The sequence below is a fragment of the Telmatherina bonti genome, assembly GCF_933228915.1.
Source record: "Telmatherina bonti genome assembly, chromosome: 8".
In the NCBI taxonomy this organism is placed as follows: domain Eukaryota; kingdom Metazoa; phylum Chordata; class Actinopteri; order Atheriniformes; family Telmatherinidae; genus Telmatherina; species Telmatherina bonti.
In genome coordinates this window covers 16775411-16847499 of record NC_136626.1, presented here as the reverse complement: position 1 = coordinate 16847499, position 72089 = coordinate 16775411, and the positions used below count along the sequence as shown (strand labels likewise).

General features: G+C 36.8%; 5 protein-coding genes across 5 annotated transcripts in view; 3 read left to right on the top strand and 2 right to left on the bottom strand.

The window, feature by feature from the left end:
• The window catches only part of slc5a5 (solute carrier family 5 member 5), a gene marked incomplete at both ends in the record, with an annotated part of 10119 nt that extends 7859 nt beyond the window's left edge, over positions 1-2260 (bottom strand). Inside the window, 3 exons of the mRNA XM_079245600.1 lie at positions 807-858; positions 1011-1076; positions 1895-2260. Coding sequence (XP_079101726.1) covers positions 807-858; positions 1011-1076; positions 1895-2260 — 484 coding nt within the window. The remainder of the gene's footprint in view (positions 1-806; positions 859-1010; positions 1077-1894) is intronic.
• A 10834-nt stretch (positions 2261-13094) lies between these two features.
• jak3 (Janus kinase 3 (a protein tyrosine kinase, leukocyte)) lies at positions 13095-37315 on the top strand (the record flags this gene model as incomplete). The annotated part of the gene is made up of 24 exons (XM_079244589.1): positions 13095-13195; positions 15661-15867; positions 15946-16063; positions 17417-17534; positions 17643-17788; positions 18043-18346; positions 18652-18774; positions 18875-19032; positions 19287-19398; positions 19764-19944; positions 20871-20995; positions 21235-21366; positions 21466-21553; positions 21684-21808; positions 22040-22178; positions 22411-22562; positions 24724-24874; positions 25108-25235; positions 25451-25640; positions 25944-26068; positions 34076-34248; positions 36725-36842; positions 36929-37042; positions 37196-37315. The coding sequence occupies exons 2-24, from the start codon at positions 15663-15665 to the stop codon at positions 37313-37315; spliced, it is 3345 nt and encodes a 1114-aa protein (XP_079100715.1). The 5' UTR covers positions 13095-13195; positions 15661-15662.
• LOC306759090 (uncharacterized protein) lies at positions 29089-32012 on the top strand. Its single transcript, XM_079244590.1, has 4 exons — positions 29089-29331; positions 29974-30117; positions 30567-30839; positions 31503-32012. The coding sequence occupies exons 1-4, from the start codon at positions 29328-29330 to the stop codon at positions 31991-31993; spliced, it is 912 nt and encodes a 303-aa protein (XP_079100716.1). The 5' UTR covers positions 29089-29327; the 3' UTR covers positions 31994-32012.
• Positions 37316-49065: 11750 nt separating the features above from the next.
• Positions 49066-55415, top strand: LOC306759006 (uncharacterized protein). Its single transcript, XM_079244477.1, has 7 exons — positions 49066-49121; positions 49633-49705; positions 50114-50143; positions 51606-51746; positions 52055-52195; positions 54382-54477; positions 54588-55415. The coding sequence occupies exons 5-7, from the start codon at positions 52175-52177 to the stop codon at positions 54897-54899; spliced, it is 429 nt and encodes a 142-aa protein (XP_079100603.1). The 5' UTR covers positions 49066-49121; positions 49633-49705; positions 50114-50143; positions 51606-51746; positions 52055-52174; the 3' UTR covers positions 54900-55415.
• A 4512-nt stretch (positions 55416-59927) lies between these two features.
• On the bottom strand, positions 59928-71833 carry LOC306759852 (uncharacterized protein; the record flags this gene model as incomplete). The annotated part of the gene is made up of 2 exons (XM_079245599.1): positions 59928-61074; positions 70683-71833. 2 exons carry the CDS (start codon positions 71831-71833, stop codon positions 59928-59930), a joined length of 2298 nt encoding a protein of 765 aa, XP_079101725.1.
• Positions 71834-72089: the final 256 nt, after the last annotated feature.

Below are 72089 nucleotides of genomic sequence, written 5' to 3'. Positions count from 1 at the left end.
GAGACATATTTAAAATTATTTGGTTTGTTTTGCAGACATTATAGATCTTTTCATGGAAGAGATGAATTACTAGATCAAATTACTCTTAGGCTGAATTACCTGTGTGTTCCCTTGCAGTCAGAACTGCCGAGATCCCACCTTCAAGGCCTCTCAACCATGTCTCATTAGGCCACATTTACCTTGGCTGGCTTATCATTGGGCCGAATTGTCGTCTGCAATTTGCCAGAGCAATGTGCTTCATTTTATTTTATTTTATTTTATTTTATTTTATTTTATTTTATTTTATTTTATTTTATTTTATTTTATTTTGTTTTGTTTTGTTTTGTTTTGTTTTGTTTAATTTAATTTAATTTAATTTAATTTAATTTAATTTAATTTAATTTAATTTAATTTAATTTTGTTTTGTTTGTTTAATTCAATTTAATTTAATTTAATTTTATGTGACCTGTGGCAATTTCCTTTGTGTATCTTTTCCTTTGTACTTTTGTTGGTTTATAATTCTAATATTTACATATTTGTTTTAATTTACTGAGAGCTTGACATGGTGGTAGTGGTGATGCCCCTCAGTACTGGCAACCCTCTTTTCTGTTGTGAGCCCCCTTTTGCATGCTGAATGTCCATCACGTGTGTCCGTGAGGTTATTTATAATGTTGTAAAACATGTCCAGATGTGAAAAAAGTTTAAATTTGCCTTGAGAAAATCTTGATCAACTGGATAAAAAAAATACATGGAAACTAAAACTATAACTGAAAATGACTTGAAATAGATTTTTTTTGTCAAACCGAGCATAGTCTTGTCTCTCCTACCTTGGCTGAGGATCAAGGCTGGAGCATAGATGACAATCCCTGTGTAAAGCAGCTGAGAATATGTAAAAACAAGCAGATCACAGGCAAATGCAAGAAAGGAAATAAGGCTTTTCCTTTGCAGACATTTGAATAAGGTATTATTAGGATTCTCTTTTAGAGCACAAAAAACTCTTTGAGCAATGACGGTAACAAGGCCGGTCTTACCGTTGCAAGGACAAACTGGACGCTGCCCAACAGCTGCATCCCTCTGCCAAATCTCATCTTCAGATACTGTGACAGGCAGATGGTATGAGTCATTCCATCACAGAGTGTCACAGCATACATCCACCATCCTTCTTCACCTGCTATATTTGCCTTTTGATAACTTACAGGTGCATTTTTTTTATCAGCGTGAGGAAAAACCCTGACTGTCCCTAAGATGTCATAGGTTGACAAGTTAGAAAAAAGTAATCCTGATTATATTCTGTTTATTTCAAATCTTCAAATCTGTAGATACTTGATTATTAAAAATGAATTACATTTTTACAGTCTGACATGGATATTGTTGTAAATAGCTGTTTTTGTCTAAACTTAGGGAAAGTTTTTTTTTTTTTTTTTTCAAAGTCATTTAGCTGTATTTAAATAGCAATGGGTTGATTGGTCTCTGTTGCGTATTATCCACTTATAAACTATTAATGGTGGCATTTTTGTCCAAAATGTCACCAATGGCCTAAAGTAACTTCTTGTTAGGAGGTGGGTTAGAGGGGTATTTGTGGATCTGTTCCTAACACAAAGCTGAACAGTAAAGGTGACAAATTAATTTTCAGTCAAAGCCCCCAATCTGGAATACCCTGCCTGAAGTCATGTCAGAAGAGCACCTTCAAACCTCTTCAAAGTTTCATTTGGTCACATGGATTTTAAAATTTAAACTATGTGTCATAATAATCATTAAAAGATCCATCATGACCGTGAATTAGAATAAAATGGTATAGAAAATGGATGGATAACAGCTATAATCTCAGAAAACATGTAACTTGGGGTTGTTATTACTCTTGTCAGCCTTACAATAGTAGACTCTGGTTTATGAAACACCTGAAGCAACAGCTGACCTGATTAGTGCTAGTGATGCCCAGTCGATAGAAAACTGGCATGAACAGGTAAGCTGTCAGCAGGGAGTTGATGCTTTGGCCGAGGCACATGTAAAGGAATTTAAAACCATGGCGAAAACCTTCAGAAGGAACACCCAGAACCTGGACTGCTGACATAAAACTGGCACAGAGCGACAGTCCAACAGGCACAGCTGGCATGCTGCGGCCTCCTGTGAAGAAGTCATCGGCACTTGAGTCCGTTGAATTCCTCTTCAGGGCCTGATAAAGACCTATTGCCATAGATACTGACAACATGGCAGCAAAGACGGCGTAGTCGGCCAGGACGAAGCCTGGTTCTGATGGTTCACTTGCAGACTGCGGATTCATTATTTGACTTTGAGGCCTCTGTTTTGGTGATTGTTTTGGATCCCGATGTTCAGTGAGCCTGTCAGAGTTACAGTCAGTTAGTGTAAAAAAAACAGAAGAAGATGCAAAGCACATACAATATTCTCATGATATTAGTAGGGTTCCTAAAGCTTTAAAAGTATTTAATTGAAATTGTTTCACAGGAACAGAAATTAGATTCGTTTTATTTTGTTGTATGCTTACTTTTAGTTAACGGAGTCAAAAAATCTTTAGAAATAAGTAATATCTATAATAAGAAGTTTTGCACTGCTTGAAAATTTGTTCTCCTCAAAGTAATTTTCCTCCTGCATTTGTTAGACTACGCCTCAGTTTTGAGCATGTCAGCATTAGTTGCCCTATCATCAGGGGTTCAAGAGTTGGACTCAAACACCCACTTACAGAAGCCCGATAGGATAAACAAAACAATAGAACCCATAGACGGAGCAGTGATAACTGATGATCTTTTGATAGGTTGCAACAAAGAGCTGACATCTCACACAGAAAACGGTAGAGAAAAGAGACAAAGTGCTGTGTAGCAACAAGCAGAGGAAGCACAGTGTGAAATACACAAGGCAACGAACTTTTAACATTAAATAGCAAATAAGATAAGCTATAGGAACAACATGACAAATAAAACAGGAAATTCAGAAAATAAAGTTCACATAAAGAAGAAAAATAAAAACAAAACTTATTGACCGAGCCAGTTATATTTCTACTTATATTTGGTCCTCAGGTGTCACATTTACAGTGGATGCATTTGATCCCTTAAGCCAGGGGTGTCCAAAGTCAGTGGAGATTTTAGTTCATCATCGTTCCAACATACCCAGCTTCCATTAAATGAAACAGCTAATGAAGTCCTGCACAATGACTAGTTCATTTGAGTTAGGTGTGTGCAAGGATACATGGAAAACCCACAAGGATGTGGCCCTCATGGACTGGAGCGGGACACGCCTGCCTAAAGTACATTTTTTTTCAGCATGCTGGGCAGCGATCTACAACAGTTTTCTGGTAGGTGAGGGCAGTTAATTGAGCAAAATCAAAGTTTTGAGATAAGAGCTGGCAGATATGCATAACCCAAGAATTTCTCTCCAGAGGCTGGAGTTCAAATCAAGAACTATGATTAAAAACAGGGACATGAATGATTAATTTTTTACTTCGTCCTGCTCTGTTTTGGAATTTATACAAACTTTAAAAAGAAAAAAAATCTGTTGTTCTGTTCTATTCTGCAGTCATTAGCAGATGCTTGTCTCTGAAGCCACTTACATCTGGAGGTGAGAACAACTCAAGCAAGAACTCAAACACGAGGGGGCATCATAATTAAGTCATAGTTAGGCTGTTTTGAGTCTGGTTGGACGCAGCTGTACTGTAGAGTTATAGGCAGTGCTTTAAAAAAATATCTAAGTATTTTTTTTTATGTCTTTACTATTTTTTTTTTGTTTAATTTCTACTTTTTGGTTGTTGTTTGTTTAAAGTACACTAAATACACTAGAGGTCATGACATAACTCTGGTTAGTGTTCATTGAGGTATGAGAACCAACCAGTTAGGTAGTGTTCAAATCTTCTCTCCCCACCTTTCTGCGTTAACCTGCCCTTTTTCATGTGACAGTCAAGTCACCAACAGGAAACATTTGGCTACAGTTAAATAACATGATTTTAACATTATGAGGGGATTTATGTTGAGTTCTGCTGGCTTCTATGTGCTTTGAATAAAGCAGGGGTGTCCGATCCTCCGGAGCTGCATTTCTACAAGTGTTTAGTGTCCCTGCTGCAACATTAAATCAATGGCTAATAAGTGGACTTGTACAGAATTTTATGTCAAGCTCTACACAACTCTGCTAAATAAGTCCGATTTGTGTCAGGTGTGTTGGAGCAGTGAAACCCCAAACACTTGCAGGACTTAAGCTCGAGAGAACCAGAATTGGCCAGCTCTGGAATAAAGTATCCTACGGTGCATTTTTAAATCTGACACCAAAGAAGCAAACATTAGCTCCTCAAAGTACATTTGCAAGTGAAGCAGAGCTGTTTTATAGTAGCTATTTTTTTTATTCTTTGAGACCTGAAAAGCAGGGAGAAAAAAAATGACTGACTCACTGAGAAAGCCCCCTGAATTATGTCCTATCCCGAGTCAAGAGAAAAACCTAACATATGGAAAACAACAGATGAGAGAAGCTATGGAAATGACCACGAGCTATGTCAATGTCACACAAAAATCGTCAGTGCTTGATGTCTGTAAAGCAAAGGCAGCAGTTTTACAAGCAGTGTGCAAGTGTAAGCAGGGAAATCAAAGACTAATATCATTTACATAAAACTTTCTGAAAGTACAAGTCTAAGAGGGCAAATCAAAGACTTCAAAAGGAATTACATTAAAAAAAATCAAAGGTTACTGAAAAGGAATTTGGAAAAATATACAACTGCATAAAATAGTTTGGATCTGAAGTAATCATTTTAGGAAAAAATACAAGGCATAACTTTGTTTTAGGATTCACAAATATTTATCTGTGATATTTACAAGTCGTCTTTAAAGACGTACTTTCCACATCTTTGCATCAAGGTATGTTGCATAAATATGCTCATGCTATGTAAAAGCCTCCAAAACAATTATGTGTGTATTTCCAATTTAATTACACAACATAGAAATATTGAATTGTATCTGTGCTTTAAAATGTGACTCTGACAAATATTTACTTTACGACTTTTTGTCTTTTTCTTTCAGCTGCAAAACATACTTAAAACATATTTTCCCTGTTGAAGGTTAAATACAGGTAAAAAAAAAAAAAGTACTCATGTACGAGGTTCTTCTACCACTTTCTCAATAAGTACACATTTACTAGTTGCAACTGACACTTCAAAAGTGAGTGTGTTTTATTGCTGTGGCTTAATAATGCAGAAGTTACCTGCTATAAACAGAAGTTTGATCAAAAAATAAGTATTTCAAAGACTCACCAGTGCTCTCCTGTTAGTTCAGTTCAATAAGAAAGAATGTGCTGACAGCCCCCTTCACTCTCCAGCAGCTTCCAAAGACCTGCTCTGTAACACACACGTGTATGAGTGATGGCTGAGCACGTCATGAGAGGTTCTTTACAGAGTACTCGTGTGTGAGGGTCTGGGAGGGCTTGGTTAGTTACAGAGCAAATCGGAACAGGAAAGGGTTATGTGGAGTAGTTTATGCTGAGGAGCGGCAAGGACCTGCTGGAGAATAAAGCAGCCAACTTTCTATATCACATGATCTGGTATGTTTATATGCCTCCGTGTGTGTGTGTGTGTGTGTGTGTTTGTGTGCCTTTATGAGAAACAAAGAGAAAACACCAGGGATGTAAGGGAGATGGGGCAGAGAAAAGTTTGTCTACAAACCTTTCTGTCACAATAGGCAACAGACCTATTGGTGTAAAATACATTTACCTACGTATTTTATTTCTTAGATTTCATCCCAGTTGAATAAATCCTGCAAACCATCAGTTCAAGAGATCATTTTTTAGCTGGGGTTACTGATTTCCCAGGCTTTTCCTCCATGAGCGAACAGATTTAAACAAATGCTCAGCCAACGACTTACCAGTACCCTGCTTTCCACTTTGTTCGTGCTTCCAAGCACTTCTAAGACTTCACTCTGATCCCATCCAGTTATTTTTATAGGATTTTTCTATTATCTCCCAGATCTTCTTTCAATGGAAACATTTAGCCCCTGATGCCTATTGTCAACAAACTGCTTCTGGGAATTTTTCTATTTTATTTCTTTTTATGTTGATTGATGCTGTCATTTATTTATTTATTCAACTAAATATTCAATTGTAGACTTTATTGCAGTCTTTTTTTTTTTTGCTATCTTCTTTTGTGGTTTTTGATAATATTTATTTTGTTTATGTGTCATTGTAAAATCAGAATACTGAAGTTTATTTTTTTATAATGTCAAGCTTAGACAAAAAGTAAAAGCTTTACTGCATTACTGTGGTTAGGATACTGAATATGTTACCACTTATTTAAAATATAACTATTAAAGATAGCAAGCTTAATAACCAAACATTTTGGATAATGTATTGAATGATGGTGTCGTAGTTAGTATTATCCCCTGACAGCTAGAAAGTTTCTGTTTCAGAACATTATGTACAGTTTGGAGGTCCTACAGTCTAACAACATGTATGTTTCTAAATTGCGTTTTTATAGTGTGAGTGGCTGTTTAATTGTCGACTCTATCTTGGACTGGTAACCCGTCCAGTGTGTACCCTACATCTCGTCCAATAGCAGCTGGGACTGGGATAGCCTCCAGTCTATTTACATCAGAGGTGAATCAACTGTGACTTTCATGTAATATTATGTATCCAACTGCTTTCTCATACTCACCTTAAATAATTAGGTAAAAAATAAAAAAGAATTCCACTGTTACTCTTACATAAGGCTTGTTTGCCAGCTTTCCATAGTAAATTTGATCAATATTTTTTCTTTATTTTTAAAGTAAAGAGCTGGTCTTAGGTTGCATCAAATCTAGACAACAGATGCTTCATTTTGAATCGGACCCATTATTTATATCAGGTTTTGCAGATAATCCAGCTCTGCTGTTCATGTGCAGACGTCATAACTGTTGTTGCTTGCAGCATTAACTAGTATGTTGACATTTCTGTGGCTTGCATGGCAAGAAAAGGCAAGATAAGTTTATTTGTATAACACATACAAGACAATTCAAACGATAAGCACTGTTAACTCTTTTATTTACATGGCAAAAGTATGTAACAAGATCCTCCTGGCATTAATCTCGTTACAAATACATTTCATTGTTGCATTTTGTCACTGGGGAATCTGAAGAATGAGATCAACACTCATTACAAAAGACACTGCAGTGTAAAATCTTTTTAGCATTTTCCCAAAACATTTCTCTCTTTTTGTCAGCCTACTGATTCTTAGAAATGCATATGGAAAAAGGGTTAATTTACATAATAGCTGTATTCATGTGAAAAAGCTTCACATTTTTTCCCTGTACAGAAACCACCTTGATGCGAGTAAGAAATAACTGGGTGTGTATGAATAGACTACTGAATAAACCAGTGAGGTTATAGTTATATCAGTGGTAATGTTTAAATATGCTGGATTCAAATGCTCATAAACAGGCAAAATAAAATAAAATGGGCAAGACAGCCAACAAAATGGTCTGCTTTAGTTTATGAAAAGCCAAGGATCTACAGAAGAAAACCCGAACAAGGAACAAAACTACAAAATATAAGAGGAAATGAGACCAACTAACTAAACCAGAGCATGAGATCCTCAAAAATAAAGAGTCAAACTCAGCCCAGAGCAACAGAGCTACAGTAATGCAAATCATAAAACAAAACAGAAAATCCAACTTCACTTAGGCAAATCAACACAATGAAGTACAGATGCAAAACACACAGACAGAAACAAACATAGCATAATCCAGCTCATTGCTTTGGGAGACTAAAACATAAATTTACAGGAAAAATACAGTGTTTGTTCATTTATTTATAGAATTATCATAAAGGCCAGGGCAATAACATAATTATAAACATTATAAAGAAAAGATGTCTTGGAAAGAGAGCATCTAACAAGCAGAAAGCAGATAAAACAGATAATATTACTTGCTGACAGAGTAGAGCTCCCTTTCAGATATATCTCAACATTTAAAAAAAAAAAAAAAAAAAAAAAAAAAAGTCCTTTGAAATAAAACGCATAAAAGACATGTAAATATAAGGTCTGTGTGTCCCTTTTGGCTTGTCCCTCTGAAAGGGTCGCTACAGCGAATCATCGCGCAGGTTAATTGGCAACTGTTTTATGCCAAATGTCCTTCCTGATTCAATCCTCTGCTTTCGTGGATCATTGTTGCTGATCAGTGATGGGAATAGATGATTACAACCTACTGGATCTACTAGCAGGCACAGTAGGGGCCTACTGTCCCATACCAATGGGTTGATAACCACCAATAATGCCCATTCAATGGAATGATAAGATCCGAATGGGGTGGGCTCTCAGAGAACAATCGTGTCCCCCTCGAGGCTGCAGCACTGAGACTACCACCTGAGTCACTGCACCCACCACCCGAGAATATAAGCTGACAGTATCATATATGTCTTTTCTTATTTTTTTTCATCAAATTTGACCTTAAACCCAGTTTGTAAAAGTAAAATGCATCACTGTAAAACTCATAAAACATCTTAATTAATAAATCGTTCTCATTTTATTTTCATATTATGAAACATTAAATGCAAAAAAGCTTATGTCAGAGACAAATTGCGATGTTCAAGGATTTTGTTATCATTGTTTTTGCTGTTCTTTTTCAAGTTTAGTTTTATTTTTATAAAACAAATAAAATTATTATATCTTAGATGGTAAAGCATTGTGTCAGGAGGTGATAACTGCTGGCACAAATGATCATCTCTACCTTTCTATCTTGTACTGGACTTAACAGAAATCTTGAAATATCATTTATCATCTTATTCATGAAAAATCAAGATACAATTCATTCATTCATTCAGTCATCCATTCATTTTCTGAACCGCTTAATCTAATTTAGGGTTGCGGGGAAGCTGGAGCCTATCCCAGCTGGCTTTGGGCGACGGGCAGGGTACACCCTGGACAGCTCGCCAGTCCATCGCAGTACAAGATACAATATAATACATAAATGACACCCTGCAATTTTTGCACTTTTACACCATCATTAGTGAAATGACATCAAGGATGTGGCACCACACTAAATAGGTTTGATGTTAACATAACCTTTTTTTCAAATGTGAAGTTATGTCAAGTCAACTTTCTTTATGTGAACAGTTGGTTTTATGATAATTAAGACTGACTTTAGTCTTGGGACTCGTTTCAGATGCATTCATCATATGCCATTGAGGTATATCTTACAATACTGTAGCTGGGATGTGGGGCTCCTGTAAACAACCGACTGTCTCAAATCAAGCAGCTGTGAAATACTATGTTTATATAGGCCACATACACTAGATATCAATTTTCATAAATGATGCACAGATGTCCCTGGATAAGCCTGTGATTTATACTAAAGGAACATGTATGCAAACAAAATCTGAAATTAAGCAGGTTGTGTTGTTGGCATGGCATGGGATAAATATTCTAGTCCCAAGACATGAATCTTATGGCCACATAATATCTTTTCTAAGATGTCACCAAACAGGCTCCATAGGACAATACCAAAGTCATAGTTTATTATTGCAAAGGTCATTTCTTACAGTGAACACTTGTGAAAGTTTATTAACACTTTACAATAGTCTTCGCCTCTGTGTCAACATTCAGTATAACATGCTATAACTGTGACATTTATCTCTGCATCTAAAACTGGAATGGAGGAAATGCAATAAACATGTCTTTAAAAGTACATATTATAAGAAAAAAATAAAGATGAATATCTTCACAGAGTTTTGTAAACTGTTCATATCAGAAAAGGCAAATTTCTGGAAGTCTTTAAAAGTAAAATGAACTTTGTCGGTCTAAGTGACACTAAGATGATGGTTGTAAACTATTTGCTTTTGGCTTTAATACCTCTGCTATCTTTAGACTTTTATTGCAGACAGGGGGAATCCTGTTCACAGGGGTCACTGTCCTGCAGTTCTTAGGTGTCAGCCTGCTCCAGCACATGGAGTCAAATGAGTTGGATCTCCGCTGTAGCTTTTTGTCAAGTTAATCTTGTGCTGAACTTGACAAATATTAAGTCAGTTATGCTTGCTAAAGCTGGAAAACATCTAGAACCTAAAGAACAATGGGCCACAACCAAACACCTGTGTTGCAGACCTTGAAACAACTGCATACACACTAATGAGATCATTGCATGTTCATAGGTCTGTTGCATAAATGTGGGGAAAAAAGAAAGGAAAGAGCTTCAGTATGTTCTTGAAGTGAATCGAGAAAAAAACTCTATCATGACACTGACAGATGATTAACAGGGACATTTTTCCCTGACATACAAAGGGATTATATGGATACTTGAAGGTTTTTTGTTTTTTTTTCAAACTGATAAAAGTTCATTCTTATACTGCAACAGTAGTTTTTTTTGTCTGTTATACAGTACCATAATGCCGTTCATTTATTGATCTTTAAAGTTTATGAGCTTCTTTTTTGTTTGACAGCTGAGAACCACCTCTATGCAAGGCAAACTCATTCTCAGTAAAAGAGAGAGACTCATTTTTCTGTGTTTTTACTCTGAAAGAACTCATTTTATCAAAAAGTATTAAATTAAATGTTGTTTCAGCAACTTGGCCACAATCCAGTGCTAGTTCCCAAATTTAGCCATAAAAATTTAATTATAAATATTATGCCATATTTACAATCCAGTTCTCCAGAAGTGTGGCCCAACTGCATGCATGTTAAGACCTCTGACCACCTTGCATGGTATAAGTGTTTTTTCAAGCCAAGGAAAGGGGGATCCACCATTACTTCCCATACATTACACTTTGGTTTTTTTTTTTTCAGCAATGTCACAAAGGAAATGCTTTATGAGGAGGTTATAAAGTAAAGTTAACTCATTTTCAGCTTTCCAAGAGACCATGTTACTTTGTATTAAAGAATTTAGTTTTTTATCCCACCAGCAACAGATTTGAAAAAAATTTTGGATTTATTTACTACAGTTTACACTACTGTTTTGTGACTGAGCATGACGCTAGCTTTGCAGGGAGGCTGAAGCTAAAAGTTGAGCAAGTACCATCTTCTGGTGATTTGTAGCACACGGTACACTTACTTAAAGTTTGCTGAGCTTTCTACAATGTTATAATGTTGAATACTCATCAGACATATGATGGCACCGATTTTATTTTTTTTAATCACCATTTAATCAAATGGCATGTTTGAGTTTTCCAGCACTCTCTATGTTCGGTTTGGTTTTAGAGAGTTTTTTCTACTTTGAAATTTTAGTGACGTGCCGAGGGACAGACTCAGTGATTGGTCATCTTCTCTAGGTTGTGCACGTTCACAAGAAGAAAGCAACACCCACCAGCACTGCTCAGTCTAACTACTCCTAGCAGTTGACCAATCAGACGCAGCCCGCAAGCAGGACATAGGGCGGAGCTTTCTATGTTCGCTTGTTTCTGGCAGAGGCTGATCTGAGAGGATCAAAACAAAATGAATGAAGGGGATTGTGAAAAACGTTTGATTATTTCTTTCCCTTCTGGACTTGCATATTAAAAATAAATTAGACTGAAATTTGCACAATAGAGCCACTTTAAGAACTTCACCAACCTGCACTCACTCAGTTCATAGCTGGGAGGCCACCTGAGGTCTAGCTATTACAAAGCTGGATTGTATCTTATTGAACTAACTTCAGGGTTAACCCAAAGTTAGGGGTGATTCACTATGGTAACTTAGACTGAAAGGTTAACGTGCTCTGAAGCAGCTTATGCTCTGGATAAGAGATCATGGAGTAAAAAAGCACCGTCCCATGACCAATCAGTTCTCTTGGAAAATGGCTTGCCTATTTTTGCTGATGTTGGTACGCAGATCATGCAAGAAGTAAGGGAGGAGTGAAAGAGGTTTTCGGCAGATGTATCCTTCTGATATATAGTTTTCTTCTTGTTCTTTTCTTTATTTCTTAGTCCATTCAACTTCACTGCAGTTACAGCTGAAATCATGAGGTTAATAACTAAAACCATAGATTTATGGAACTACTTCTGCTGTCATGATGAGGAATTAATATTACAACACAAAACATGCTCACACAAGGGTGCTGAGCCTTATAAGAACTGAAAGGGAAATATAAAGAAGAAGGGTGCTGAGGTAGTATGTCTGTGCCACCCATCCAGTCACAGCTTACATTACTGACACTGAGATGTTCGCAGTTTGTTCTTTTGTTAATAAATTATTTTATATATTTTAATGCCAACTTCTGCCTGCCTCCCTCTTTTGTTGCAGGTTTAGAGCCAGGATGTAATAATAATACTAACAACAATAATTTCCTGAAAAAATTGGTGACATACCAGTACAACCTCTTTTTTTTGTTACTGGTGTATGCACCACAGTAACCTGACAAGAGTATAACGCTTTAGAATGGATGCTGGCCTACGCTAAACAACAATTCGTCGAACAGGAAACTGCACCGCTGAGAGGAGAAACCACAGGACTTTCAGCTGACTTTCTTTTCCTGTAATGTTTGATAATCAATCATTTCAAAGAAGTGCATTTGCTTTCATTAAACAGAATCTCCCACTTAACGCAAACTAGAGACGACTGCTTTGTAAAGAATCATTTATAAAGTACTCTGGTCAGTTCACAGTTTTACCAACTGCATTTTGTTTTTACTGAATTTGTGACATTAAGGCTTAATAATAAAGCTTCCGTTTGTCTGTATTCATATTTGTTCTGTGTGTGCTTTTCAGATAATCTATTGAGCAATGCAGAGAAGGACTGAAGTTTTAAGCAGCACTGATGCTGAATACAGGAAAAAAATAGGTTAATTGTTGGTCACTTGTGTTCACTTGATATTTTGTGTTTGTTTAATTTTGATTTGAGCATTGTTATTTCTTACATGTGTTTTCTGTAATCACACTCATCCATTGGAGGCAAGTTTTTAGAATACACAGAAATATTTTGAATGTAGTGATTGTACAGGAGTGTCGGAACCCAAATGTTAACATCTGAAGTCAAATCTTTGATGTTTATTTCTCAAACCTTGTAATAAAGTTGATTGTTTAGTCCACAATAAGCATAGGACATAATTGTATGTGAAAAAAGACATATAGTAAAGCTTTGGGTCATTGTATTATAGGAAAGAAAGGTTCAACGGATACAAAGACAGAGCCGACGCAACATGTCAAAATCAGGAAATCATATTGAACTTCCTGTCAACGTACACACACACCCACAGGCAGTCACACGGTCAGGGTGAAAACGCAGAAGTAAAAGAAGAACGTTTGGATTTATAAGAGAAAAGAGAATACCATCTGGATGTTAGTTGCCTACATGTAAAAGGTAAAAACTCAGCATGTTAATGTCACATGACCTCTGTCTTCAGTGCTAAAACTGGATACTTTTCATTAATTGAACTCGTTTTTAACACCGTGCTGAAATGCGTCTTGGCCTTGTTGTTTTCTGTTGATAAAGTCCAGGTTTCATTGTGGTAAGCATGCTCACTGCGATGCTTTCTATGGTTTTGCTTAGTCTGAAGCTACTTCCTATTCACCAGTCACAAACTTTGACAAAGACTGGGTTTTTTCACGTCCTTAAGGCTGGTCATTTATAAACAAACTTTCTTGGTATTTTAGTTTTATGCTGCTGGCAAAGTTTCATATGAACACTGGAAATATTATCAGATATTCTTCCTAATTCTGTGACAGCAGAGAGTGGTTAGTAGGGCTGTGATGATATTCTTTGTCCCGATTCGATTCCGATTTTTTTGGGTGCAGATTTGATTGACATTGCGATTCTCACGATTCTTCAACATTGCTGATTTTTGTAGACTAAAAACAAAACAGCAAAAAAATTTACTAAACTTTTCTTGCTAGTCATTTTTCTTCATTTCAATTGGGAAAAAAACACAGTAGCCAGACCATCATTCTGCTGCAATAATGCCCAAGAAGACAAGTAAAAGATCAATAAAAACAATCGATTTTCAAAAGAAAAAAAAAAAAAAAAGATTTTAAAATTGTGATGCAAAAAATCCCAATATTCGATTTTTTCTATTCGATTTCCTACCCTTAGTGTTTAGTGTTGGAAAAATCTTGTAATGATGATATTGTGAGCCTCAGTAGAGAACAGATGGTTAGAATGGTTCGAGTAGCATACTAGCTGGATATTATAACCCCTTGCAGGAGATTGTGGTTGTAAACCCTACTCTGGGGGTCCTACACCAAGAACTGAGATAACAATGTTCCCAAATGGGGTTGAGGGCAGGAAAGTGTCTAGAGGGAGTTATTCTGGGCTGAATGTGAATTCACCTTGTCCACAGGGGTTACTTGATTTGCTGGCTTGGGCAAACTCCTTGCAGCAAGTAAAACTTTTGTACCTTCCCACTGATCTGATTGCATGTCGTTCATTGGAAGATATTTTCTCTTACAGTTAGCAGTTTAACGAGATCCAGCATGAGTTTCCAGAAATTTTCTTTTGGATTTTTCAAACAATATTAAGTAAGGTGAATCAAGATTTAAGTCTGGACATGTTTATATGTTCCACAGAGAGCTATATGCTACTAATGTGTGAACTGTCTACCCTTTCGACACACACACACACGCGCACACACATACACACACACAATTCATAATTTACTCTGGCATATGAGGCAACGTAAGGTGCCACATAAACGTAAAGATAAAGATGAGACAAAGGAAAACAATTGTGATAATCTTTTATTAAAATCAGATCTGCCTGTTGTAATTTTGTTAAAAAATTCACAAATGTTTGTCAGCAAAGAAACTCAAAGCTGGAAACAATAAAGTCAGCACTTACTGGTTTTGGAAAAAGTCTGTTTAACATTCTGGGGACGCCGGCATCGTCGGCGATGCCAGGGACCATTTGTGTTTAATCGAGCATCGCTGTCGAACCATAAAAGATAGAAACTTTTCCTCTCTTAATTGGGAGACTCCGGGCTTTCAGACGGTAGTTCCGGCATCACTGTAGCCCATTCATAAGTGATACAGTGTTGTGTCAAAATAGGTGTACCAATCAGAGCCTTTGTCTTTGGCGCATGACACGCGTTTGTCCAATCAGAGCCGATGATGCCTCAGGAAACACCTCCAAACAGTGTCAATCACTATGCATCGGTGTCATTAGCAGTCGGATAGCTGCCTTCTGCATTTACAAGGCCGATAAATTATGAAAACAACAGCTTTGACGCACGCATACCATGCGTAATTGCTCAAACAAACATTTGCATTACTCAAGTATTTTATTTCAACATAAACGACACGACGGCGTCGTAACAGATGTAGAACTTGGTAAAAGATACAGTTTGTGCAGCTGACAGTGATTTCGGAAAGCTACGGTGCTTCAGTCCCCATCAGTACCTTTAGTCATGCTTCGAAATAATAATACTCTTTATTTCAAGCAAAGGAGCCTCATTTACATAGCAGTTTATGATATTTCAATTCAAAATAATAATAATAAAAAAAACAAGGTATAGGACATTATGGGGCATTGAAAGATAGTGTTTATTAGCAGTAAACTAAAAAAAAAGTCAGGTTTATGTCTCTAAAATGCCCTTGGTCCTCATAGGGTTAAGTGACAACAAAACAGAAAATAACTGTTCATGTCAACAAAAATGAAATGGCCGTCATTACCCTGGGCACTGTTGATACCCATTGTTGATAGACATGTTTTTTGGGTTTGTTGAAGTATCTTATTGGATATTTCATTTGCGGTCAAATGGATTGGTAACAGTTACCCTGTAGGCCCCTACTGTAAATATATTCTTTGACTGCTGTTGTGGATTTCATTCCCAGGCATGCCTACACATCTCAGACAGGAAGAGTTGGCGCCTTTGGTGATGAGAGATCGGGAGGGCAGCCAGAGGTCCAGCTCAAGCACGACCTCTGGTCTACAAGTACACCTTTACTTCTTCCCTGGCACAAAGGATGCAACAACAATCCAGATTTCCTCTGGACAAATATCAGCTGAAAATATTTGCAGAGAAGCTGGAAAAAAATGTGGTAAGATTTTCAGACTGAAAGTCTGACATATGATCATATATGGTGTCAAATCATAATGCTTCATATTTCTTTCTCCAGGAGTCTTACCAGTTTACATCAGTCTTTTTGGTTTGGCATCTGCCGATCTCTCCTTCTGGTACCCTCCTTCACACATGTTTGACTCAGAGGAACACTTGGAAGTTCACTTTAGAGTCAGGTAAGTGTTAACTCATGATCAAAGATTTATTTATACACTGAGCGCTTTATACATCCAAAAAAAAAAACCCCATAATGATATGGTTGATATAATTGTCATTCTAATAATCTGTTAAGCAAGAACTATCGAATCTAAAAAAATGTTTAAGACAATAAAGCATGTTTGTGATATCTCCAGGTAGAAGATTTTAATATCCTGATTTCTGTCATCTGTAAAGTGAAAATCCAAGATTTCATTGAATAATTCTTATCAACTCAAAAAATAGAAGAATCCACCGGAATCAGAATCAGCTTCAATTAGTCATTGAGCTAGCGCCCTGGTGCAATGAAATTACTTCCAGTACAACCCGTCCAAGATTTAGACAACAACATACATGTGACATAAACGGAATCAGGCAGACAGAGGCAGCAGCCATGGAGCGGCGCACCTTTTTATGCAGAAGAAAAAGATTACACGAGGGAGGATGGGTGAGTGTTAAAAAGAAAGAAGTATCATCTCATTTCACCTAAGAGGAAAGAATAACGATAACATTCCAGGAGACTTGATAACCAGCCTTGCTTAAGGCCAGTGCAGGGAGCCAGATTCAGAAAACAGCTTTGTTTTGGGTCAGGCTGAGCGTCGTTTGACTCATCTCTAAGTCCTTAGTGGTCTCAATCTGACTCCGATCAACAGAATTGGGGGTCAGTTTCCACCAAACCTAGGATCAGTTTCTCCAAGATGTTATCAACCTATGGACGAACTCCGGAACTGCTACCAGCCTACCAGTTCAGGCCAGACTGGCATCCAGCTCACGGTCCAGTTCTATCATCACATGAGTTCGAGTGCAAGTTGCTCGACATAGTCCATCACAGCTCTTCCAAAATTTGAGACACACTAGAAAAACCGCACACACCAAACAGCAAAAACCCAGTTTTTAATAAATCCAATTGTGTAGAAATCCTCCACAGAAAGAAGCGACAGACACATGACCTTCATCACGTATCCAGAAGCATGCATTCCGTCAGGACATGCAGGCTCTCTTAACCCGTTTTTAGGGGAAAAAAAAAAAAGATTTTTAGCAATTGCATTGAGAAACCAGCTGACCAGAATCGTGATTTAAATCCGAAGGAAATGGAGAAAGAGGCTCAGAAAGATAGATTAACAGTACAAAGAAGCAGCAAGGCAGAGTGGGAACGGGAGGGAGAGAAAAAGCATTCGTCCTCGCTGAGAGCAGGAAGTGAGTATACCACTTAGGGAACCAGGATTATAGATGAGATTACCAAATGGTTTTTCAATAGTGTGTATTGTATTGTGTATTGTGTGGAGAGGTAAGCACATTATGAATGCCAGTTCATTGATTTATTTTATATGTAGATTTTTCTTTGGAAACTGGTTTGGCCAAGGATCAAAAACATCATACCGCCACAGTTTGACAAGAGACAGAATCAGCCCGGTGCTTGACTACAGTGTCATAGATTATCTTTTTGCCCAGGTAAATTACAATTCTCTACTAGACACACTCTCATTCAAAGTTAAAAGTTAAGAATTTTAATTGTTTTATTTTATTTTATTTTATTTTATTTTATTTTATTGTGACTAGCTACGAAGTGACTTTATTGCCAGTGAAGCGGGTGTTGCTCCGCCTTTGAGTACCCAGGAAGAATGTCTGGGCCTTGCGGTGCTGGACCTGTGGAGGATGGCTAAAGAACGCCATCAGAGTGTAAGAGAGCTCTGCAGGACTGTCAGGTATTAAAAGTTTAATTTTCAGTTTGAAGTTAATCATGAAAGTTTGAGATACTGAAAGTTTGAGAAGTAATTTTTAACAGTAATATGTTGTGACCATATAATAACAGACATGTTAACTCTTAAATAGCTGAGAATTTTACTAAATTACATTTCACCTCAAGTAGAAATAGACTGGCTTTGCTTTGTTTAAAATAAATCAGCGTGTTATAATTCTTTAAATTCTTTTCATCTTTTCTTTAAACACCCTTTTCCAGCTACAAATCATGCCTCCCAAAGTCACATCGCCATGACATCCAGAAACGAAACCGCCTGGACCGCTTTAGAATCCGAAACACTCTGAAACGTTTCTTGAGAAAGATTGGCAATTGCTCTGTGGACGAGTGCAGCTTAAAACTCAAATATCTGATTGAATTGGCTGGCATTGAGCCTTCTCTTGGAATTGAGACCTTCAATGTGAATCAGTCCTCCTCTCAGTCAAATTCATCTTTCACTCTTGTGCGGGTCATTGGGGAGACAGGAATTGAAACCAGTGAAAATGTTCACCCTGACAATGTCTTGGTAAGAAAAAGTTCAACTTAAGTTTATATAGTTAGAAGTCGGTGGAGATATCACACACAGCATTTTAAACTTAGCATGTCGGTCTGCTTGGTCAAACTACAATAATCTATCTATCTATCTATCTATCTATCTATCTATCTATCTATCTATCTATCTATCTATCTATCTATCTATCTATCTATCTATCTATCTATCCATCCATCCATCCATCCATCCATCCATCCATCCATCCATCCATCCATCTATCTATCTATCTATCTATCTATCCATCTATCCATCCATCCATCCATCCATCCATTCATTAGGAGTGGCAGACTTTCTGTGATTTCCAGGAAATCGTTGACATCAGCATAAAACGAGTCGTCCATGATCAGGTTCCACAAGACAGCAGAATGGTCACAATAACTCGAAAGGATGACAGATGCCTGGTAAAGGATAGGATTGTTTATACATAAAGTTTTGCCATTTGTTTCTCATAAATTCATTTAATTTTTTATAACCTGTTTGCTTGCTCCTTTTTCATAACAGGAAGTCAATTTCCAGAATCTTAAAGAGGCACTTTCATTTGTGTCTCTTGTTGATGGCTACTTCCGACTGACCACAGATTCTAGCCACTTCTTCTGCCAAGACATTGCACCCCCAAGTCTTCTGGAGGGAATTAAAAACCATTGCCATGGCCCAATTACGTAAGTTATTTTGGCATTTTTGGAATCTCACATGATGCTTTGAAAAAGTATCCTTGCTGTTTTTCTTCCATTGTTGAAATATAGCCTTTAATTCAAATCTAGATTAGGGGACCAAGAGGAAAAGATGTGAAAGAGGCAAAAATATTTAGAGCTTACAGAATTAACCTACATTCCCCTGTGTATTATTGCAAGGTCTTGTACAGCTACTGGAATGCATCTGTATTAGAAAGCTCTGTCATTTCTTGTTTGATCAGATCAGAGTTTGCCATCAACAAGCTGAAAAAGTCAGGATGCAAAGGTGGTACCTTCCTTCTCCGGCAAAGTCCCAAGAATTATGAGAAATTCTTCCTGACAGTTTGTGTTGAGGTAAAGGCGAAGCCAGGCCAAACCTATTAAAGAGTTCTTTCACAGCATTACGGTTTTTTTTTTCTTTTGTACTATTCATTTACCTGATGACAACTGAGGATTTGATTGACATCTGTATTTAATTCTCTATCTATGCTGATTATGTTTGCTTTTCTCTGTCTGTCTGAACATTATGTTCAGAGTTAATCTAAGTGAAAAAATCATACCAACTCACCAAGGATCAGTGAACTAAAAGATGCTCTATTCCTTTTGCTTTTCTTCTTCTTTTTTTTTTTTTTTTACAAAGATGTGTGGGGAAAAAATGAAGAAGAAGATCCTGCGTACCTAACATTTAATAAAATCTGTCTTTGTCTCTGTCTCTATAGACCCCTCTTGGACTGGATTATAAAGACTGTCTTATTATAAAAGACAACAGTTACAGTCTCCCTGGTGTCCAGAAATTATTTTCCAGTTTGAGGGAGCTCACCAGCTATTACCAAAATAACTGGTTGCTGCTGGCTGAAATACCTGTAAAGTTAGCATCCTGCTGTCCACCTCGACCCAAAGGTTTGATTTTGTTTCTTTTTTTTAAGAGCATTTATATCATGACATTGCAAAAACTGTTCTCATAGCTAAAGTATTTTTAATGTTTTTGTACAATGTATCAACAGAATATTTCAAACCTGGGCTTGTTTGGATGCCGTGGCTCACTATGATGTTCACGATAACCATACATTATATAATAATAAATCACATATGGTTATACACAGTTTTCACCGGCATCCAATTTTCCGAAACCACTAAAAGCTCAAAACCTTGAAAACTGCCCACATTTAGGCTCATGCATTAGCAATGAATAGCCTATTTCTCACAGTAAACTACACAAAACCATGAGAGTAAATCAGTGAATTGCTTTAAGGCATTAACAACAAGAGCAGTCTATTTCTTATCCCCAGCTAATTAATTATTAATGCTTAGTCAGCATTTATTGGTTTTCAAGCTGACAACACAGAGATATTGATAAACTGTGATGCGATGAGTTGAGGAGAAAGAGGGTGAAGGTTTTGAGAGAATTTGTGACTAATGTCCCACACAAAAAAAGGAGTTTGCTGACACATTTCCTCACACTAACTTTAAAATTATGCTGAATGCACACATTGCAAGATTTCATAGTGGAAAATATGAGTGTGATCTTAACTAATTTGGGCCATGCATGTGCTTTGTTACAGTGGTGAACCCAATTAAATTTTTTTTTTTTTTTGTAAGAAATCTTTTAAATTGTTTGTTAAATTTGTTATTGTTTTACTGTTTTTTTTGGGCTCTAACTACTGCTTTACAGTGTGGTTTTAATACTGCAAATGGCAATAAACTAAACTGAAATGTTTACTAGAAGCATGCCACACATTAGTAATGAGCTCGTTGAGCCTTTGTCTTTATCTTGGCAATCTCAGTCAACTGTATGTAAACACACATCTTTTTGATTTTTCCCAAAGAGCTCACAAATCTGATCATCATTCGCAACAATAACTTGGTTGAAGCTCAACGGTCTCCAACACCTGGAAGGAACAGATTTGGTCACATCCAGTTCCAGATGATCAAACATGAAGACCTGAAATGGGTACATGTGCAGACATGACACCATATCTTTTGTTACACAACCACTTATATGCACATTACCGCTGATGACTTGTTCGTCTATTTTTACTTTTCTCTTTTCGGTAAATGCTGCTGATTCTGCAGTTCTATATGCTCAGGGAAGAACTTCAGAGATTTGTTGAATTCAGGTTTAAGAGTGTGATTCAGAATGCCACTAATAATGAAAGAGTCTTCATAATAGTTTGTGGGTTTTCTTGTAAGGATGAAAGCCTTGGGCAGGGCTCCTTTACTCGAATTTTTAGAGGCTACAAAACTGACATCCGTGACGGAGAAAAACACACGACGGAAGTTCTTCTGAAGGAGCTTGATGCTGTTCATAAGACCTGCTGGGAGGTGGGTCTTTATAGATAAAAGCATTTTGGAAAATTTGTTCAACTGTGTCAGCAATACAACTGCATGTTTGTGTGGTGTTTGTATTTTGTTTTTTTTCAGTCATTCTTTGAGTCTGCCAGTTTGATGAGCCAGATTTCGCACAAACACCTCCTTCATGTATATGGTGTTAGTGTCCTCGGAGTAAAGAGTACGTAAAAGGGCAATCACTAAACCAATAAATACTGATGGGACTCAGCAGTCCCTGCTCACGTGGACGAACATTTGAGAAGCTGTGCTTGAAGTACAGCTGTAGAAACAGATCTTGCTGTGTGTTACAGACATCATGGTGCAAGAGATTGTCAAGCACGGGGCCCTTGACCTATACTTGAAAAGAGGGAGATCTGTATCAGTGAGCTGGAAACTCAGTGTAGCCAAACAGCTCGCATGTGCACTTAACTTCCTGGTAAGAAATACTTTCAGGTCTAAATAATCTCTGCTATTATCCTTGCTTTTCTATGTATATCTTAATATACAACCAGCAAATGTCAATTGAAAAAAAAAAAAAGTCATGTTAAGATACAAACTGCATCATTCCAGCCATAATTAAAATAAGACTTTTTGTAGAAACTATTCTTTAAAATGGAGCATTTGGACTGTTTAGATTGGTCGAAAGTAACCTGAAACTCTTATATAGGAAGAGCTAAACATTGTTCATGGAAACATCTGTGCCAAAAATCTGCTGCTGGCAAGAGAAGGTGATCCCTCCCAGGGCAGCTCCCCATTTATCAAGTTGAGTGACCCAGGCATCAGCATGGCCATGCTAGGCAAAGATGGTAAAGCTAAGACAGTCTTTTTCCTCTTTTTTCCTGTAATATTGCTTCTGTTTGTCAAAAGAGCATACATGACAAATGATAATGATCTGATGCTATTTGATCTGAAAGAGGGTAAACTAGTATGATACAATATGATTAAACTCTATTTTTAAAAAAAAAAAAAAAATTAAAATAGAGCACTGGGAGGAAAAATAAATCATTAAGTGTAACAAACAAAAGTTTATTTCTTCAGTTATCCTGGACAGGATTCCCTGGGTGGCCCCTGAGGTGCTTCAGGCTCCAGACAACCTGACCCTTGAGTGTGATAAGTGGAGCTTTGGTGCCACTGTGTGGGAAATCTTCAACAATGGAAACTCCCCATTGCAAGGGTGGAACCTTGATCAGGTACAAGTACTTCAGTGCATTCACTCATTGTTTGGGCTGACTAAGTTTTAGATAGATAGATAAATACTTTATTAATCCCCCGTAGGGGAAATTCAAGTGTCCAGCAGCTGTACATTCACACAAATTCACATTCAGTACAGGTTAAAAAGTTAAAAGTTACTAGCAATAGTAATAAAAAGTGCACATGATCAGACTGAGCTGTTACACAGTCTTATAGCAGCAGGAACGAACGACTTCCTGAACCGTTCCGTTCTACACCGTAGGGAGAGAAGCCTGTCACTGTGGTTGCTCTTCTGAGCAGACAGACATTGGTGTAGTGGGTGCCTGGTATTACTCAGGATGCCCTGCATGAGAGACCTCATCCTTCTCTCCAGGATCTCTCCCACAGTGTCCACCCTCCTCCCCATCACAGAAACACATCTCCTGATCAGTTTATCCAGCCTGTTCCTGTCCCTCAGGGTCATATTGCCCCCCCAACAGATGACCCCGAAAAATACTGCACTGGCTACAACAGACTGATAGAAAATATATAGCATGTCTCTGCTCACATCAAAAGCCCTGAGCCTTCTCAGGAAATGGAGCCTGCTCTGTCCCTTCTTGTACAAAGCATTTGCTTGCACAGACCAGTCCAGCTTGTTGTCGAGGTTGACTCCAAGGTACTTGTATGTCTTAACCACCTCAATTGTCTCTCCATCAATGGTGATTGGTTGATATGAGGGCTTCCTGCTAAAGTCAATGATCATCTCCTTGGTCTTTGATGTGTTCAGGATGAGACCATTGCTCCTGCTCCACTCTGTAAATGAAGAGATGACTCCTCTGTACTCCCGTTCATCCCCTCCTTTCACACAGTTTTAGTATATGCAGTGATGTAAGAGAGTAAGGAAAGGTTGGGCCCAATCCAAGTTACCTGCAGTTTACCTGCCTCATTATTTACAGTAAAGCATCTAAATATTACTCTTTTAAATATCTTATTTAAAGCTTTTGTAAGTAGCAGGGAATGGACCCAAAAAGCAGCACCAGAGAATTGGTCGGGTAACAGTTCCTGAAAGCAGCACAAGAGATCCGGGCAGATTTACAGACTTTATTTGAATGAGTTTGAATGGCTGGTGGAGGCTGCATATATACAGGCTGAACTGATGATGAACAGGTGGTAGTGGCTGGTGAGGGCAGTTAACTGATGAAGGGTGTGGTTTAGCAGCAAAGCAGAAAGAAGCAGGGCTAATTATGACAGCTTTATTAGGAAATATTTGCCAAATATTTTCAGAAGTACAAACAAGTGCCTGATGTTAAAGCTAACCAACTGTTCTATAAGAAATTCTGCAAACTGCACAAATATTCTATAGACCAGTGTTTTTTTTTTAGTTTTTTTTTTTTTTAACCTTTTTTGAGCCAAGGCACAGTTTTTTCACTGAAAACTCAAAAGGCACACCACAAACCAAAATGTTTTGTTTGTTTTTTGTTTAAAAAAAAAACAACAAAAAAACATATTAATATAAAGTCAATCCTGTCAAAGTGGCCTTCAATAGAAATAAGATAAACACAAGGAAAAGGAATTTTCTTATCTTTTACCTGCGCCCTGGATGAACACAGGGCTGCTTTTCAGACCAATCAGGTGACATTGGATCATTTCTCAGGGCACACTAGTGTGCCACGGCACAATGGTTGAAAAACACTGCTATAGACAGGTGATGTAATATTACCTGAGCGTTAAACACTCATAGATGTTGTTTTGCAACTGAGGTTTTAGTCATATTAAAAAAGCTCATATTCCCTAAATGATGTTTGCTCAAACACACCCTTGTGCAAACTATTCCAGGATGCCCTTGAACGCATCATGAACTTGCATTAGGTCAGGTGACATTGTGCTGTGCATGGCTGTGCTCTTTGTTCAGTGCATAGAAAAAAAAAAACATTTGAAAACTGAAATTTAAATCATTAAGGTACTCACAGCATGAACATATTCCTGAAATTCTGTTCTTGATTTTGGAATGTTGATAATATCTTATAAATGAAGCATTTTATCATTGTCTTTATTTCTAACGTTTTAATTAATTTTTTTTATTTTTTATTAAAGGACCCCCTTTTTTCAAACTAAGAACATCACATCTTTTCACTCAACAGTTGTGCTTGTAGATGGATTATGTTTCGTTTGTTTTTATAGAAACAGACGTTTTACAAGAATCTGCAGCAGCTGCCTCCCTCCCAGTGGATAGAACTAGCAGATCTCATCAGCCAGTGTATGGACTACGAAGCAGACTTCAGACCATCTTGTCGTAGTATAATCCGCCAGCTCAACAGTCTTATCACATCCGGTAAAATTATTTACAATATGGTGATGATGGTCATTTAAATCACATTCATTTGTTTAATTTCAATGCAATATTTTAGAGTCAGGCAATAAACTTATTGTCAAAAGGTTTTTACAAAGTAAGAAAACAGTAACACCCTATTGAGTCATTTTGCCTATCGAGTTATACCTCTGTATCTATTTTCTCTATGTGTTCATTTTAATGCAATGACGTCATGTTTTCACATGTCATGGCAGACTATGTGATACTTCATGCCACTGAACCTGTCACACAGAGCCTTGTGTGCAGATTTGTCTGTCCTTCTCAGCAAGACCACGCATTGTTTGAGGAGAGACATTTACGCTACATCTCCCCACTGGGAAGAGTAAGTGTGAAGCAACACCCAACATACACACCATTCAAAAAGAGCTTTAACTTTCAGACAAATGATGATTTTTGCTATATTACCTAAAGCTCAAATTATTTTAGAGTAAAGAGGTCCAAATATCATTCGGTCATATGTGCTGCTGTGGTTCAGATACGGAGCAGGTCGGCTTCTCTTTTTGTGACTGACCACTGAGTTAATGTAAACTGTTCCAGGGAAACTTTGGCAGTGTTGAACTTTGCCGTTATGACCCGCTGGGTGACAACACTGGTGAGCTGGTGGCTGTGAAGAAACTGCAGCACAATAAGCAGTCAAACCTGGAGGACTTCCAAAAGGAGATCAAAACTCTCAGTGTATTACACTGTGACTACATCGTCAAGTACAAAGGAGTCTGCTACAGCATGGGTAAAGGAACCAAGAACAACCCCAAACTCATCACCATCAACACAGAAGAGTTTTAAAATAAGTTCTGAAATGATTGAATTCATTAACAGAAACAAAAAGTTTATTTTTTTAATGATGCATTCCTGTTTTATAATTCAGCATCTGCACTATGCGGATTAAAATGAACAAGAAGACGACTCTTAACTAATAGCAAAGTTTTTCAATGCAAGTCTGCTTGACTGATTATACATGACAACTGAAGGACATAAAAACAACAGCATGGTCCTTGTGCGGATTGAATGTTACATGTTTCCTTGTTCACAGGTCGTCTCAATATGAGCTTAGTGATGGAATATCTTCCCTACGGCAGCCTTATTGGCTATTTGGAGGCTAACCGACGCAAGATCAACACCAGACGACTTCTCCTTTTTGCCTCTCAGATCTGTAAGGTGAGGATAAAAAATATGAACTCAGATTAAGTTGCCTTTCAATGAACTGATGCATGAGCTGTTTTAAAATATGATGGTAATAATTTGATTATCAGTACCTCCGCCAAGGCAGAGGTAAAGTATTTGGTGACAATAGTTTGTCTGTCTGCGTGTTTGCAACATAACTCAAAAAGTTATGGACAGATTTAAGTTTCATTTTTTTGGAAAATTTCAGAAATAGAATCAGGAACAATTTTTAAGGTGATGCTGTTTGGATCTGAGATTTTCTTAAAGGATGCTCAACTTTGGGGAGATGGGGAAAGTTTTCCCATTTGAAATCTAACAAAAACATAATGCCCAGTCATTACTAAAAAATAAATGACAATGGCTTTGCAGAGGTCTGTCCTCTCTGAATACTTAGTTTGTTGAAGATCTGGTAACACTTTATAATAAGGTTCTGTTGTAAGTCCTTTGTAAGAGATTATTTAATGATTAACTAATCATTAATAAGGCTTTACAATGCATTAATAAATCATTAGAACATAATATGGTAATATTTAATGTGTGCTTAGTAGATTAACTCTAAATCATTTACAAATGATTATATAATGATAAACTAATCATTTACAAAACATGACAATATATGCATGAATGATTAGTAAAAAGTATATTACTGATTTAATAATTCATTTGTATCTGTAGTAGTAAGTGTAGTCGTAACTAGTAAGCTGATCTGTAAAAAGGCACAAAATGCAAATATGTGAACCGAGGTTCTGTTGCAAGTCACTTGTAAGAAATTACTTAATGATAAACTAATCATTAATAAAACTTAAGAATGAATTAAAAATCATTATAATATAATATGGTAATATTTAATGTATGTTTAGTAGATTGATTCTAAATCATTTACAAATGATTATATGATGATAAACTAATCTTTTACAAAATATGACGACATATTAATGAATGATTAGTAAATAATATATTAATAATTCATTTGTATCTGTACTTTTAAATATAGTAGTTAGTAGAAAGCTGATCTGTAAAAAGCACAAAATACAAGTATATGAACTGAGGGTCTGTTGTAAGTCATTTGTAAGAGATTATTTAATAATGAACTAATCATTAATAAAACTTTACAATGTATTAAAAAATCATTAGAACATATTATGGTCATATTTAATGTGTGTTTAGTAGATTAACTCCAAATCATTTACAAATGACTATATGATAAACTAATAATTTACAAAACATGACGACATATTCATGAATGATTAGTAAATAATATACTACTGATTTAATAATTCATTTGTAGCTGTACTTTTAAATAAAGTAGTTTGTAGAAAGCTGATCTGTAAAAAGCACAAAATGCAAGTATGTGAACTGGTGTTATGTTCCACAGATCCCTCCAGGTGTGCACATCAAGTGTCACAGAATGTGTCAAGAACCACTCTAGTGAGCCCTACACACTAGTTCACATTAATAAATATTTAGAAGGCGTTATAGATTATGCGTAACTATATTAATAAATCATATTTAGATCTCTCTGCATCCCCCAATCTAAAGTGTAACCAACTCATAATTTATTCATGTGTTTTTTGATGGTAGATATTTCTTACCTGTTACAAATGATCTGTAACGAATGTGTAAGAAACAGTGTACAATACCAGAAAATGATGCTTAAAGGTAGCATTTATTTAAACACAAATATAACAAAATAACATTTCTTCTGGAGACATACAACTACAAAGAATAAATCAGTTGTAATCTCTGGCAAAATTTATCTATAAAGCTGTCCAATATCATGAAGGAGACGTCCTAGACTTCCATTGGGATGTTCTTTTGCCAGCCATTCGTACCATTCAATAACTGCAAGGTGGTCCACGAGTAATTCTTCTGTGCGATTCCCTCTGAGTCTCCACACTGTCTCTTTGTATGTTCTCCATGCCCTTTCAATGTGTTGGGTATGAGCTCCTGTCTGGGCATCAACAAATGCCACACTGTGGTTAACAGTATAATGCCTGTAACCAAGCTGGGGAAGAGCATGTCTATAACTTCTCCACTCATCACTGATGATGATGGACCCTCTCTTAGCATGGTGAGCAATAATCGGCATGAGCTCTCTTCTGGTCCTTCTTTCAACTAAGCGGAGAACTGGTTTTGCAGATCCATGTCCTTGGTATTTCACCCCCAGCATGCCAAACACCCACTTCTTCCTTTTCCATCCACCAGCCATTCTCCCTCGCCCATACTGAAAATAAGTAGGTAAAAATAATTTTTACAAAGATTTGCATTAATTTAAATAAAGCATGGTTCAGACCCTTTTAAGTAATAATAGTTGAGTAACATGAAAATGTATTTTTATGTGAAGCATTTTATTACTTAAATATTTATTATTCTTACCTTCCTTTTGTGTCGAAAGTGACTCTCATCTATAACAACAAACTGTCTTCTGCCCCCTATTTGTTGTCCTCTTCTTCTCCTCATTCTGTCCATTGCCATCACACATGCCTCTCGCACTTTCTTGGCCATTTTTGACAAGGTTGCAGAGCTCCCTGCTATAGCATCTTCAATCATATCTATTTGTCTTAAACGAAGTCCCTGAGAAAACCTGTAAAAAAAAAAAAAAAAAATCAAAATTAGCGAACAAATGGTAATTAATTTGAGGGGTTTAGTGTGTAAGTGGAGGGAACAAACCTGTGCAGAAATCTCATCCATTTGAAGAGGGACACTTTGGAATGACTAAATAAAGACTTGTGCCTTACTGACTTCTTCATACTTCTGCCTCTGTGACTGCTACGTTGGCACCTCCTGAGAGATAGGTGAAAGATAAGATTTAAGTGCTTTTTTCTTTTGCATCCATTTGATAAGTTTCAGATGTTTCTTTCCCTCCACCAGCTCGCTCACCTTCCTAGCTAAACTTGGCATCCTTTTCAAGTGTCTCTTTTGATAACCATCCACAGACCTGCAATTGATAGGATTGCTTCAGGATTGCATACACTGCTCTTGTCTCCGTTACCGCCAACCTGCTCTGACGTAATCTAAAACCTGTAGTTTACAACGTGTTGTCAGCGCGGACAGCAAAGCATTATGGGAAATGGTGTCCTGCCGGTGGGACTAGTCCCGGTCAGAAAGCTACATGCGCCGAGCGGCAGAAATGGCGGCACCTTCAACCACTGCAGTTACCCGAAAGCTTTCAACACGATTGAGAAAACGGTTCAACTAGAAAAGTGATGAAACAACCGCGGAGCAAGGGGAAAATGATGAAGCGGGCAGCAGCATGGGCAAGTATTTAATATATTTTACTCTCACACGTTTCGGGACATTTGTGCTAGGTTTGCTAATTGCAAATCATGTTTTTTGTTGTTGTTGTTGTTGTTGTTGTTTTTTTCCCAATGAATTTAAAGTCGACTTGCACCCCAAACCTTTTTGGTTTGCCTATCAATAGAAGCAGACATAAGTATTTATAGTGTGTGGGAATGTGTTAGTTCTACATTAAATATTAAGGGAATATGTACACACACACACACACACACACACACACACATACATATATATATATATATATATCTATATATATATTTATATATTTATATATACATATGTATATATATATATATATATATATATATATATATATATATATATATAGATATATATATATAGATATATATATATATATATATATATGTATGTGTGTGTGTGTGTGTGTGTGTACATATTCCCTTAATATTTAATGTATGTATGTATGTATATTTATATATATATGTATGTATGTATATGTATATATGTGTGTGTGTGTGTGTGTATATGTACTGTAGACATTTACTGTAGACATTTAGAACTAATTTGATTATTTTATTTCTTATTTTGTTTGACAAATTAACATAAAAACATCCTGTTAACAACTTTCCATATCATTTCAGGAGTGACACAATCTCCAACAGCTGAGCTGTTAGCAAAGAGAAGGCAGACACAACTCAGTAAGGCAAAGAAAAAAGAACTTCAGTCTAAGAAAATTGCAGAGTTGACAGATGAAAGAGACTCCCTCCTGAAGCAGTTGTCCAAATGTAAGACATTTTCAATCACATTAGTTGAACTATAAATGTGCAAAATTAAATAAAATAATTGTTAGGCTGATTTGGTAAAAGTTAATATACTTAAATGTATCTGGTTAAATATTTTAAAATATTTTTGCTTGTATTTGCTATTTTAGTAACATCTACACTGTCATTAAAAAATTACTGAACATCATTCTCAAGAGTGTCCAGAAAATGCCTTAACTATCGGGTATTGGAACTGACCATAATTTACATGGCTATTAGCTTGCTATTCAAGCAAAGGAAACATTATAAACTGACAGCAAACACAATTATTACTTTTTAGATTGTACCACATTTTTACTGTTAAATATTTTATTAATGCTTATCTCTATGTAAACTTATATAGGTTATAACTGTATTTCTGTTATGTGTCTGTACTAAATTTGCCCTGTATCTCACTCTCTTTCCTGCTTTAGACAAGAAGAACAGTAGTGCTGGCATAGATGTTTCAGCTGACTTACATGACTCAGACTGCTCTAACTCATCAGAGTCATTCAAGGAAGCGGCATCCTACTCCTCTACATCTTCCTCCTCTTCTGCCTCCTCTTCCTTCTCCTCTTTCTCCTCATCTTCTGATGATCAGAGAAAGAATGCAAAAAAGAAGAAGTACAAAAAAAAGAGGATGCAGAAGAGGAAGAAGAAAAAAGATAAGAAGAAGAAAGTCAAGGAAACTAAGTTTGTAAAGAGAGGTGAGTGGTGGTACTTTTTAAGGTCTTCAGCTGAGCAGTGGATTGATGGTTAGATTAGACATTAAAATTTACTGGGAGCAATTTATTTATATGGCTGAATTTATAGAAGGTAACCATAGATAACTTCTTCCAAAGTGATGTCCAGACTCAGACATAAGGAAGCCTGCAGTACACAGGACAAAAGGCTAAAAAAAAACTGACAAAAATATTCCTTTTTTGTTAACAGTACAGTTCACAGAAAAAACAGGTTTATAGCTGGTTTTGCTTCTGTACCTATGGGTTGTATGTTTAAAGGAAGATTCAGATATTTGGAATCTCAGTCTTTTCCAGGGTATGTTTTTGTTTTAGGATGTGCAACATTGAAAAAGGAACCTTTCAGAAAGATTAAAAAGTATGGTTGATTTTAAACAAGAATAAAGCAATATTGATGAAGTGGTAATACTGTATATGATGTTTTTGATATTAATCTGTTTTTGATGTTTGTTATTTAGAAAAATAGTAATTAATTAATTACATTAATAAGGAGTGCAATGTAAGCCACATTTACAAACATGCATTATATGTCACAAGACATTTGCAAGAACAATAGGAGGAAAAAAGGCAAGACAGTCATATTTTCATAACTTAGTTAATTATGTGGGTTTTTTTGTTTGTTTTTTGCAGCTGTAAATCCAAATCAGGTGTTGAGAAGATACAAGAAAGTCTTACATCAGTTCAGACAGGGAAAGAACTTGAGGTCCTCCTACAACGCTGTTGGAGTGGACAGGAATACAGTGGTTGCCAGTGCTGCCATTGCAGAACTTGCAATAGTTTCCCAAGCAAAGTATGAAGAACTCCTACGAGGCTACTCAAGAGGCCAGAAACTGCAGACCTTTATCCAAAAGTGTTTGGATGTGTTAAGCGATGACCCTGCACTTTTGTCTGCGGTCGAAAATTTGAAAAAAAAATGGAAAGCTTCTCCCCATTACGAAGAGAAAGTAAAGAGTAGGATGCTATGCCAGTTTGGCAATGTTCTATGTATAGTTCTGATATACATACGTGTAATTATTTTTTGTACTAATTTTTGCAAACCTGTCCATTGCAAGCAGCATGAGTATAATTTTGTAGTATGTCTACAGAAGAAATGTTATTTTATTATATTTGTGTTTAAATAAATGCTACCTTTAAGCATCATTTTCTGGTATTGTACACTGTTTCTTACACATTCGTTACAGATCATTTGTAACAGGTAAGAAATATCTACCATCAAAAAACACATGAATAAATTATGAGTTGGTTACACTTTAGATTGGGGGATGCAGAGAGATCTAAATATGATTTATTAATATAGTTACGCATAATCTATAACGCCTTCTAAATATTTATTAATGTGAACTAATGTGTAGGGCTCACTAGAGTGGTTCTTGACACATTCTGTGACACTTGATGTGCACACCTGGTGGGATCTGTGGAACATAACACCAGTTCACATACTTGCATTTTGTGCTTTTTGCAGATCAGCATTCTACAAACTACTTTACTTAAACGTACAGCTACAAATGAATTATTGAATCAGTAGTATATTATTTACTAATCATTCATGAATATTTTTGTAAATTTTTAATTAATCATATAGTCATTTGTAAATGATTTGGAGTTAATCTACTAAACACACATTAAATATGACCCTAATACGTTCTAATGATTTTTTAATACTTTGTAAAGTTTTATTAATGATTAGTTCATTATTAAATAATCTCTTACAATGACTTACAACAGAACCTCAGTTCATATACTTGTATTTTGTGCTTTTGACAGATCAGATTTCTACTAACTACTATATTTAAAAGTACAGATACAAATGAATTATTAAGATATTTACTAATCATTCATTAATATGTCATCATGTTTTGTAAAAGATTAGTTTATCATTATATAATCATTTGTAAATGATTTAGAATCAATCTACTAAACATACATTAAATATTACCATATTATAATGATTTTAATGCATTGTAAAGTTTTATTAATGATTAGTTTATCATTAAATAATTTCTTACAAATGACTTACAACAGAACCTCAGTTCACATATTTGCATTTTGTGCCTTTTTACAGATCAGCTGACTAGTTACGACTACACTTACTACTACAGATACAAATGAATTATTAAATCAGGAATATACTTTTTACTAATCATTCATGCATATATTGTCATGTTTTGTAAATGATTAGTTTATCATTATATAATCATTTGTAAAAGATTTAGAGTTGATCTACTAAACACACATTAAATATTACCATATTATGTTCTAATGATTTATTAATGCATTGTAAAGCCTTATTAATGATTAGTTAATCATTAAATAATCTCTTACAAATGACTTACAACAGAACCTTATTATAAAGTGTTACCGAAGATCTTATCTGACAACTATTTTTACGTAACATTTCAACTAGTATTCAATTTAATGTTTCTAAATGATTAACAAGTTACTTTGAGTTCACAAAAACTGTAAATTCCTGCAGATAAATATAGATTCAGAATGAATTCCTCTGCCTGAAATCTCTCATTGCACAACACCATGCTGGGAATTGTTCAGCATTGTTCACATAACACAAGTGTTCACTTAAAGGGTGCTAAGGTGACTTTTGAGTATGTCAGAATGCTATTTGTTAACTGTGTAGCTGTATGTGCTGTTCATTGTGAAGGACTGCGGAACTATTTGTTAACCTGTGTCAGGTTGGGCAGTGGGGATGTGGACCCAAATGCAGGGGAGAGCCACAGGGATGCAGATTGAAGGAGATTTATTTAAACCCAAGGAACTCAGGGGACTACAACAACAAACAAAATGATCCAGCAACCAAAAACTGAAACTGAGGGGTATAAATACACCGGGAACCAAACAAGAAACAGGTGTACAGAATGAACTAAAACAAGACCAGGTGAACTCAATGAACAAGAAATCAATAAAGCTAAACAGCAAACAAGAGAACCAAACAGGAAAAACTACTAAATAAAGCAGGAAACTTGAAACTAAGCCACAGCATAAACCACATCATGACAACCTAACCTGTAATTGGATAATCTCTGTAATATGTACCAATGACAGATTGCATTATCATTCTGTCTTCCAAGCAAAATTAAACTAAATAAAATAACAAGGCCATAGTCATACAACCTGATCGTTAGAGTCAAAGGTATACAGCTTTTGTCTACAACTTTTCAAGTTTGTTTTATCTGTGATTTTTCTCTCAGGGGATGCAGTACCTGCAGACACTGCGTTACGTCCACCGAGACCTTGCAGCCAGAAATATCCTTGTTGCCAATGACTCACTGGTGAAAATTGCTGATTTTGGGCTGACTAAGGTTATTCCTTCTGACAAGGAGTACTACCGTGTCACACAGCCAGGAGAAAGTCCCATCTTCTGGTAAGTTCTCTCTCGCTTGAAAGCTAAAGGATTACACCGGTATTCTCAAATTTAACTCTGTAGCTATGCTGGAAGTGTACCTTGTGTAACTTGATAGCAGGAAGTAGACAGAAAGTAGTTACTGCCTGTGAGCTGCAGTATCTATCCGTCCACCTCTTGCAGCTCCTTGAAAAACAGCTTTATTCCTGACTCTCAATAAGCTGTAATGAAAACTCATACCACTATAAGAGGCAAACTTTGTTTTTTTGTAATTTGTTCAGTAATAAGTGCTACAATTGGCTTTATAAGTATGTAAATGATTGGGGGCCTGTTCCATAAAGGGCATTTAACTGAGTCTAAGAAAAGTTGATCAACTAAGTTTTAGTTCCAGAACAGCTGCTTTAAGGTGGGTAGGTCAGTAGTGAGCAACTCTACCCAGAATTAGGAACCACAATAAAAATCTACCATCAAATACCTGGATTCACCATCCACTTGTCCACTGATTGAATATCAGTGAGTCCTATCACATACTAAAGTATACCACACACTAAATTATATATATATATATATATATATATATATATATATATATATATATATATATATATATATATATATATATATATATATATATATATATATATATATATATATTAGGGTAGAATTTGATTAAAAAATTAATCAACTTAATTACAAGCTTTGTAATTAATTAATTGTGATTAATTGCATTTTAATCACATAATGAAATTTGCCCCAAAAAGCAACATTTTTCTCATTTAAATGGATTTTAAGCGAATAATAAATCAAATAGTAAAAGAGATGAATATAATAAACTTGAACTTTATTAATGCCTGGAAAAAATTAATTTAACCTTGAAACAATAAAAATGAAATAGAAAACATTCCTGGTCAAAACTGAACAGGCCCAAAGTTAAAGTGTCATTTCAAATACTTTAACTAACAGCTGCAGCTTTTCTTTAATCAAGAGTCTCCAATATGTCACAGTAATTTTAACTTTATAAATGTTTCCTCCACACTCTTCATCAATAGACATTAATATCTGACAGAAACTAATTATCCTGCCAACTTCAGTCTGATCCTGCAGCAGAGGTGATTTAAATATAGATTTTTTAAAAAATCCTCTGCCTGAAATCTCTAATTGCATAACAACATGCTGGGAATTGTTCAGCGTTGTTCGCATAGCACAAGTATGCACTTAAATGGTGCTAAAGTGACTTCTGAGTATGTCAAAATGCTATTTGTTAACTGTGTAGCTGCATGTGCTGTTCATTGTGAAGGACTGGGGAACTATTTATTAACCTAACCTGTAACTTGATCATCTCTGCAATATGTACCGATATCATTAATATCTGACAGAAACTAATTAACCAGTGTCAACTTCAGTCTGATCTTACAGCAGAGGTGATCACCTACTGGTCTGACAGCAGCATGGAGCTGCATTAGGACCGAGCTACATGTGTTATTTAGGGTGGAGGATGGGGGGAGAGCTAGGGAGAGAGGGTGCTTAGCTGCTGATGCTAAGGGAGAAAAGAAAACTACACGTTCTTTTATTGTTACTCACCAAGAGTTCCTGATATCACCAGAAAAGATGTTAGACTTCTTGGTGCTCATTTTGCCAAAAGATCTGAAACATTGCTAAACATAGCGCCAATGTGGCTAAGTTAGTAGCCGAGGTACCGTATTTATTGGTTCCTCCTAACCCCAAATAATTAGAAGACATCTCTAACACAAGTCCAACTGAAACTCAGGTCTCAGGATTATTGAATTATTATATAACGGTAGCAAGTGGGCTTAAATATTGGTGGGTATGATAGATATGTGTTTAAAAACACACATGTAGGCAACTGAAATGAAGTATAAAACCATGACGGCATTTTTTATTTCTATACGGGCTGATACACAAAGTAAATAGAAGTTGCTATTTCTACATTCTACTTGTCATTTATACCTGCAACATATATAATACAAATTGTTTTTGCTACAGTCAAAAGATGTTATTGGGATAATGTGTGGATAAGTAGAAGCTGTTTGCTCTACAAATAAAAAGCAATACACTTTACCTTGAGTATTATATTTTTAACAAAAGCTGAATGGGATGACTGCAGTTGGTAAATTCAATGTCAAACCACATATTATATTAAAATAAATACTGTTCTGAAGCTGATCATGTACTCACAGGTCATTTTATTAACTGTTATCAACATAAACAAATTGCTGGATTATGAATAATAATGCAAACTAGGTAAAGTAAACCTAGCCTAAGCGGTTCTAAAAATTATGTTTAAAATATGTTGAAACTGAATGTGATAACCCTGAGTTAATGGTGTTTCAGGCTTTTCTGATCTAGAAAGAAAGGGAAGTCCTACCCTGAGCCTCTTACCACAGTATCTTTTTAGACAGGCCCCCGGCTCACATCTTTTGAGAAGACTGCCATGCCATTGTCATAATAAAGGTCACACACTGTTTTTTTTGTGCAGGTATGCTCCAGAATCCATCAGCGAGTCCAAATTCTCCCACAAGTCAGATGTCTGGAGTTTTGCGGTTGTTCTTCATGAGCTCTTCTCCTACTGTGATATAAACTGCAATCCAAAAAGAGTAAGAACGTCAACAACTATTCCATACAAGTATCGACAACTTTTTCAGCTTTAATACATCATTTTAACATGGACGGTTCTATTTAGCTGTATATGCAGGAGATTGGACATGGTTTGCAAGGTGTGTCCATTTCGATGCATCTGGCAAATGTTTTGAAAACTAATTGGAGACTGCCAGCTCCTCCAAACTGTCCTCCTCAGGTATGTCGCCCCTTTTCTTCAGAAACTCTCAGTGAAACAATTCTCTGCTTATGCAAGTGACAAAGTTGCAGCTTTTCCAAGAATGAAAATGGCACAGTTTCTTCTCTTACTGTCGTTGTTTTATTCCAAATCTTGTTCTCATGGAAATTGCAGGTGTACAGTTTAATGAAACAGTGCTGGGCGTACAACTTTGAAGAGCGTCCATGTTTCTCCAGCCTGGGAAGCCAGATTGAAACTATCATGCAGGATGAAAGAGAGAACCCAAAAGGATGAGGAGGAACCTTATCCATGAGGATGAAGAGGGGGAGGATGGGGAGGAACCTCATCCCTTTTCATGTCTAAAGTTTCATTGCTTGACAACAGGAGTAAGAAGTGACGTGGTTCTTTTGTCAGCTTTAAATTGTGTCACCATTTATCATTTCTGTTTGCTTCATGTGTGTAATATGTGCTCCTATGGTGCAAAGTGCTCTCATTCAGGCGTAAATTTAGTTTTGTAAATATTCGTCTACAATGACCATTAGAAGCAACAAAGTGACTTTTTTTCTGCTAACCACACGTTCGATAACCTTTGGACTTTCCTTGTCTTCCCCGTCCTCTGCCTTCACTTCTTTTAATGGTTATCAGAGAGCAGTTTCACTGCACTGGCTAAATGTTCTTTTACAGGTTTACTTTAATTTTTTTTTTTTTCCAAGTCATTGACCTTCTTATTGACCTTTGGCCCAGCTTGAGAGTTGATTTAATTATAATTTTAAGTATAATTTCTGATTTAATTTATTTTTTATGTGGTTTTTATTATTCTCTTATTTTTGACCCATTTTAGAGTTTTAATATGTTACATTGCTACTTGATCAGTAGCTGTTGTTGTTGTTTTTTTTTAAGTACTTTACAAATAAAGATGGCTTTGCTATGGTATTTTATTTGTGCATTTTTTTCTGAACCTATGCTAGTACTAAAAGTGTCTTACATAAAGTCGTTTTGAACATTGTTAATAAATCTCTGCTCTGAACTCCTGATTTAAACAACTAGATCTGGTTTGTTGAAATGTCTGAAGCACTGATGTGTCTGAGAGAGCTGAAAATACATAAGTTATTTCTATAAGTGTGATGTTTCCAGTTGTTTTATCAGGACATGCTCTTCTTTGCACATATGCATAACCAGACAACTCACACTACAATTAGAACTTCCCTTGACCTAAACCACCTGTGTCCCAGTATACATGCTGCAGTAAATAGGAGGGTAGTTGCATCATTCACTGAAGCATATCAAGCATCATAAATCAGTGGACTCTGTGGAAAAAAAACTATACATTTTTTTTTTACTGTTTTGTTTGTTTGTTTTGATTGGATATCAGTGTACATGTAAATATAGCAGAAAACACTGCACGTTTATTTTGTCAGATAATGCTGGAAAAAAAAATCAGGATTAGAGCAGAGTAATGTCTGCTGATACAGAGTCTTGATGGAGTTAGCCAGCTGATAAAAAAGGCTTAAAAAATATTTGAATGATAGCAGTTTAATTGGGAATTCAGCTACACTCACACTACTGTTCTTACAAAAGTACACAAAATGAGGCAATGAAATGAAATAGTGGAGCTTGTGCACTACATACCATTTTAACATACAATGCTTCAAACATCCACCATTTTATTTGCATATAACTGTTTTTTAGAGCTTTTATTTTGTAAGATTTATTTCAAATGTGACGTAAACATGCAATAGGAAAAATGGAACAACAAAAAGCACTGTTTTTGTTTTATGATGATAGCATTCCCTTTCTAACATGTTTCTCTTCTATCATACCATCCTTGCCAACTTAAAAGAGTTTTATTGGCAGTTCAGCTTCCACCCATATTTCACCTTTGTACTTTGATATGACTTATCCACAAGGAACATTAGTCCCACCTTAAGAGCTTTACCTGAAAGACCTAAAGAGAGCTTTTCTTCTTTCCTAAAGTTTACCAGTAATTCAATACAATAGTTACTTCAATACAGTATTGTTTGTGAGCTCATTTGTTTTTCAGTCAACATATAGTGCCTTCCATCTGATTTCCATTTTCAAGTTTGCATTTTTCCAATTAGGCTACCTGATTTGACACAATCAAAGCAGCAAAAAAAAAAAAAAAAAAAAGAAAAAAAAAGGAGTAAGTTGGGGGCAGCATGCATATAATTGAGATTACATGATTATGGCAACAGCTTTTTGGTCTACATAGGTGACAGGCTGCTTTTACAGACTAAAACCCCTTGTTTGTCTATCGGAGAGAAAAAACTGTTTCTTCTATCTGTGCTAAGGGAGTGGCCAAGAAAGTGGGCGAAACCAGCATGAAGTCTGAACTGAGCAGCTTTGCTAGCCAGCAAAATAGCAGCAAAGAGAAATCTGTCAGGTCTTAAAATGGAAAGCTAGACTAATCAGAGGGGCAAATAACAGATCATTTACAGCTGACTGTTATCAGTGTCTTTGATGTGTCAGTGTGAAAATAAAATGCCTGAGCTTTAAAATCAGCCTGTGTTTCCCAACCCTGTATCAGTAAGCTGCACCGAGTGTGAGCAACTTTCTTTGAGAATAACAGAGCTTGAGAAGAGGATTAAAACAATGCAAGCAATTCGTGTGAATGAGGAATTTATTGACTGATTTTCAGTACCTGTCAAAGCAGCTGAACCAGATGGACTAACTCAGATTTTTGTATGTGGGATCACATCAGATGTGGAGCCTCCTGCTACAGATCTGGCTTACACACTTCCATGGATTTGTCTAAATGACATAAGATCAACTGAGGAAGATACTAAACCAGATGGTCAAACTGATTTCTCCTACTGGTTGGTACCATACCAAAGTCAACAAACCCAGCCAGAACCTGGTCTGATGTTGTCCATGGTAAATGTAAATCAAGCAGAAAATTTAAAGCTCGAGCACTCACTCCACCACTTGCAGTTTCACTGCACAATAAATACAATCCGTTGTCTCCAAGTGAAATAGATAATAAAAGAAAGTGAGAAATGGCCCCAAAACTCCACCAAGGGCAAAACAAAATATGAGGAGAGCCCAAAATTCCACAACCAGGACAACTACAGACACCATCACCAATTCCACATAAAAAATAGATACAATCCTGATTGGGGACTCAATCACACAGCATGTGAGAATGGTAAAGACTGAAAATATAACTTTTTCCGATACGTCAGTCGAGGAACTGACAGAGATCTTGCCCGACCATTCTGTCTTCACATCCAGATGGCATGAGGATCATTGTCCACATGGGGACTCGTGATATTCTGAGGAGGAAAACTGGGTCTGAGATCTGCTGTTGGAGGGAATATGTCACTCTGGAGCACACCATGTTTTCATCTCAGGCCCCATTCCTACAGCAGAGAAAATAATTGAAGTTTGCAGCAGACTTTTCGGCCTGAACACATGGCTATCAAATGCATGTATGGCCCATGGGATTAAGTTCATTGATGACTTCAATATCTTTTGGAACTGTAAGGAATGTCTCAGACTTGATGGAGTGCATCCAAATCCATCCGGATGCAGATTGCTTGACGCTCATCTGTTTCATGCTGTTGAGACAGCAAATCTAAACACGAACACAGAGACAGGAGGGAAGGACATAGAAGACAGGCAAAAAAACACCCAGTTCCCCCCCCTCATCAGATCCTCTTCTCCACATCACCCAATGTCTCCAGAAGATATCTCTGTCCCAGTCCAGAATCTAGCAACCCCTTCTTTTAAACATACGGGTCCCCCTCTGAAATGATCTGTCCTGGCAGAGCAGAGCACAGAAGGATGTGGAGGATGTTCATAAAGCAGTAGCAGAGTTTAAAACAAAGATAGCATGTCATGATGCATTCAGGGTCCCTGCTGTCGAAGACCTACGTCTGACTGCTGTTCTCAGTACAAGCCGGGACCCAGTAGGATTCCTGTGTTGGTTACAAAAAGAAGGAATGGAGAGCAGTCAACTTGTAGGATGAATCAATCTGATCTGTGTACTGTACCATGTACCACTCAGCATACAGACCAGCGTAAACTCCATAAAGCTATCTTCCCTAAATATTAGATCTCTGTCAATAAGTCACTGTCAGTCAATGACTTCATCATTTGTCACAGATTAGATTTTTTTTTTTTAACAGAAACATGGCTGACAGAAGGTACACGTGCTTCTGTTCTTAATGAAACAGCACTTCCTCAGTTTAGTTTTATGAATAAATGTCAAAACGGGAGGAAAGGAGAAGGTGAAGCCGCTTTATTTAAAAATTTCTTTCAGTGTAAAGAGATTTCATATGAATATTTTATTTCTGTTGAATAACTTAGTTTTATCTTGAAGGGTATTCCTAAAATCTTATTTTTTATTGTCTACAGATCTCCGGGACACTGTGCAAGTTTTTAATTGAGGAATTTTCTAAATTACTGTGTGTTATCTATACTGATTTTAATCATTTTATCTTAACAGTTTATTTTAACATTCACATAGATGATCTAACAGATAGTAATGCAAAAGAATTTTCCTCTGTATTGGACAGGTTTGGTTTGTGGCAACATGTAAAAGACTCACATTTGAGTTCACATTCTGGACCTGGTTACCTTTAAAGGTTATCTCCTGCAGTTTGTGATTTGGCCTTGTCTGAAACATTTCTATCTCCTGTTTAACTTATTGATCACCCAGAATGTCCAAACAACCTGCTTCTCAGTTAGGAAGAGTTTCATTAATGAAGGAACAAGTGCAGAGTTTATCAGTGCCATAGCTCTGTTGCCAACAACGACTGCAGAGTCAGTTGATGGACTCCTGGATCATCTTAATCTGAAAATCTTGAATGTGATGGATGCTGTTGCACCGATTAGAATCAAGAGCAACTTATGAAACTGTAGGCACCATGGCAAAATATGGTTGTAAACCTAAAAAGAATGCAGAAAAGCTGAACGCAAGTGGAGGAAAACAAAACTTCAGATTCATTATGAGCTGTACAAAACAAAGCCTGCAAGACTATAATAATGAGCTGTGCGAGGCCAGAGAGAGGAAATTAAAATGATTAATTTAAAAATTCTACAAGAAACAGTTTGGCATCGGAAATCAACAACATGCTCTTTGGACATGATACCATCTGTCTTCTTAAAAGTCATTTTTACTTCTGTAGAAAGTGATCTCCTGCTTATTGTCAACAGTTCACTGGCTTGAAGCATTTTCCCCAAGTCTCTTAAGATAGCTGCTATTAAGCCACTCCTAAAGAAAAGGACTCTAGATGCCTCTGTAATGAACAACTATAAACCTGTCTCTAACCTCTCTTTAATATCCAAGATGATTGAGAAAGTTGTGTTCAACCTGCATAATAACTTCTTAAATGAAAGTGGAAATCTTGATAAATTCCACTCAGGCTTTCAACTTCATCACAGCACTGGAACGGTTCTGGTCAAAGTCTTAAATGACATTAGAGTGAAAACTGATTCTGGTCAAGTGTCAGTTCTGGTTCTGCTGGATCTCAGTGCTGTGTTTGATACTGTAGATCACAGAATTCTGTTGGACAAGCTGGGAAACTGTGTTGGACTTCCTGGAGTGGTCCCTAACTGGTTCAGGTCCTATTTACAAGGTAGGAGTTATTTTGTTACAATTGACAGCTATGAATCTAAACGGGTGTCCATGACATGTGGAGTACCTCAGGGGTTAGTTTTTGGACTTCTTCTGTTCAACTTGTGTATGCTCCCTTTGGGTCAAATAATACTGAACTTCAATTATCACAGTTATACAGATGACATGTAGCTTGATGTATCTTTGTCACCAGAGGACCACAGTGCATTAGACTTACTATGACAAGGTTTGGAGCAAATAAACACCTGGATGAGAGAGAATTTTCTCCAATTAGGTGAAGAAAAAAAACTGAGATGATTCTGTTTGGTAGCAAAGAGAAGAGGCTCAGCGTTGGACACTCGGGCTCTCAAAACTAGCAATCAAGTTTGTAACTTTGGCGTGTTGATAGACTCAGATCTGAATTTCAGCAGCCACACTGCTATAACTAAGACAGCTTTTTACCAACTCAGAAACATCAACAGAATTATAAGTTTTGTTTCCCTGAAAGACCAGGAGAAACTCATCCATGCATTCAACTCCAGTAGACTGGATTACTGTACTGGTCTTTTAACAGGACTTCCTAAAAAGAGTATTAAACATCTGCAGCTCATCCAGAGTGCTGCTGCTAGAGATTTAACAAGAACCAAGAGGCCTGATCAGGTAACACCAGTTTTAAAATCTTTACACTGGCTTCCATCAGTCACAGGATAGATTTTAAAACCCTGCTGGTTGTTTAAAAATCCCAGAATGGTTTAGGACCAGAATGCATCTATGATATGTTCAGAGAATATAAACCAGGCAGAGCTCTTCAGTCCAAAGCGTCAGGTCAACTAATCCAGATCAGAGTCCAGACTAAACATGGAGAAGCAGCATTTAGTTGTTATGCTGCAAACAAGTGGAACAAACTGCCAGTGGACATGAAACGTTCACCAAAAGTAGACACCATTAAATCCAGGTTAAAAACATTTCTTTTCTCGTGCGCCTGTGCATGAAATCTGCACAGCAACTTTTAATTTTAATTGTTTTTGCTCTTAATTATTTGAAAATAATTTATCATTTTATTATGATTTTGCTATTCGTGTTGTCTTTTATGCTGTTTTACACCATCTGTAATGCTTTTAATGTTTCATATAAAGCACTTTGAATTGTCTTGTACATGAAAGGTGCTATACAGATAAACTTGCCTTGCCTTGATAAGAGTACTGCCAACTAAAGTTCACAAACAGTTCAGTTGTTTGCCACTTTGACAATTTCTCTGTGAACCAGAGGCACAAATATAACACTTAACACATGACAACACATCTGCAACAGGGACATGGATAGGGTGTGGTCAAACAATGTTAGGGATTAACCAGTTTGCAAGAAAAGACACTTTCGAACTTGCATAACCCGCTTAACCTGAAACTCCACAAATTACTCTACCAATTGAGGCAATAATAGTGGTGAGGGCTAACTGGAAAATGATTATATTCAGGGTTAAAGATGTTTTTTTTTTGTGTGTAAATCTTTCAGTAACAGAAAGGTGCAACTCATTGAAATAAAACTTTCCTTGAAAATCAGTTTGAGTTTACAAATGCCAAAATATGAAGTGATTTTAGAGGTTCATATTCAATTTTTTTTTTTTAAATTTACAATATGCATTAAAGATTTAAAAAGTCACGTGCCTAAAGGGTTAATCATTTACAAACCAATGAGTCTATCAGGTTATGCAAGCCTCAGGGACAATAAAACATAAGTACAGTACATAAAGCTATGAGCTAAATCATGCATCTGCACAAATGCCATAAACAGATTTTTTTCCACGTGGTAATTTAATAGGGTTAATAACCTTGTAAATCTACTTCTGAAAGCATTTTTCAGATTGTGCACACAAATCAGATTGGTTATGTTGGTGTGGAAATCATCGTTATGACTAGAAACAGTGGATCCTGCTTTAACAGTTCATCAGTAACTTATACTGTTACACATTACAAAGTAACTCAGTTAGTGTTACAATGTGGTGCATTTGTCCGTTAACTAAGAAAATGAATTTTTTTTTTGGCCAGCAGCTGTGTGCTTCTCCATATTTAAAGTGGCAATGCAGCATAACATGGGTAGTGCTGCAAAGTCTTCTTGTTACAATTGTCCAAATGCTCAGAAGCGGCTCTAGAAAGTTTGGAAAAGAAGGAAAAGAAAATTGGTTTCACTGCAGAGTTATGAGGTTATAGATAACATTATAAAGTAGTTTTACCCTTCAGCCTGCTTTGACATTTGACAGCAGTAAAATGACTCTAAATATTCTTCTTTTGGTCTTAAATTTGAAGATTTTTCCTCAAGTGATCTAAATTTCCTTGAAATGGAAAAATTTTTGATTGCTTATTTATTTATTGCTAAAAACTTTTGGACATTGAGGTTGTTTGCAGTCTATCTATCTATCTATCTATCTATCTATCTATCTATCTATCTATCTATCTATCTATCTATCTATCTATCTATCTATCTATCTATCTATCACTATTTCTTCTTTTATTCCGCAGGTCTTCCTGAATAAGTGCAATTGTACATGTTGATCTGTCTTTCCTGTCATCTCCACCCCAACCAGTCGAGGCAGATGGCTGCCCTCCCTGTGCCGGGTTCTGCTGGAGGTTTTCTTCTTGTTAAAGGGGAGTTTTTTTCCTTCCCACTGTTGCTGTGTGCATGCTCAGGATGGGGGATTGGTTCAAAGTCATCAGTTGGTTTCTAATATAGGATATGTATGAATTGGCTCGAATTGACGTGTATGTTTATTCGTGTATGTAAAGTGCCCTGTGACAACATTGTTGTGAAGTGGCACTATACAGATAAAGCTGAATTGAATTGAATTGAATTGAATTGAATTGAATTGAATATTGCTACCATTCATTTTTGGTAAGTTGAACATTGCCCATAAATTAAATTTCTGAGCAGCTGTTATATTACTTTTTAATTTTATTTATTTATTTATTTATTTATTCAAATAATTTTGGCCTAAATTAAATAACACCAATTTATATATTCAAACATTAATGGGAGCACTTTTAGCCTAGAACCCTATTGTTCAAATGTGTTACACCATCACTAATGTCAGGTAATTTTTACTAATATCCCTAACAAAAAGTATTTTATATGTGAAACTATGACAATACATGACAAATCAGTGTAGTGTTCTTTTATTTTAAACTGTTATATTTCTAAAAGTAGAGCATTGTAAAAAAAAAAAAAAAAAAAAAAAAAAACATTCCTGAGGCATTTGAGACTTTCCAGGTGAATGCACAGTGTTCTTGGCACACAAACAGTTGCAGGAAAAAGGGGATAAAATATGGCATATTTTAAATCAGTAAAAATGACCAGCTGACTAAAATAGTTTCATCATTATATGAATTCCCTTGGAAATTACCACTTTTTGATAGTTGCTCATAACCACAACACTAAATAAATATAGCATGCAAATTACAGGACCACTGTTTCTTACTCTATCCTTACATGCAATCAGTACATGCAGGGTAGTAATGGCAAAGACACACGGGTCGACAGCAAAAGTGCCACCTGTGTCGTGTCTTCCTGTCCAAACCTAAGGGGCAGTCAGCACAATAGTGCCAGGGGAAGGGATGACAAGCGTGGTACAGTTCAGGATTCTGAGTTGATGTGACAGATTTGAAGAGGGGACTGCTCCACCTATGGTTTGTTGAGTCCCCAGTGCCAAAGCTTGCATATAAGGCCTCCTCTGCAGGTAGTTGTTGCCTCTCTTTCTCATTCTCTTTGTGTATGATCTCTGAGTTTATCACACCAGTGTTTATCATGCCATAGAACACGCACGCTCAAAAGTTTTGTTGTAAAATTCAACCGCTTCAGGACTGCAAGTGGGCCCTGCCCTTTTGAAGCTTTGTCAGGGAGGAAAGACACCAAGGTGAGTTCTGTGGTAAAGAGAAAAGCCTGGGTGCCTGGTGTGCAATTTTCTTTAGCTTTCAACACCTGTGAGATCTATTTTTTAGTTTGCTTATACTGTCCTCACAAGGGTCACGCCACAGTTCTTCAGCAGGTTAATCGTTAGTGGCACAGATGTGAACCAATTATCAATGGTCCCATTCCTGTTTGTATGGTGATCTACTGCTTGGCCAGCTCCTTGGTGAAATACTGGCCATACTGTACATACTGTTATTTTGTTACAAGTTTCCCCAATATGGTATTCCTTCCAGTAGTTACTTGCTCTGGGAATTGTTGCCAAGGACAAGCCTGATGCCAAACTTGGCAGATTTGCTGGGAATGTACATTCTAAATGGACACCTCCCTCTAGATTTTATACTCAAACACTATCCCTGGCTGGAATCCACCCAAAACCTACTTGATCCTCTATCACCATTGCCGGGTGAAAATGACCCAAACCTGTGCCTGTAGGAAAAAGTGGGTTTTGGATCAGGAAAACACTCATGCCATCAATGCCGAAGCTATCCAGAGACCCATGACATTCAGAAAAACGTAACACGAGGAAAATCACATAAATACACCTGTAAAAAGTGTTCTAGGGTTATGAGTTCGTTTCATGCATGAATAAATAAAAAACAATGCAATTTAAAAAATAAAATAAAATAGCCTCTACAGACATATGCAATGATACTTTTTTTTTGTTTATTAGTGATATTTAGAATTGATAATGATTTATGATTTATTTTAATGTATTTTATAAAATATTTATGAAATAATATACAATCACATTTTTTCCCTAGTTATTGCAAAGGCAAACTTGTGTAATTACATTATGTTCATTTATATCATATATTTATTTTTTTCTCCAGTCTATTGGATGACTCACTAACATCCACTGAAGTGGTTATTTACAAAAATACCATCCTCGTTCATGAATATGCAAGAAAAAAGTTTGTTAACATGTGTCCACTACATGGCCACTATGCATAAAGGGTATAAATAGTAACTAAAAAGTTACCTTTGACAGTAGCGCAGTTACTTTTTGCTATAAGTAATCAAAAAGTAACAGTTCTTTAGTGAAGTGACTTGTCCCTTAACTTATGTTTTATCACTGGTTTTAATTAATGTGCACAGTGAGTGTTGCGCCATAATGTAACAAAGTCTTGGTGCTTAGTTTCATTCTTTTCCATTGTTTGATCAAAAGACTTCTTTTTTTTTTTTTTTCCAAATTGTGTCTTATCCAGCATTTTAGCAAGCAGAATGATGGTCTGGATACTGTGTTCTGCTGAGCAAATTTACTTTGCCGAGGGGAGCATTACTGGTATGATGATCATCTTGATTTTCTGGATTCTTACCTTATATCTTTATTTATTTTGTTTAATTGTAATACAGAGTTTCTACTGCTGGACCAGACCGGAGAAGATAGAAGGCTTAGATAGAATACTTTTTTCAGGTTGCTGCAATCTAAATAGTTCCTTTTGTTTGTTGTATTTGACTGGATTTCCCCTTCCTTTCTCTTCCCCCCTATCATGGCACATCACCCCCAGCTTTTCTGCATTCCTAGTGTAAAGCAGTGATCACTGGAACACTCCAATTAGGCTGCTTTTTTATTGTTGCAGTTCCTTCTGGTTCTTCTACCACAAAGGAGTCCATTCATAAACCTTATTTATGTGTTGGTGTAAGAAGTCCTCCTGCAAAGGACTTTACAAACATTTAGAGAAACTCTTAGATTGAGGAGATATTAGCTTGATTCTTCAACAGTCAGTTTGTCAATCTGCTGACGGTGGAAGGAATGCATGTTTCCATTTTATAATCATTAAGGCAACTTTACTCAATTCAAAGCTTTAGGTATAGTTTTATACTCCCACTGCTCCTTTGTGTTTAAAAAGCAGCAGGATACTTACTTATGTACAGACCCAATATGTCCTGACCCTTTCTTTTTTTTAATAGGAACTACAGAAAAGCACACATAAAAAAATATTTCTTTCAGCATGACAGTGCAGCTATGAATCTATAGAGCTTTCAAGCATGGCAGCTTTTGCAAGCACACAAATGTTGTCCATCTATACCTTTACTAGACTGTATACATTTTACACAATGTATTAATGAAAGGACAAACAGTATTCTTTTACAATACAGTTTTATTTGTTTTTGTTTTTTTTGCAGTTTCCCATAAAACAGATCTTCATGTAACAGCATTAGGTCTCTCCCAAAACTCCTTTACTCGGTTATTATTTTCAAAACAATTACAGTACACAACAGGTTCCTAATGCATCCCATGTACACTGTAAACCCGAACAGTAAACCTCACTCATAAAGGATGAGAGTACCACAATTAAAACCTGTAGCCAAGTTCAACCAACTTAAAACTTTAGTACTATCTGAACGATTGATGTAGTTATAGTTATGTATAACTCAGATATCGTGAGTAAACACCGCTTTTAAAATTAACTTTTTAAGTAAAGTTTAAAAAAACAAAACAAAACAAAACAGCGTACGCTTACGTCATGTACGTCACGACGTTCCAGCTCTAACGACGTCAACGGAAAAACGAGTTTGGCATGGCTGCACGTCTGTTGCGAGAGGAGACTGCACGTCTAATTTGTAAGTAAATTTAGGAACTTGACATTGTTTTATGCTTTCTGATAATGTGTCAGTTTGTAGTGTCCTGCTAAAAGAAGCCGTGAAAATTAGGTAGGCGCTTTTCACCTCGCTATTTTTAATTTCCTCAAGTCGTGCTAACTTTGGTCAGTCTATTTTTCCCACGCTCATTTTTTTTAATAACTTTTCCCTCCATCTGACGGTAATAACCTCTTGTGTATTGGAGAGAAATCGGGTTGGACTGGGAAGTTTACTTGCTTTGGAAGAAAAACAAAACTGTTAAAACGGGGGCAGTAATATAATCGTTTATATAAAAAATATTATTTTTCTTTTAATATGTATCCACAACCACCGAAATGCATTGTAATAGACTACGAATTATGATTAACTAGGTAGCTTTTAACCGCATCGAATTTAAGATTACTACACGGATAAACTGCTAAGAAGACGTTGCATTTTGAATGTTCTGTACTAACGTGTTTGAAAACTCTTCACCCCTCCCCACCTTTCTGAGGTTAAAGAGGCCGAAGCTGCACCTACTCAAAATCAAAACAGAACGGACTGGGAACAATTCACAGTGTGCACAGGTAAAGTAAAATGTAATTTTCTAGTGCTGTGAAAGCAATGATATATTTGCAGCTTGTTCATAATAAGTCTCATCAATGTGTATATTTTTTCTTCTTTTTTTTCTTTTTTGGTCCTTTTCATTCTGCTACTGTTATTAACAAGGTTATGTGAGCTGGCTGTGTGGCTTTTGGAATGAGGGACAACTAACAAATAAAGATGTTGTTTTAATCGCTTAATGTAATGATATGCCTGGAAAAAACAATTAAGGCCAACCAGCAGTTACATAACAGCATTATTTGTATTTGCAGTAATAGCCAAAAAAAGCATTAATTTTTAAAGTCAGCCTTTGCCAAATACTTTTTTTTATTGTCAGTGTGATTCTTTTATTTGTGACTGTTTGTTTGTTTTTTTCTTATGTAAACATGCAGATCTACATTTGGTCACAGGTTCCTCTCAAGGTGAGTTTTACTACTTTCAGTTCTGTCTTGTATTAATTAAATCTAGGTTAGTGAATATGTTGACTAATTAAAAATCATTTTTGTTCATTGCAACCTAATCACCACTTGAGAATGCACTCATGATATAAACTTTTGTGAAATTTTTATTTGGGAGATTTATTCTTATTTTAAGAATCCAGCTCTGTATTACAGGTACATAGTTACCTCCACAGCTTTGTCAGGGCAAGTTTATGATATTAAATGAGCATGGCTTAACACATTTAATACTGCCATTGCAAGGAGCAACTGATTGCACCCAAGTGAACAGCAAGTTAAAACAGGCAACTATACTTAAGCATTTGTTTTTGTAAAATCTTTAGAATCACAAGTAAAAAAGTAATTTTTACAACTACATGCACTCTGCAATTTTGAGCCCTTGCAATCACATTACTAAATGTAGTTAACTGTATTAACAGGCCTTCAGCAGGAACCAAGCAGTACGTTTCAGTGCCATTTCTTTAGACTGAAATATATATATATATATATATATATATATATATATATATATATATATATATATATATATTTATTTATTTATTTTTTGGAACAAGAATGGTATATGCAGGAAAACTGAATTATGTTCCATTGTAGTTTTTTTCCCATTGAAATTGTAACGTTCCATTGAGCCCATGGATTGGAAGTGCAAGTTGTGTGGTGTCTCTTTACACACCCATGCATAGTTGTTGAGGCATTTTCCTTTGAAGCATAGCCTTTATTCAGCAGTTAGCCCCTTGCCATGTCTCTACAACGCTTGCATTTGTACATTTAAATCATTTATGCTCAAAGGACCCATTTGTCACGGTTTCACAGTGATCTGTCTAAAACCAGTGTAAGTTCAGGAGCACAAACATTTTTTACCTGTCCATTGTGTAAAGTTAAACAACCCTTCTCAGAGATATTATTGTTAAGCCATCTAAGAGGACACTTGAAACAACACGAGACTGTGACTTGCCCATATGAACACTGCAAATACCAGACAAATGTCTACTCATCATTTAATGCACACAAAAGTAGAGCACACGCAGGCAGTTCACACATTCGTGATGACATTATGTCAACAGAAAATGGCGGTGACCCAGTTATAATGACTGGAGACCTTGCAGATCCTCTTCAGCACCAACATGAGGAAACTTTAGCTTTTCATGAGGCTGATAGTCTTTGTAATACTGGCCAGTTAAGAGCTCAGTTGCACCACAACTTATGTTCACTGTTTTTGAAGAGGAAAACTGTTCTTTATGTTTCTGAAATGGCATCTCAGGAAATAGTGAATAGTCTAACCCAGATCTTTTCCATGTCTGAACCTCTTGTCAAAGAGGCAATATACAGGAAATATTACAGAGGCACAAAATCACTTTTGCTGAAACAATCCTGAATGATTTAATGGAAGTTGTGAAGGACACTAACATTTTTGTTTGTGCTACAGCTAAAGGAGAGGACTTGTCTTCAAGTAAATGAAGGAAGAAAAGCTGATGAATACAACCTTCGTCGCCAGGAGATTGTTAAGGACAGCCCATTAGTAAGGGACTTCCTGGGGAAATGCCCTGCTCTTCAAACTGAGCCACAGGTACAACCCAGTTGTATTTCTGGTTTTGTTTTTTTTTTTGTGTCCATTTTCAATATTGACCACACTATTGTACATATCTGAACTAGCTTTAGATTCCCCAACAGCATGCTCATTGAATACTTCATTCATTTTGCAGCATAACATTTTAAATAGTGCTTGTTTTGGAAAAGGAAAAAGTTAACAAAGTCTAATGATCTACAACACTTAAATGAACAAATACCACTTTATAACAGAAAAAAATAAAGTAATTTCAAAATAAAGATGCCACATTCATTAATATGCTATACTGTGTGTTCTTGGTTTTGTAGGTTTGTGCTGAGTTCCACCGCATCACGAATGTGAACCTACAAAACCAGTTCTCTGTCTCATGACTATACCGACAGAAGGCAGCACCTACTGGCAGGACTTCAAATGCACTGCAAGATATCATGACGGCATATGATTCCCAGGTTTGTTATACTGATCTTTTGCAGAACCAAATACTGTCTGTAAATTTTTCACCACAAACCTGCTAAACCCATCAACGGTCACTCATCAATAACTAGAAAGGACGCAAAAAAGTTAATCCAACAAGCTTGCTTGCTGTGAGGCGGCTGTCAAACTTTTTTTTAATGCTGGAAACATCCATTTCCCATACAGCTTTCATCTGTTTGTCTCATAGTAGAGAACATTATACGCTTGCCTTGCAGCTCTAAACTTTTTTTTCTTTTTTTATTAACATTGTCTTGTCCAGTACTGAAGCAAGCAGAATGATGATCTGGATGCTGTGTTCTGCTGAGAAAATTTGCTTTATTAAGAGCCGCTTTATAGATATTATGATACCCTTGATATTCTGGATTCTTATTTTATTTTTGTTTACCAGTTTGCATAGTATTGCTGGACCTAATCAGAGGATAGGGACAGGATAGAAAGAGAACAGAAAAAAAGATAAGAAAAGAGAGACAGAGAACAGGGAGAAGACAGAGAAAACGCCTCATAATAAAGAACATACACACGTATAGATACACACATACAAGCCAACCACAGATTCTGGACAACTTGCTATATCTGTACCAACACCCAACATAAGGCAACTCATGGTCCCCCTGCAGGAGGACAAAGCCAACAACTGTGAAGAGCACCAGAGATTAACAAGTTAAATATACATCATGTAATTCAACTTAAGTCAAAAACACATAAAGAAAACTAGCAGCTACTAGTGAGAAAATCTGCAGGACGACTCAGTGACTGTCACATGTAGAACATACGGAGCAAGAGTGTTTAAAAAGGAATCAGCACGTAAGAGGCAGGCCAGGAGGACCCCAAGACACGGGCAACCGGCAGCCACCCCTGAGCTCAGATCCCAACCGCCCCACCCCGGAGCCAACTATGTTACCACCTAGGAGGTGGCAGAGGGGTCCCCAGCTGGAGTCCCCCATCAGGGGAAACAGCCTCAAGCGAGCCCAGACCGGCAAATGATGGTCCTGCCGGCCGCCCAGGGCAAAGAAAGCTCAGGCCCCAAGTGCAACCCTACAGCCCTCGCAGGCAGAGGGCCCAGCCAACGCTAAGGGAGAGCCAGGACCCCCAGACCAGAAACCAGACCCCCCAACACACACACACACACACGTCATCACACAAACACCAACTCTCTCTCACACACACACACACACACACACTCCCTATACGCCCCATTTCTTACAAATACTCCATTGCACACTCCCCCACCCTTCCACCTCCTTTCAAATACACCCACTTACACACATGCCCCATCAAACATTCCCCTAACCCACCCCCTCACTTACTTCTCCCTATGCACACACACACACCCTACACAACCTTCACACACACCCCATCCCTCCATCCTCATTCACCCCCCATACATACACTCCATCTATCCACCCACACTCACATACTGCCCACTACACACACACACACACACACACTGTACATGCACCTTAATTCTTTCACCCTAATTCCTCACACCCTCCCTCTCCAGTCTTTCACTTTTCATTCACAGCTTCAAACATTCACACTTACACACCCTCATCTCTCCTTCCCAACATGACAAGAGGGCCCCTCACAAGGCCCCCACAACCTCCTCCTGCTCACTTTCAGCGTCCACCACCACCAACCCCCAGACACAGCTGGCCTGCAGCACCTTCCCCCAGCCAAGCCAGCCCAGGCCCCAGGTCAATAGGACTGCACTCGTCCTCTGCCTGAACCCACCCAAGCAAAACCCAGGAAATAGGGGTGTGAGAGGACTCCATCATCATTTTTTCTCAGATTGTGTTCCATAAGAAGAAAAAGAACTGTTTCCTGATATTAAATGAGGGGGGATTTATAGAACATGTTACAATTATGTATTGCTTGTTGTTGGATGAGTTAGGAAAAGGCTATTTGATTAAAGTTTTCATGGCTTTACTTTAAAGAAAATCCTTAACTACCTTCTGCATTGTCACTTGGAAAGTTTAATCAGTTGATTGTCTTTTAATACAGAGATACATATTAAAGTCCTAGAAAGTAAAAATTTACCCCTGGCTGCATAGATCAAAATAATGATGAATTGACATATTTGAAGAGCAAACGTATGCTTCCCAGTGATAATGTATGTAAACCTTTGTAGTTATATGACCTCTTCTTATCCTTGCTCATGCAGGAGGAACAAGATGCTAACATTAAACGTACAGCAGCCCTTCATGCTCTCCCAATCTATCTGCGTGAGGAAGACCCCAATTTTTTTAAGACGTGGAATGTAAGTATCAATTTTTAAAAAAAATTACATTTGACTTGCCAGCTACATAATATATATATTTCATGTTTTCTTTCTCGCCATTTAAATTTTCTAATATTTGTCTTTTCCAGGTGGGTGAATCAGATCAGCCAGATGTTAGTGACACTCCCGTCGCCCTTCTAACCGTGGTTTCTGACACCACTACTGAGTCCAGTTGTGTGCATTTCAGTCCTTCAAGCCTTGCTGTCGTTGTGGAAGATGACTTGGTTATCAGTGATATTCCCAGGTTTGCTGACGCATTTGCACTGTTGTTTGGCTTGATGTACGTCCTGCATTTGGACTACCCTATGAAACTTGCAAACACTTTTACCTTCATTCAGAAAATGTTGATGGGGCTAGATGATGGCAAACCTCTGAAACCTTGCTTGAATGCTCAAAAATGATTTATTACAAAAAGAATAGTCCAATATGTCATGCAGATATACATGAATGTCAATGTTCTAATTGTTATTTTTGACACTGATACTCTCCAAGTTGTATTAAGCACTGAACTTTTGTAATTTGGGCAGTTTTCCCAAAGAACTTAAAGTATACTTCAGTTTTTTATGTATATACTTCAGAATAGTTTATGAACAATTGTCAATCCTAATCTCACAGTATTCCAATATTTTAATCCTGTGATGTGCTTAGTTCAGGACTTGATGATTGAAAACCACCAGAAACTTGCCAACATGTTTCTCAAAAATGACTGTTGAATAGCCCGAGCTATGCTATGGAAATATGTTTATTAATACAAGAATTTTTGATATTCTGTCATGTTTTTACATTTCTGTTACTGAGCATTTTGAGCACTTTGTTTAAAGTCTACAAGGTATACAGTCTACCTCATCTTCTTTTTGCACTTTTGAATAGTTTTTGAAGTACTGTGAAAATGTGCCTGTTTATGGGGGGAAAAAAACAACGGTTGTATAGTTTTATAAACAATCATTTATTTTGTTTAAATGACTAGTAAGTGATAGCAATTTCACTTGTAGTATTTTCATAATATAAAGGTTTTGTGCTCTTGCTCCTTTAGATGTATTAGAATGATCATGATTCATGAGTATATGCATTCATATATTGTCATCTAAAAATTCTTCAATAAAACAAAGATTTGCAATGCAAGTTATCTTTTTGAGTCATTTCAACATAATTATTAATGAAAAGAATTAGGTTTTTAAGTGATCAGTAATTGTACTTTTTGAGTTGAGGTTTTACAATAATAACACACTGTTGTATTAAAATAATCAATTATGAAGAACATAAAAACATTACATTTTAAAATATGTTTTTTTTAGTAAACTATACTTAAACAGTACAATTTTAAAATGAAAACTTTCAAGTTGACAGTATTATATTTTATAGTATTTGTTTACTTAAAAAAGGTAATTTTGTTAACTTAAATTTTATTAGGTAATCAGTTGCCACATAAGTTTTGAGTACTGTGAACTTAGTCGGGTTTACAGTGTATATTGAACATGAAAAGGTCTGCTCAAACTGCAACAGAAAACAGTTGTTGTTTTTTTTTATTTTATTTTTTATTTTTTTACAAAAGCTTGGAAACAGTTCACTGCAAAGCTCTATCCTGACTTGTAAATCTGGGGTCATTACATACATACATACATAGGTGTGTTCCTTCAGTGATATCTCATTAATTCTGCCACTGTAGAATACAGAGTCAAGTTTAACGGTGAGCTTAATGTTTATATTACAAAAAAAACAAACCAAAAAAAAACAACTGAAAACTAAAAATAAACCAAATACACATTATGTTGATTTTATTAAACAAAACAAAAAAACTCACAGCATATTGTTATGTTTATATAAGTAGGGAATCACTAAACAAAATCTGATAAAAAAAAGAGATATTTATATTTTGCTTTCAGCCCCTGAATAACACAGTACAGTGCATAAAAAAGAATAAATAGCAGCAGGCCCCTCAACTTTACTAACTTCCCACTTCCAGAAATGAGAAAACACACCAATACACACATTAACCAACTTCATTTTAAAGCATTGCATGTATGAGTTTAAAATTAAACTTCGCAGTAATTACTACTAAAAACCTTATTGGTGCTGTAAAACGAGATAGTTGTCCTTCTTTCTTCTCATCTCTGCAGAGGCCTTGTGAGACTTTTTTTTAGTGACACAATTGGGTTACTGTGGTGGACATACATTATTGTCCAGTATAGTCCATTTACTTACTTTTTTACAATTAATTTCTATGTCATACCCATTGTGAGCATGTCTAAATTCTGGGCAATTCTAATTAACCAATAAAGATTAATAATCTATCTATCTATGCACAGTTAAAAGTTTTGAAAAAACTTTACCCTGATAAATGAATAGTAACAGATCCTTCAGACTCAACACACACTTTTTCCCACCTTTCTTGATAACGCGTAAAAAGTCAATACATAACAGTTTCATTCAAAGTTTACGCAGACACAGACACCTACAGTACGTCATTCATAAAGGCTATATTTTACATCTTAACTAAACTGGATCACTTTATTATTAACTGGCCTGTATTCAGTTAGCATTTGCTAAACACATCCATACAAGATGTTCAAGTTATGGATCAGAGATAGCCTGTTCTTTTCACTCAAACAAAGGCACTCAACCAAAACTAACAAAGGGAAATTGCATCTGAAAAAACAGGTTTAATGAAGTTAGTCAGTTGTAGAGGTATTGCATTTTCCACTCCTCTTCCTTGTTGTTCCTTCTGTATCTTTTGGCACTTAATTGGCTACTCCTATATACTTTGAGCTTATCAAATTATTCATACACAAACACGTTCAACTTGCTTGGTTATAGCCTACCTTTTGGCACGCTTATCTTCTAGCATTATCATTAGCGTCATCATTACTATCATTATTATTATTACCGTTATTATTATTATTATTATTATTATTGATAAATTTCTTACTGAGGATTAAACAACAACAAGCCCTGCATTACATGGTTATAAAGCACAACCGGGCATTTAGAAATCACAACGCATCCGCGTCTAATGCGTCTAGTGTTTCTTCTCCGTCTAATGCGCAGATCTGAGTTGTTTAATCCGCTTATAGTCCCACACAGAAACCATTTTATCAGCAACAACAGTATCATACTTAAAATTTATGTTGATTAAACATTTACTGTTCGGATATTTTGATTCTTAAAATTAAATATATGATCTGTGTCTCTGTATGCGGATTCATTTCTAATCAACTATTTTATTCTGGGCATTAAAAAAAAGTAACAAATATATATCAAAATATCCAGGACTGAATGTCGTGGCTGAATCAGAAATAACAATCACAATCTAAGGGAGGAAAGTGATGCTGTCATCTGCCCATTGGAGTTTCATCCACATCACATTTAAAACCACACACTTATTGCAACAGCAGCCAGCAGCCATTTCTATGAGAGTTCTCATGTGTACCACCTCATAAACCGATTCATAGCAGAATCATTATAAATGCAGCCTTTATTTCTGAACACATAGGACCAAACTGTCTTTTCTTTCCAAACCTCTGTCAAAACCAGGTTACTTCACCCAGCAAAGGTTTTGCAGAAGTTCACTGTTCTCCGCGACATGTTTAACCATTGCATCACAGCACCAAGTCGAAACAGGATGAAAATCCCCTGGTTACTTTTCTTTCTGTGACCTGATCAAGAAGCTGCTACAACAACCATAGCACAACTCAGTGAAACAATGATGAGATCAAATAGTACTCCCGAGAAATCCTGTGTGAGACGGATATTAAGAACATGAGAGCCACTGCTGAAGCGATGTAAACAGGCCAAGGTACACCCAAAAATGCAAACACGCCCACTATTCTGTCACTGACGTCAGTGCGCATTCTCTAACAAAACACTTTTAATTTTAATTTTATTCTTAAAGTTGTTTTTTTTTTTCCTGAACTAATAATTAAGCATTTATTTTTATTAATTTTAGGTTACTAAAAGCTGACGATGCCTTTAAGCTCTGAAAGGATCATATGCAGCAGGTAGCCCAGGATGAAACTTGAAACCAGTCACAGCTTTAATGTCCTGACACCTGATCAAGCAGCTAAGTTGCCTGCTGGCCTTCTCCACTCATTTTAAAAACATCTCCACTATTTTCAACTCAGACTCCCACACCTTGCAGCAGGTGACATTTACTCTTTTTTTGTTTTGTGTTGTCTTTCCAGTGCAAACGGATGAATGGCTCCTCTGACAAAGGTTTGCAATAGTTGAATAACTCGTATCTTTGAGATGCAGTTTAGCAAGTTTGGCCTTTGAAATTAGATGTTATCATATTTGTGAAAGCGGATGAAGAAATGTGCGAAACCTGATAACTTTAAAATGTATATATCTTTTTTCCTTTTTTAAAATTAAGATCACGGCCACCAGCAGTCCCAGAGTGACAAAACAGTCACACTTGTGTGTCTTGTGAGAAATAGTATTCAGTGAGATAAGTTAAAACCTCTTTACTGATTATATATAACAGCCCGACATGTTTAACAGCAGGTTTTTATCATATAAAGCTTTGGCATGACTTCCTGCCCTAGATGAGATGGCTTAGTCAGACTTTTATAACTTACAGCCTAATCACCTGTGAAAGATTTATAATAAAAAACTGGTTAGATTGTGACTCCAACATTTTTTTTTCTTTCCTCTCACTAGCCTTATAGAAAAAACTCTTTTAGATCAAATTCAGAAAAAGATCACAATGTGGTTTTCACAAAGACGATTTCTGAAAGCACATCATGTGGAAAACATGAACATATCCCTGCACATAGAACACAAAAAAAAAAAACATTTCAGCATTCACGTCTTTACTAGTAATGAAACAAGAACATGTAAAAATGAAAATGTAGAAATTTAAAAATTCCTAAACAAAGATGTTGATATGAAAATATTCAAAGAACTTGTTGACATCTAGTATTTTTTTTCCTTGTATGTCTATATGCCTGCTGTCTCCACCAGAGACAAAGAACGCATCGATGCACCTGATTTAGAAAAGTGTGCCATCACAGCAGCAAAAACCTTTTGTCAACCAGTCGGATTAGTTTGGATGAGTTTTAAACTCTAAACGTGTGTATGGTAGAGGAAGATTCAAAAGATTTTCTTTTTTAGTAACAGTAAATCCTGATTATTTTGGATCATTGTTCTTCTAAAGCTGTGGACGCCATAATCGTCTCCATCAAGGTTCTACTTCCATCAATCTCAAATAGCTCCATGTATTAAAGGGATTTTGACTTTAAAATGGTAGTTTAGATGATAAGATTCAAATTTATATATTGTATATTGTCCTTGCAACATCCAAAAACACTTTTAGTGACACATTTATAAAAGGAAAAAAGAAGTAACAAAACAAACTACTACAAGACATAATTTATATAAAACAATAGGACCCAACTCCAGTTCACAAGCTTCAACTTACAGGTTGTTCGGTGTCGTTATCTTAGTGCCATTGAGGCAGGACATTTTAAATTCGTATCATGCACTCGTTTCCACATGGCGTATATCTGAGCTGGAAGGTATTGGTGCACAACTAGAAGCTGCCTCAGAAAGCAAGGTTCAAGATCCTCTTGTGCCGTGGAAGGTAATTTTAGTCCCAGTGTCTTCACACCAATATGGGAAGAAGGTGAAAGTCCCGCTCTGGCCAGACACATCCCCATGTAAGCATCATCAATGGGATGAAGAGGTATGTACTGAGACATTCTGTGTATTACCATTGCTGTGTAGCCAGACAGGATGTATCCTCCGCCGCCACAATAAGGGAGGTACTGATCCTCCTTCTGTATCTGGGTTGGAATATAATATTTGCTTGGAGCCCACCTGACAACCCTCTCATTCTGGAACAAAAAGCCAGTGAATAGGTGCTTGCTTCCATCATTGTCACTGAGGCTTTGGAGATACTCAACTATGTTTTTGGTGTTTGCAAACACATCATCGTCCCCATTGAACAGGAAGCGAGCATTCGGACAGTTTCTTTCCATCCACCGTAGGAAGAGCATCTGCTTCAAAGTGAGATTGTAAAATGCGTCAGTGAAGTCCCACTGAAGGATATCGCGGAAGTTGCGCTGCTCGTCCTGAAGTTGCTTGTTCATCTTTTCATTTTCGGAACCCTCCCCGGATGTCCCGGAAATAAAGATCCTTCGTATCCACACACCGTTGTGTATCCTCTCCTCGGCCCAAGTTTTACGCAACGCCTCTCGCCGTTCGTAGTTTCCCGGGGAGCTTTTAATGACCAGCAAAAGGAAGACATCTTCGGAATTGTTCATTTTCCCACATTTGTCAGGAACATCCAGTAGCATGGGAAAATAGCGACAGTGTTGATAGTACAGGAAGCGTTTTATATGATCGGGAAGAGAGCCAAAGTCTGTCATGTTGGTAACAGACAAGTTTGGTTCACATTTTGACATGGGCTCATTGGAGTGGATTATGACTGTTACGTTCCCTCGACTTTTATGTTTCGGAATAGGGAGCTTCACAGGTAGACGGAAGTTGGTGATGTTGGAATCAGCACTGTATTTAACCAAGAAAATCACCACGACTGTTGCTCCCAAAAGTAGGAAGGTCTGTGACATGCTCTTCAAAGTCCTGCAATAAAAAAAAAAACATTTGAAAAAACATAGATGCATAAGCAGGGCGCCAGCTTTGTTCATTTCCTGTACACGTCATACGTCACGTGCACTCTCTGTCCAATCAGAACCCTTCCCAACCTCATGCTCTAAAGATGAATTAAGAAAGGACCTGTTTCATGTATACCACCACTCAGAATTATTTTCATGTAAACGCGTAGGAGAATACGTTAATTGCAACGATTTAATCAGGAATGATTAATTCTGAATTAAAAAATATCATGTAACTGTACCCATTCAGGCACTTGTTGTCAGAATGACAGTGCAACAAGGACATTCAGTAGCTATTTGATTTGCATGAAGGAATGCTGGCATCACACCCTGCCTCCTGTGAGCTCAAGTTTACAATCCTAATTCATTGTAATCAGCAAGGAAGTCTCTCACCGTTTTCTTTTATAATTAGTTTTCATATTTGGAAAGCAGCTGAAAAAAAAGTCCATACCAAAATATTCTCCAATGCTAACATGTGAAAAGGGCTGCAGAGATCCAGAAAGCCTGAATAGAGTTGTCTAAAATCAGGCCAAAAGGATATTCACTAAATATGAATGAATGGAAACTAGCGGTGGAAGAATCAAATCGAAAAATCAAATATTGGAATTTTTGGCTTCACAGTTTGAAAATAGATTTCTATGTTTTGTTTTTTTTTTTTTTTCAAAGAAATAGAAATAATCAGCCAAATAAGATGTTACAGTAACTTGCATGGCAACACAGTTTTCTTGTCAGCAGGAATGTAGAACAGTCTTTTGTTTTTTCTGCTTCTCTTGAGTATGCCAAAGAGAAAGTGGAATAAATTGCTTTATATATTAGACAGGCCTCCTCTTTATGTCTTTATATTTTGATCTGATTTAAGTTTAACTATATAGCATTATTAAATAAAAAATATTTTATTCAACTGTACTTTAGGTTTTAATGTCCTTTTTATATTATATTTACTTTTAATTGTTTATATTCTGCATATTGAACCACTTTGGTCAACATAGTTGTGCATTATAAATAATGTTGCACTGCACTTCATTATTGCTCAGTTGTCTCCAATATTTTTAAAGTCCCAATAAAGCAACAAACTAAAAACAATGTTTAAAAGTAATTTTAACACGTGCCTCAGATTAGATTTTGTCACCAAAACGTTAAGACCATTTATGACTATGTGTTTTCTTACTGTAGTTCTTTTTGATACCTCCATTTATTGCAAGTGTTTTGTATTATTTGGGAACTTTATTAATTCATTATAATTCATGTTTCGGGGCAGAATGCCTGATGAACCCACATTGCATAGGACTCAGGGTAATGTAGATACGTACACTACAGCCTACAAACAAGTATATAAAGGAAATACTCTTAAAAAAAAAAAAAAAGGTTTAACAATATAACAAAAGCTAAGCAGGCTATATCTTGTTAAATGAAATTTTAAAAATTATGGTGAAAACTATTTTGAATTGACAACATTGCTGATTTATTTATTTATTTTTTTTAAAAGTAATATAAAGCCATAAGTTGTATGGATTTTATCTGACACAGGCGACAACGTCACCACGTAGCAGATTTACTCTGAATGAGGAAACTGTGGAGTGCACATTTTATTGTGGGTTCATTTTGAAATTACGACATAACGATGTTCTGCTGGTGTTAAACACCATTGACAACAACTATAACGGTAAAACTTTAACTTTTCACAAGGATTATATATCGTTAGAGCACCAAAGCGTTCATTTAAGAAGAAGAGTTTTTCTTTGGAGGAAGCAGAGAGCTGCGTTGCCAAGCAGCGTATCAGCTCGAGGGGGGAATTTACAAAACTAAAAGCCACAGATCGCAATAACTACATATAAAAATGATAATTATTATTATTAATTAGAGCCTACCTGGTCATCTTGGAGGTTGGTGGCGCCCGACTGATCAAAAAGCTATAACTTTTAGTAATACGTGCGGAACAAGCTTTCAGTAAAGGGTTGTTTCTCACACAGCTCGCACGGGGCGGAGTCAGAAGAAAACATGTGAAACACACCTCGATACAACAGGACCTGCAGGAAGCTTGTCAATGAGGACCTGTCCAACAAGCGACGAGCAGATTACACCCTGGGAATGTCGCAGTTTTCATTTATAAACTGATTCAAAGTATTCTTAAATGTTTTCATTTAAAATTCAGGTGTTCACAGATAATATACAGAAATTTGAAAAGAAAAAAAAATTCTAAAAATGGCTCAAGTATTTGTAATTTTGTCCATATAATAATATTAAGTTTTAGGGATGGCTTAATGCAGAGTCAGTGTTTAGTTAAATACAACACAGATAATCAGGTAATTCCTGCTGAGCATCATTCATTGAACAGGTTCTGGACCTGAATAACTGGATGAAAAAAATAATTGTAGTTGAACTAAGGAATATAATTACATTTGCCTGTTTGTACGTTTGATGAATAATGTGCTATATTGCCCATTTTTAAATAATACTAGTGGTTGCTACTAGTAAATTTCTCATAATAACCATGTGCAGTTGAGAAACTGTTTAAAGGGAAATTAAAGAATTAACTAATTCAGCTTTTCAGATAAAGCTGTGACAAAACCTTCAATTTCTGTTACAAATTTCTTCGTTCTTTAAGAGCAATAAAAACAACCTCTTATTACCAGGCCTGGAAAAATACTTCATATTTAATAAAATGTAAATAAACAATGTTAATCTGTCATGCGTTGAAAAACCTGTAAACCTGCATTTTTAAGTGGAGGTCTGGTTCCACTGGACTAAACTGGTAGACAGCTGAACCATGAAAGGTTGCTTAACTTCTCCCTGTGAAAACAAAACATTGACATAGCTATTTTGAATCTTTTAGCAATTACTTACACTATTCACAAAAAGTTACGGATATTCAGCTTTTGGGTGAAATTTCACAACAAGCCTAAAATGCATTCAAACCTGTACAGGTGAACTTAATGTGATCTTCTCTAAGCTTTTAAATGCACATGTCCAAATGTTAAATGTTTCAATAAATTTTGCACAAGTTGCTGTTCTCTAACAAGGAGCTTAACGGCAAAAATCACGGCAGATGTGTGATCCTTGAATTGACCAATAAATGTCCTGGTTCAATTAGAGCTGGTGTTTAAACAGTTGTCCTCATCATGCTGTTCACATTTTGACATCATGAGACCAAGACGACACCTAACAATGGAACAACAGTCCCTTGCCATTGCGATGCTTCAAACAGGACGTTCTCAGACAGAAGTGGCCACTGAGCTTGGAGTGTCACAGAGTGTCATCAGCAGGTTGCAACAGAGATATCGAGAGACTGGAAGAGTTACAGAAAGGCCTAGAAGTGGACGTCCTTTGGCCACATCCCGTGCTGATGACCGCTACATTGTGAACACTGCCCTGAGAAACCGGATGATGAATGCCACTCAACTCCAGGCACGTTTAAGAGAGGTGAGAGGCACCCAAGTGTCACGTCAGACCATTCGAAACCGTTTCCATCAGCGTGGTCTGCGTGCTAGACGACCTGCACGGGTACCTGACCACACCACCAGGCACAGGCATCATCGTCTTGCATGGGCCAGGGAGCATTTACGCTGGACGAGGAACCAGTGGGCCTCAGTGCTGTTCTCTGATGAAAGTCGATTCACACTGAGCAGAAATGATGGCCGGCAACGATGTTGGAGACGTCAGGGAGAGCGCTATGCATCAGCCACTGTTGTCACCAGGCGAGCTTTTGGTGGTGGCGGTGTTACAGTGTGGGCAGGGGTGTCCACTTGGTACAGAACTGCCCTACACTTTGTGAATGGTACAGTGACAAGCCCATACTACCTGAATAACATCATTAATCCAGTGATTGTGCCCCTACATGAACAGCACAGGCCTAATTTCATCTTCATGGACGACAATGCTCCTGCTCATCGAGGCCGCATCATCAGGGAACGGCTGTTGGAGACTGGTGTAACTCAAATGGAATGGCCTGCACTCTCTCCAGACCTGAATCTCATTGAAAACCTGTGGGATCAGCTGAGCCATCGTGTAGAGGCTCGAAACCCTGCACCCCAGAACCTCAATGACCTGAGGGCTGCCCTTCAAGAAGAGTGGGATGCCATGCCTCAGCAGGCAATAAGTTGCCTTGTTAACAGCATGAGACGTCGTCGTCAAGCTGTAATTGATGCTCAAGGTCACATGACGAGATATTGAGACGTTCAAATTTTTTGTTGTGGTGTAACTACCATTGTTGTTACCTTTTGTGTTGAATGAATTTTTTGAGATGAGGAAATCAGTAGTGCATCCTTCTACTTAAATGTCTTACTTTTATGATATATCACTGTAGCATGAACATATTGCATTTTCCATAAATTTCACCTGAAAGCCAAATATCCCTAACTTTTTGAGTAGTGTATATGTTGCTAAAGGTGTATATTTAGTTGCTACTAAATGTGTCAATTAAATTACTTAACCCCAAACAAATGAAAATTACCTATTTACTGTTAAATATACCTAAGTATCACAAAGACACCAAAGGACTAGGAGAGAAAAACCCACGATGAAATACATTATTGAATTTCAAAAAAACAATCCTGCAATACAAAATGACTAATATGAGACATCAAAATAAATAGTATTGGATTCAAAAAGTTTTTTTTTTTTTTATATGAAACCACAAAGAATACAAAGAGCAGAATAACCACAAAAAGATGTATTACAATTAAAATGTTTCAAGAGTGGTAACAAAAACAGAAATTGGAGGAACACACACACACACACACACACACACACACACGCGCGCGCAGAAGGACCACATCCGTGTCTGATAAATAAAGTGGAACAAATACAAAACAGACTTGAACTGTCTTCCTAACAGAAACATCAGAGATTAACATTTCAGAAGGTGTCCAACCTAATGCAGGGCTATTGTACGTCACTTCTGTAATGAATTATTGTGAGGATCCAGAAATTCAGCCACACACAAGGAGCTGTAAACAAATAACCAGTTTATTTGTTAATAAGGAATGTGAGAAGGGACTGAGCAGAGGATCAATGCAGGTGAATGAGCAGCTGTTAGAATCCAGGCTCCAGAGACAAGGTCAGGATGGAGGCAGGAGGTAAAGCGAATGGCAAAGTACTTATCCAGGACAAAAGACAAGGCTCGAGGATCCAAAGACAAAGCAAGGGTCTGTGACCAGAAAATCCAAGAAACTAGTGGTGTCCGTCTTGGGCAAGGCAAGGTGTGTAATCCTGGGACGTGAAGCAGTAGCCGGCAACAGACAATCAGTAGAATGCTAGAAAACAACTAGACATGAATCTGCTGATAATCTGGCAGAGGGGAAGCGATTGGAGAGAGTTTAAGTAGGTTGTGAGACATGAAAACCAGGTGAACTGAATGAAACTGATGAGAACAACAGAGGCAGTTAGGAAGCCACAGGTGGATAGAGTTTCTACTGATGAGTGCCAGCAGATCAGGGAAGAAAAACATGACAACTTCATTAACTGCTTGAGGGCAAATTTAGTTAATAAACTGTAAAAGATGTGTATGTGTGTGTGCGCATGCCGTTTGTAATAACTAATGTGTACTAACTATATTTTGACTCCAGAGAGCAGCACAGTCCCTTGTTTCCCCTTGAAACAAAACGGTTTATCCATCCAAACGCTGCAATGCCTGCTGAGTTCTCCCTCCATTTAGATTTGATTTAACTTAACTCTTAAGTTAACTCTTAGACAGATTTAAGTTCTGTCTTGGACAATGCTAATATCGCCAAGATTCATCATAAAATACAAGATTATGGCAATCTTATATGACTTATCAAACTTACCAAGTGTAAATATATTAAAATTTTTACATTCAGAGACAAAAATATCTTTATTCACTCCTTTTAGTCTGAATGTCAAATGTCAGTGGTAAATTTTCAAATAGCTACAAGTTATTCCATTTGGGACTTACAAAATATGACAAAATAAATAAAAGTAACAGATTGTTTTGTTTCCAGTATTTGTCATAAAAGGGAAATTGCAGAGAAGTACTGGTGACAATATTTTCTCAAAGCAAATGTGTTAATTGCTGTAAATATGACAAATAGCAGGGATTTTCTACAGTTTTAGTAACAATCTCCATAGCTGTTGCTGTGCATTTATTGGTCTTTTTCTCTCAATTTAGTCTTCTGCAGGGGGAAAGCAACTAGTAGAGAGAATGTAAACATGGCTTGCTAGTAAATCCTGCATTTATTTACTTAGAAAATAAAAAATGAAATAAGACCTGAAAAAAATCCACTCAAAGTTTTACGGATCACTGTCGATTTGTGATGTTTTGCCTTCCCTTTAAAATTAATTTAGCTGCCCTTGCAATGATGATCTTGGTTTTATGAAAATCATTTTCACTTTTCTACGACTGGGTTGAAGTTAACTTTTCCTTCTGAAAGTCACCCTTTCATTTTTCACATGGCTTATAAACTTAGCTTCTGTTGAACTCTCTGTATTTGCTGCCATATAATAGACATACTTACCACTAGAGGGATCCCACATTCAAAGGAAAAAATAAACATCCCGGTCTCTGGATGGCAACATTGTTAAATAAAGTATTTCTTTAGTTCAGTTTAATACAAAAAAAAAAAAAAAGTAGTTCTTTAGTTATTGTAATTTTTATAAAATTCCACAACTGATTCTAAGCTGCATAAAAATCAAATGCATTTCTCACATGTTTATAGGCCATACTTAAAATGACAGTTGACTTGTTGATTAAACAATTTTACATTTAAGCATTACCAGGAGACCATTTATAAAACCTTTTATTGAGACCTGACTGCATCAAATATACATTTCTTCAACATACAATAGTGAGGGATAAACAACAAGGCACAAACAATCCCTTAGTCCCTTTCAACAACACAAATTCTTATTGGCATGAAAATGGCAGAAAAATAAATAACTTTATTACAAGTCTTAAGAAACCCTGAGAAATAATGTGTACAGCTTTGCTACAGTCAAAATGTCCAACAAGAACAATTAACTACCTAACAAGAGCTCTTGGTTAATTATTTTAAAAGGTGAATAATTTTTAACATTAGGAGCAAGAGTCACCTGACTGTCCCACTGTATTATAGATGTAACACCCAGCTGTAACACAACAATCATATTCCAATGGTACTCATGTGTTAATGTAACAAATATGTTCTCAACTTAATGTACTCTTCCACACAGACAATCATTATGACATTTGTGCCACCCACATATGACATAATATGCAGTTTCCAACAAATACTGCACCAGGAGCCACCATTTACTATAGCTGTGGTTGTACACAATACCTTCTGGCAGAATATGTGCGTGTGTATATGTAAAATTCACAGTGCTGCATAAATGAACTAGCTGAAACCATTTCTTCTGGATACACTGTTTACAGGGTGGGTCATCTCTTTCAATGGAAATCCATAAAATAATGCTCTTAAGAGGACATTACAGGTTATATGCAAGAAAAGCAAACCATTATGATTCGCATTGTAGAAAAAAATAGCTCTTTTTAAGAAATATTTTCTTGTTTAAGGATTATTAGTTTGTTCAACAGTCCAGTAATGAGACATATAAGGCAAAACCCAGTCACTTTTAAACCACTGATAGGCCTGTCACGGTAACAAATTTTGCCATGCGATTAATTGTCTCAGAAATTATTGCGATAGACGATAATATCGCACTAAGCTTTTAGTGTCATTTTGAGACCAATTTCAACTAAAATAACAAAAATCCCATCATAATGCAAGTTCACCCTTTCAAAGATCAATATACTTTCATTTCTAAAGAAAATTGAGCTCGATGTGCAGACTAGTTTATGCTCATCCAGTCCCCAATCTGCTGAGACAGATCAGAAGTTCTCCTGGGGTTTTGGCATTGTGGTTATCTGGAACATATGGTCTCTACCCACTTGGAGTTCAGAGTCCAGTAAGCAGTCAAATAGTCTATGACCAAGCTCATATAAAGGGACATGTTTGGACTTGACCAGAGGTGGAATGGTAAAGTTGAATGTCTTTGATCGCCTTCGGTATGTCATTTTTCATGTCATTGTAAAGTTGTGGAATAGCCGTTTGTAACATGTTTGTTCATCCAGGCAATTCGTACTGGCTATAAAATGTTTGCAACATTTTTGAAAATGTCACGTTTTTAACAATATTAAAGGGCAGTGTTGCTTTACCGACCACGCTGTCTGAGTGCACCCCATGTTGTACTGTCCTGCTGATATTTAATCTGTCGGTTAAACACCTCAGTGATCGTGGACTGTCGGGAAGATGGAGTTAGCCTTTTTGTTTAGGTCTTTTTTCACAGCTGGGAAAATTGCAGTGTTTTAAGTGCAGATGGAAACTTGTTGTATTGCTGTGTTTAGTTATTATGTTGCCCATTATGTGACACAAGAAAAGAAAGACAAATGAAAATTATTGCGTCCGGCAAACTTACTGTGCACATTGTTTCTTATTGTGCACGACATTGCGACAGGCCTAATCACTAAGCCGCATTCAATAATTTCATTGCTTATCCATGCAAATATGAGCCTTCTTACTGCTGCTGAGCTTTTCATTCATGCATGACAGTTCAGTATACAGTGATAACAGCAGTCTAACCTTGGTCCTCTTTCAAGACTTCAGTCCTTGTTTGCACACACATGTTCACAATATGCTCCAGCTGGTGCCTTTTGTCAACCGAAGCTATCATTTTTCACTCTTATTTTTTTATTTATAGGTGCACAAATAAGCTGAATTCAGCTTGCAAATTTCTTTTTTTTGAGTGAACTCATTTTACTTGAAAAAGCTGCCATACCAAATAAAAAGCACATAAAAGGATGTTTGTGGCTCTATAAGGCTTTGGAAGTGTCATTCTGGAGACTTGTGATACAAAGCCCTTTAGCTAAATTATTGCTGATAAGATACAGAGAAGCAGGGAAGAGTAAATTATAAATTCTACTGAAGTAGTTTGAGGTGTTTTCCTGTAAAGCACCTATGTCAAAAAGAATCTTTATTTCTCATATAATTTGGCTTCCTTAACAACAAACTGTTTCATAAGTTAATGCACACTATTAAAGGAAAGTACATAGTCACCCATCTTTCTAGCTCATAACTTTTAATCTATAGTTTGGTTGTTTTGGGGATTAAAATTTTATGGCCTGATGGTTTGTTGTATGGCTTTATTTCCAAGTAGTCATGAAATCTGGGTTTTATCTGCAAGCAGGCGATTTCAGGATCTGACAAAACTGCTGAACATACCTGCAAAGCAAGATAAATTGAATAAATAAACAAATGTAGCACCTGTCAAAACTAAATATAATGGTCATATTCTCAGCAGCTGAAAACAAAGCAAGTACACGTTAAGCTAACATTTGCTTACGAGCAGAATTACAACACTCTAATCAGCTTTGAACCCAAATAATTGTGTATACGTTATAGTCAAAGTGCAGTGAGTCCATCCATCCAAATGTTGTGACAATGAATATTACACTTTCAAAGCTTTTAAATAGAAAAGAAAATATCAGATAAAACTCAGTCCTTTGTCCTGAAAAAGTTGCCCATAAATACAGTTTGTAGTAAATGAAAGACCCACTGATTTCAATCAGACCTGCTCGGGAGTCACAATGTAGGGATATTAGGTCTGTCATTAGAAAGACCACATTTCAGATTTGGGTCCTGTACTCTGTTCCACATCAAATACATGTCTGCTGGAAGGAATCTGTGTACCAGTAAAATCTCTTTATAATAGCATGGGTCATACACATCTGATTTGCTGGAGGGAATATACAATCCTGCTGTCTTTACACCCATATGGGAAGTAGGACCAAGTCCTGCTTTGGCCAGACACATCCCCATGTAAACATCATCAATGGGAAGAAGTGGAATAGATTCTGACATACGATATATAAGCATTGCTGTATATCCAGAAAGCAGGAAGCCCCCACCACCACAGTAAGGTGGGTATGATTCTGACTTCTGCACCTGAACTGGGATGAAATACTTGCTCTGTGGTACTCTAATGGGCCCCACATTCTGGATTAGGTGGCCGGTGAAGAGATGCTTGCTTCCATCATTGTCTTCAAGGCTTTGGAGATATAAAACCATGTTGTCTGTGTGTGAAAAGACATCATCGTCACCATTAAATAAGAAGTGAGCTTTTGGACAGTTTCTTTCCATCCATTCCAGGAACAGCATCTGCTTCAAGGTGAGGTTATAAAATGTGTCACTGAAGTCCCACTGGAGGATGTCATTGAACTCTTGTTGCTCCACTTTGAGTAGTTTGTTCAGTCTGTCCTTCTCAAAACCAACACCTGCCGTCCCTGCGATGAAGATCCTTCGGATCCACACGCCATTATGAAGCCTCTCTTTAGCCCAGGTTTTGCGCAGTACCTCTCGGCGATCATAATTTGTGGGGGAGCTTTTAATGACGAGCAGAAGGAAGACTTCTCCGGATTTATCAGCTCCACCACATTTGTCAGGGACGTCCATTAACATAGGGAAATGGCGGCAGTGCTGATAGTAGAGAAAATCTTTGATATTTTGAGGGAGGCCTGCAAAGCCTGTGACATTGGCAGCAGATGTGTTTAGCTGGCATTTTGGCCAAGAGTACACGTATGATTTGTTGTTGTGCAGTCTTTTTTTAAAAATTTCTGCCACATTTGTGTTGACGTGTCCGGTTTTCTGCTCAGCAGATTCTTTACAGAGATGGAGGACCAACAGACAAAGAGCGCCAGCAATCAAAGCAGGACCCTTGATTGCCTTGATTTTTTTCATCCTTGAAACTCTGCAAACAAAACACAAACAGAATTCATAACACAGGATTTGACAATTTACTAAGTACTACAGCTTGTAACATACACCATGAGAAGCGAGAACTTTGTTCTTGTTTTCGAGGCCCTGACAAAAAAAATGATGCCAGTTCTCGGCATGTCAGGCTGGTAGATGTCTTTTCTTGCGGGGGTTTCGAGAAGTATCGTGTGATTGGTTGGACATTTGAGGTGGGCGTGGTTAACAAGGAAAAGCTTGAAGC

Coding starts and splice junctions, on each gene's coding strand:
- LOC306759090 (XM_079244590.1), top strand. Junction 30,118..30,566: donor CCTGAAGCAGTTGTCCAAAT/GTAAGACATTTT, acceptor TTCCTGCTTTAG/ACAAGAAGAACAGTAGTGCT. Junction 30,840..31,502: donor AACTAAGTTTGTAAAGAGAG/GTGAGTGGTGGT, acceptor TGTTTTTTGCAG/CTGTAAATCCAAATCAGGTG.
- LOC306759006 (XM_079244477.1), top strand. CDS start 52,175: ATGACGGCATATGATTCCCAG. Junction 52,196..54,381: donor TGACGGCATATGATTCCCAG/GTTTGTTATACT, acceptor TTGCTCATGCAG/GAGGAACAAGATGCTAACAT. Junction 54,478..54,587: donor ATTTTTTTAAGACGTGGAAT/GTAAGTATCAAT, acceptor TGTCTTTTCCAG/GTGGGTGAATCAGATCAGCC.